General features: G+C 39.3%; 1 pseudogene; it reads left to right on the plus strand.

The window, feature by feature from the left end:
• The first annotated feature begins 28,510 nt into the window (after positions 1-28,510).
• LOC102873700 lies at positions 28,511-41,421 on the plus strand (annotated as a pseudogene).
• The last annotated feature ends 11,938 nt before the right edge of the window (positions 41,422-53,359 follow it).

A 53,359-nucleotide genomic window follows, 5' to 3' on the forward strand; every position in this document is an offset into this window, starting at 1 on the left:
GCCTCAATCCATATTGTAGGCTGCAGTCCCTGACCCTCAGCTGCAAGCGCTTCAGGTCCTCCTCAGTTTCAGCAAGCAGGGTTGTGTCTTCTTCCTTGAAATAGTATCTTCATCATAGAGAATTTTTTTCAATTTTTATTTTATACTGGTTTACTTTAAAAGTTCGTGTACTTTGTTTTTCACACCAGATCTCTCCCATTTCCTATACTCCCCCCTTCCTCCACCCACCTAATTGTGTGACCCTGTGATTGATGTTCCCTCTCTCCCCATCCATCCTCAGCCCTCTGCTCCCACCCTCACTCCCTGTGCATCCTCATACTCATCCTAAAATAATGCTAATATCCTAAAATAACTATTTGTCCTTATGGAACTGAGTTAATTCACTTAGCAATAATGTTCTCCAGTCCCTCCCAAGTTAGATAGTAATTTACAAAATCATTGCACCTGTGTGCTGTGCAGCATTTCATCATGTGAATGTACCATAATTTCTCAATCCATTCATTTGTGGTTGGATATTTGGGCTATTTCCATGTTCTTGCAATGGTGAATAATGCTGCTACAAACATTGATGTACGAGCCTCCATTTGTGACTTAGTTCTTATTTTCTCAGGGTATATTCCAAGCAGTAAAATAGCTGGGCCATATGGAATTACTATTTTTAGCTTTTTGAGGAAGTGCCAAACTGTCTTTCAGAGTGGTTGTACCATTTTACAATGCCACCAACAATGTATAAGAGTTCCTATCTCTCCACATCTTCTCCAACATTTATTACTTGTTGTCCTGTTACACTTTGTCACTGTTACTAGATTGAGATGATATCTCATTGTGGTGTTGATTTGCATTCTTTTATTGCCAGTGATTTTGGTCATTTCTTCATGTGTCTGTTGGCCATCTGAATGCCGTCTTCTGTGAAAATTCTTTCCATGTCTTTTGCCCATTATGTAATTGTGTTATCAGTCTTTTTCTTGTGGAGGCCCTGTAGGATTCTGTAAACTTTTAATATGAGAACTTTGCTTGAAATGGTATTGCCAAAATTTTTCCCAGTAGGAGGTTTTCTTTTCACCCTGTTGGAAAATATTTTTTATGTTGTGCACAGGGGTTTAATCTTTAGAAGAAGGTCCTATTCATCAATTGTACCCTCGTCAGATTGTGCATTTCTGGTTGTATCTGGAAGTCTCTTTATACCATAGACTGGGCTATCAAGCTTGATCCCAGCTAGTTTCTTATAAAATGTATGGTTTCGGGCTTTACTCCCTGGTCTCTGATCCACCTTGAAGTGATTTTGTGTATGGTGTGAGATGTAGATCCTGTTTCAACTTTCTGTAGGTAGCAGTTCAGTTTTGCCAGCACTATTTGTTGAAGAGATTGTCATTTCCCCATTTAATAAGTTTTATTTCCTTGTCGAATATCGGCTAACCATAGATATCTGGGTCTATTTCTAGTGTTTCAATTCTGTTCCTTTGATCTATGTGCCTGTCATTGTACCAGTACCATGTGGTTTTGGTTACTACTACTGTGTAGTAGATATTGAAGTCAGGGAATGCTATGCCTCCCATTTCATTTTTGTTTTTTCAGAAATGGTTTGCTTATTTGGGGTCTCTTGCCTCTCCAAATAAACTCAACAATTTCCCTTTCAGTAAAAAATTAACTTGGTATCTTGAAAGGGATTGCATTGAACATGTATTTTTTTATAAGATTGTAATTTTGTTAATATTGAGTCTTCCTATCCATGAACAAGAAACATTTTTCCATTTATTTAGGTCTGTGTGTATGTGTGTGTGTGTCTTGCAGAAATGTTCTGTAGTTTTCTTTGTATAGGTCTTTTGTATCTCTAGTTAAGTTCACTCCCAAGTATCTCAGTTTGTGGCTGGCTATTGTAAATGGTATTGCTTTCTTGATTTCCTTCTCTGAGTTCTCTTTGTTACTATTGATCTTATATCCTGCCACTCTACTAAACTGGCCTACTAGCTCTAACAGGGTTTTTTGTTGAGTCTTTGGGGTTTTCTGTGTACACTATCATATCGTCTGCATATAGTGATAGCTTAACCATCTCTTTGACAATCTAGATGCCTTTTATTTCCTTCTCTTGTTGTATTGCCCATATAGCAAAAACTCCCAATATAATATTGAATAGAAGTGGTGACACTGAGCATCCTTGTCTGGTCCCTGTTGGCAAGGAAAATGTTTTTAGTCTTTGTCCATTGAGAATGAGACTGGCTTTTGGTTTTACATACATACTTTTCATGATGTTGCAGAAATTCCTTTCTATTATCAGGAAAGAATGTTGGATTTTGTCATCAATTGCTAAAATAATAGGGTTCTTTTTATTTGCTTTGTTAATATGGTGAATTACGTTGATTTTTTTTTCTCTTATTTCAAACCGTCTTTGCATACCTGTTAAGAATCCCATTTGGTCATGGTGAATTATTTTTTTATGTGCTTTTGGATTCTATTAGCTAGGATTTTGTTAAGGATTTTTGCTTTTACATTCACGAGAGATATTGATCTGTATTTTTCTTTCTTGGTAATATCTTTGCCTGGTTTTGGTATTAGGATTATGCTTGCTTCATAGAATGACTCTGGGAGAATTCCTTCTTTTTCAATTTTTTGAAATGGTTTATGTAGAATTGGTGCTAATTCCTCTCCAAATGTTTGGTAAAATTCAGCTGTGAAGTCATCTGGTCCAGGACTTTTCTTATGGGGAAGTCTTTTTATAACCTGTTCAATTTCTTCTTTTGTGATGGGTCTTTTCAAGTTTCCTGTATCTGTCCTTGTCAGTCTGGGTAAGACATGAGTTTCAAGGAATTTTACCATTTCCTCTAGGTTTTCATATTTATCAGAGTATACCTTTTCATAGTATTCTGATATTATAAATTTCATTTCCTCTGGTTCTGTTGTGATATAACCTCTCTCATTTTTAAATTGTGTTATCTGTGTCTTCTCTTTTATTTCTTTTGTTATGTTTGCCAGTGGTTTGTCAATTTTATTGACCTTTTCAAAAACCAGCTCCTGGTCTTATTGATGGTTTTAATTGTTTTTCTGTTTTCTATATTATTGATTGATTTCAGCTCTTGTCCTTATAATTTCTTTTCTTCTATAGCCTGTAGGATTAGATTGTTATTCTTTTTCTATTTGATGAAAGTGTTGAGTTAGATCATCAACTTTTCTTCTTTCTTCCTTTTCTAAGTGTCTATCTATTGCTATGATCTGTCTCTGTGATTACCTTAGCTATACCCCAGAGGTTTTGGTATGTTGCATTTTCATTTTAGTTTGTTTCAAGGAATTTTTTTTATTTCTTTATTTCCTTTATAACTCAATCATGTTCTAGCAGAGATTTATTCTATTTCCACATTGGTGGTCTTGTAAGCTTTACCTTCATGTCCTTAATTTCTAGTTTTATGGCATTGTGGTCTGAGAAGATACTTTGTATTATTTCAAGGGGTTTTTTTGTGTTGTTTTTTTTTTTTATTTGTTGGGCTTGCTTTGTGTCTTAATATGTGATTGATTCTGGAGAATATAGCATGTATACTTGAGAAGAAAATGAATTTAGTTTTATTTGGGTGTAATACCCTGAAGACATCCACAAGGTCAACTTGGCTTATTGTGTAGTTAAGATCTTTGGCATCTTTGTTGAGTTTCTTTTCAGTTGACCTAATATTTTGTGATAGAGGTGTGCTGTAATCTCCTACCACTATTGTGGTGTTGTCTATTTTTTTTTCTTCAATTCTGTTAACTGTTGTTTTATGTCTTTTGCAGGTCTATCATTTGATGTATAAATGTTGACCACGTTTATGTCTTATTGATCTATTGTGATTAAAGAATCAGTATGTAATGTCATTTCTTATCTTTTATGGTGGTTTTCATTCTGAATTCTATTTTATCAAATTTGTATTGCCACTCCTGCTTTTTTGAGATTGCCATTTGCTATTTTAGGTTTGCCATTGATTTTTGAGATTGTCTTTCTCTTCTATTTTTAGATGTGTCTCTTAAAGGCAATATATTGATGGGCTTTTTTTTCCTTCTTTTTTTCCCTTTTTTTTTTATCCATTCTGCCACTCTGTCTCTTAATTGGTGCATTTAGCCCATTCACATTAAGTGGATTATTGTCAGCCCAAGTTTTACTACTGCAATTTTGTTGTGCTTCTTTTTCTGTTATGTCTGGTTACTATGATCTATACACTTTCCTTTGGCATCTCCATGTGAATGACTTAATTTAAAATTTCTTGTAGCTTTGGTCTTGTTTCCACAAATCCCTTAAGTTCTTTCTTTTCTTCCAAGTATCATAGGATCCTTGACTAGTAACCATTTTCTTTCCATTTTCTGTATATGCCATCCCATTGTCTTCTAGCTCACATAGTTTGTTGAGAAATGTGAACTTAATCTAATCATTTCCCCTTTGTAGGAAACTGTGGTTTTCTTATGCTGCTTTTAGAATTCTATCTTTATCTTTTAATTTGGAGAATTTGACTATGATATGTCTTGATGTTTTTCTTTTGGAGTATAGTCTATTTGGTGTTCACTGTGCTTCTTGAATATGGATTTCCATGCTCTTCAAAATATCAGGGAACTTTCCTTCTGGTACTTTTTCCACAATTTGGTCAGTGACTTACCTGTCACTGTCAAGTTCTGGAATTCAAATCATATGTATGTTGTTACTTTTGATGTCATCCCACATGATTCTAATATTTTCTTCATTTTCATTACATCTCATTTTTCTTTTAGTATGTTTTCCGTGAGGTTCTTGTCTTCCAGCTCACTGATTCTCTGTTCCATCTCTTCAGTTGTCCTTTTGTCCCACCAGTGTTTTGGATACTTCTGCCATTTTGGTCTTAATATTCTGGATTCAATTTTTTGTCCTTTTCTGTTATTTCCAGTATGTGTTGGTTGTCCCCTTTCTGTCTTGTGATGACTTTTTAAGTTCTTATACTTCTTTATCTATACTCTCAATTCTTCCATCATTTGCATTTCCTCTCATAGCTTTTCAAATTGTTCCTCATCAAGATATTTCTTTTGCATTATTATATTTGCTTTCTTAGCTGTTTTTTCATCATTTGCACCTTCTTCTGTCACTGTTCAAATAACTTGACATAAACAACATGTTTTTTCTGGTTCTCTCTATCTGGGGTATTCATTGGATCTGCTTTTTTAGGAGAAGGGTTATTTTCTTTATACATGACAACCGAAGCAGACTGCTGCTTTCTTGATGTTATGTGAGTTATTTCTAAGTAGATGTTAGGCAATTTAACTATATAGTATCCCAGTTTATGGCAATGTTTTTTGAAGGACCTGTATATTTGTGTCCCTTCTTGTATTTAGACAGCATTGTTTTCCCAAAAGTAAATGGCATCCAGAAATGGCATCTCCACCTGGCTCTACCTGTCCTGGTCCCATCTACTTGAGCTTAAGGGGTCCTCTATGATGTAGCTAGACAGCAATTTCCCCCAATTTACCTGAATGGCAAACCAGGAAGCCTGTTATTTCCTTCTAGAAATGGCATCTCATCCTAGTTCTAGCTGTCTCTTCCACTTGAGCTTAAAGGGTCCTATGTGATATGGCAAGATAGCAATGTTTCCACAAAGTTCTGAGGGTGTGGGTGTTGCCTGTATTCCTGTTATACCATAAATCTTCCTGCCACATCACCAAGAATTTTATTTTTATTTTTATTTAACCTAACCCAAGTGTGACCACTTCTGCATTTAACTTCCCACAGCATTCTATACAAATATGCATGGTGATGGTTGTGCATGTCCTTACCTCTTTCTCCTCCCATACTTCCCAAGTCAGGATGGTAAGTTGTAAGATGGTTGCCACTCATGGTGAAATGATATGTAACACGCCATCTACTTGATCATTGGTGTGTCTGAGTCCATTGTGATAAATCCATCTTACAGATAATTCATCTCCATTTTACTAAACATGATTTCCTTCTCCAGCAACCAATTTCTCCAAAAGACACATTCGAAGACTTTGATGTAAGTCAAAGTCTTGGATAATATTTTGTGAACTACAGATTTTTATGGACTAGTCTTCAGAAATATTTGGCATGTCTTTGTCTGAAAACACTGATTAATGTCCACTGGCCCACAATATCAGTGTCATAGCTTTCAGGATCATAGCAATAAACAAGCCAACATGGATTAACAAATTAACAAGTAGGATGGCTACAGGTATGATATTGTCTTATTTCTTCTCTTTTCCTTTATGAAATCTGCTTATTACCATGTCTTGCATGGAAAAGATCTTCATTCCATTTTTGTCTGATTAGATTTGAATTACAATATATGATTGATAAATCAAGCATCAGCAAGTATATTGCTTTATTGCACTTTCAGGTCAATGGTCTCTGTAACCTGTCTAATTCGCCAAAGGGAAGCTCTCAACCAAATGAGAATTCTACGATTTTATCAAATTTTAAGGTCAGAGTCAAGAATAGTCTGGAGAAGAGGGAGGATCTCTTTTCAAGTAGATTAAACTCTCTTTTTGTGAGTGTATATGTGGTCTTGATAATTAATATCTATTAGGAGCTCTGATGGCCTAGTGGCAAGAAGCTGCATTGCAATCCCAAAATCTCAAGGTAAGAGGCCATCAGCTGTTCCACAGGGGAAGGATGGGCAATTTCCTCCTGTGTAATCAACTGCCTCTGAAAACCTGACAAAGTGTCAACTATGGGTCGGTTCTGATTCTATGGTACACGACAACTATAGTAAATAGTAAAAATGTTTATTTTTAGGAATAAATTCTGACTCCAGTATCATACATATTCAATTAGTCCTCTACCTTCTACCAAGAATGAGATAGCCCACTTTCCAACAAAACCCATAGAAGCTAGGAGACCGTTGAATAGTTACAGTATTTTGACATAAAATAAAAGCATCTAGAATAGTATACATAATAAGAACATAATTATTATTTATATTGTTGTTGTTATGTGCCATCAAGTCACTTGTGACTATGTACAACATGAAGCTTGGGTGGGCCTGCATCCTTTTAAAATTCACATGGCTTTAGAGGTGCTTTCTTTCTGTATTGGTTTGGAAAGGCTCTGGTCCTATTTGGCTGGCTGGAAGCCTCTTGCTGGGAACCAATGAGAACCTGAAGCATTCTTCTAAGTGGTACAGCACTGGTCTGTCCTCTTGCTGTACAGAAGTCATGGTTGCTGTGATACTGAACCCTATGACACTGATGTGTCAAATATAATAATGGTTACCCATGGTGGACAGAGTTTGGTGGAGCTCCCTGATTAAAACAAGCTTGGAAGCAGGAGTGGCATCCAGTTCTGAAATAGCTTGTCTCGAGAAACCCTATGAACTTGGAAAAACAATCAAAGTTATAAAGTGTTCAAGTCTTTTGTTCATAGGGTCACTATGAGTCATCTACAACTCATTAGCACTTAACAACAGTGTACTACAACTCTGAACCCTACTCTATCTTGAGCCAACCACATTGTCTCTGACACACCTAACCCTACTATCCCAGTCACTGAGTCAATTCACCTCATTCATTGTCTTCCTCTCTTTCTCTCTCCCTCCACCCTTCTATGCATGATGTCCTTCTTCAGGGACTGGTGTTCCTGGTGATGTGCCCAAAGAATGTCAAATGAAGCTTCAAATCCTTGCCTCCAAGGAGCAGTCTGGTTTCACCCTCTCTGGGGCAAACTTACTTGTTCTCCTAGCAGTCCATGATATATCCAATACACTTCTCCAGCACCACAACTCAAAGGCATCAATTCTTCTTCTATCATCCCTAGCCATTGTCCAGCTTTCTGATGCATAGCAAGTAATTGCCAAGACCATGACCTGGATCAGGCACACTTTAATCTCTAAACTGACATCATTGCTGTTCAGTATTCTGGAGAGGTCCCTGACAGCTGATTTTCCCAATGCAATTCATCATTTGATTTCCTAACTGCTGTTACCAAGAGTGTTGATTATAGAGCCAAGCAAGCTGACTCTGTTAACATTCTCAATCTCCACACCATCTATTCTGATGCTGCCAATGGCCCAGTGATGAGAATCTTTCTTTTCTTGATGTTGAGTTTCAATCCACATGAATGTTAAGTTCTCATATTATCAAACTCGCATAGCCCCATACATATTCTTAGTTGTTCTCTGGTATTTTCATACTGATTTAAAGAAACAATTTTCTAAACAAAAAGATATTAGGTTGAAAGTACCACTATTGGTCAAAGTAGCATATATGAAATTTATGGAACTCCTAAATTAACTCAGTTCTTCCAAATCTAATTTTGTTCAAGACATTGTACCATTACTAACCAAGGAATTAAATATTTAATTACATGGAAATACTTTAATCCTTCAGTTAGTAAAGATATAAAAAGAAATTATAAAAACCTGAGGATTACATACATGTTTTTCCAAAAGAAATGATGTAGAGTTCTACATGCTTCAATAAAATTAAAATATTCACATAATATTTTAGCAAAGTAGCAACCTTTTGGACTCATACCTCAAGCAATTGTGTCACCAAATCAAATTACATTATCTCATTATGTATTATTATGGATTAACTTTGTGAGATTTTAAATTTGAGTAGAATTAAATAGAAAAAACCAGATTGAAGAAGGTGGTCTGTTGTTAGTGATGGCCAAGTCATGTCCAACTCATGGGGACCCTATATCCTAGAGTAGAACTGTGCTCCATGGACTTTTTGGCTCTGATCTCAATGGAATCGGGTCTATGGGGCTTTTCTTCAGTTGTGCTTCAGGGTGGATTTGAAATAATCTACTTTCAGGTTAGCAGTCAAGCACAGGATCTCTCTCACAAACTGAATAAAATAAATCTATAAGTAGTAAAAAGTTGTTAATGCTTTTAATACTGTTTGTAGTTCTACTTAACTTCAAATCTTTATAGATAATACTGTAAAATCTTATATCACATGAGAACTGAATATTTTTTTTAAAATTGTTCTTCATGGAAGTTTGGCATTTCCTCAGAAAGCTGAACATAGAAATTCCATATGACCCAGCTATTCCACTGCTTGGAATATACCCTGAGAAAATGAGAACTGGGGCACAAATGGAGACTTGTACATTAATATTCATAGCAATGTTATTCACCATAGTAGGAACATGGAAGCAACCCAAATATCCAACCACAACCGAATGGATTAAGAAACTATGGTACCTTCACACAATGTAATACTGCACACCATACAGGAACAATGATTTTGTAAATTGCTTCCTAATTTGGGAGGAACTGGAAAGCATTATGCTAAGTGACCTGGCTCAGTCCCATAAGGACAAATTCTGTATGAGACCATTACTGTATAACATGTATGAGGATCAGACGGGGGGGTGGGGGTGGGGGAGATGTGGCAGCAGAGAGATGAGGATGGATGGGGATGGGAGATTAATCAGAGAGTTGCACATTTTGTGGGTGGAGGAAGGGATGGGTGAAGGAAATGGAAAGATATGGCGGGGAAAACAGTGTTAAGTAAACCAGTGTAAAAAGTTTTATTTACATTTTTAAAAAGTAGATCTGCATGAGAAATGTAGAGAAAAGTAATATATAGGTCTGTCAGGCAACTTATTGGTAAAAGTATTCTGTTTCTCTTGATTCTGTGCAGTCATGTTACTTGTATACAATTGCATTTCTACTAAAATATTCTATACTTTAAATTTGCAGCTTTTTTTTTTTGCATGTTGCTAATATGGCAAGACTTCTCAATTTTTATCCCCTCAAAAGAATGTTTATTTTAGTAGTAACTATAATCCTAATTTCTTACATGATGATGAGGCTCAAATAGATTGAATCTAAGCTTGCATATTAATGCAGACTAGTAGTCTAGGATAGGCATTTTATCTAAAGTTCAATAAACATCAAATTGCTTATGTAAGTATGCTGCTGTTGTTAACTGCCGTTCAGTGAGTTCCCACTCATGGTGACCCCACATACAACAGAAATAAACACACCCTGAGCCTGTGCTACCCTCAGGCTTCTGTGAGCCCTTTATTGCAGCCCTGTGTAAATCCTTCCCATTCAGGACCGTCCTTTTCTTCACTGACCCTCTACTCTTCCAAACATGATGTCTTTTCCCCAGTGATAGATCACTCTTGATAACATATCTAAAGTACATGGAAGAAAATCTCACCAGCCTACCATCTAAAGGAGCATTCTGACACACTTCTTCCAAGCCAGCCTTGCTCATTTTTGCCAGCCAAAATTCCCTTCACAATTTTTTCTTTGCATGCACTGCAAGTCAAAAGCACTAGTTCTTAATTTTTCCTCATTCACTGTGAATGCTCACCCGCACGTGAGGTGATTTAAAATACTGCGGTTTGATTCAGGTGTGCTTTAGCTCTCAAAGTAACATCCTTTCTCTTTAGCACTTTAAAGAGGTTGTTTATTATGATGATGCCTGTTATATTTAATTGTGATTCTAAATGAAAGTTTACAGAAAAGTTGGATTTTCATTCATTGAAATTGTAAAAAGAAATATATAGTGAATGGGAATGATTGTATTAAACACAAGGGGACTGAAGAATAGTGTGAAAGCAAACTAATATAAAATAAAACTTTATTTCTTAAAAAAAAGGTAGTTTACAGCTGATTTGCCTAATGCAATACATCATTTAATTTCTTTGTTCTTTTCTCCTATAGCTTTAATGGGCATTGATTATGGATCCAAGTAAAAATAAATGTCTTATTTCTTTTAACTTATTGTGATTCCGTGCTATGTGAGTCAAGGAGCCCTGGTGGCATAATGAGTTAAGTATTGGTTGCTAATTGAAAGCAACTGGTTGCTTCTTATGAGAATGACAAGGCAATCTGCTCCTACAAAGATTTACAGCATCAGAACGCCTGTGGTACAGTTCTGTCTTATGTTACAGAGTCACTAGGAGTTGTAATCGACTCAATAGTAATGGGTTTCTGTGCTTTTAAAAATGTACTTTAAAAAACCTTATGAAAAGAACCTTCTTCTCTACTCACGTGGAATAACAGAATGCACCCTGTGCTGTCTGTGCCCTATCCTAAATATGGCAAAGGGCTACTTTCCTTTACAGCCTCTGATTTGTTCTTTCTACATCCTGTAATTTCCATCCGCATAGGAGAGCCAAGTGCCATGTGGGGCTAATTAAACACTATAATTATCCATAGTTATGGCCCAGAAGCAGAAAGAAAATCTAACACATGTCTGATTGTAATATCAGGTAAATACTCAAGATGTGTGACTGGTGAGATGCAAAATATTCTATTCATTTAATATTCTTGATGAATAGTGAATTAGTTTAATCACATTAGCTATTCTATTTATTTAATAGGTGAGAGTGATTAGAATTGAATAGCTGCAGAAAAAAAACCCTCTCAAGTTACAAAAATTAGACTTCTATAGTTTTATGTTTATTTTCAACTGAGAGTAATTGTCTCTAGCGTTCTCCAAGACTAGACTACATCCCTCCTCTCTCTTCTCCCTTTAAAAACCAAGTACTTTTTAAAAGTGTAAATGGAGTGGATTAGACAAAGCGCAAGTGGAATCCAAATGTTTATATATGCAGGATAGACATAAAAATACTGCATTTCTGAAGAGATCACTTACTGTTTCTTTTTCATTGCAGTATAATTTGTACACATAAACACACCAATCTTAAATATTTTGCTGAAAGAGTTTTACCTACATACACCCATATAATCACCACACAATTCAAGAAAAAGAACACTTCTCAGAAAGATTTACTTGTGTCCTGTCCAAATCAATATTCACCCTTCCCCTACAAACTAAACTAATTGTCATCAAGTAATTCCAACTCGTGACAACTGACACCCAATTTCCCAGCCATAAATCTTAACAGGAATTACCCACCTGACTTCTACTAGAATGTAGACTCAGTTCACATGTTACCAACTTCATATAAATATAATTATACAGGCTCACACTAGTGTTCAAATAACAATATAAAATATTTTCTGATATAGAAAAAAAAAGTCCATCACATGCCACCAAAATAAATAAACTCCTCTTGATGTTAATCCAAACTCCCACAACCCAGTCCATTACCATGGAATCTTACAGAATATTCAGTTTGTACGCTGAGAAAATACGAAGAGTAAATGGACTCTATGGCGAAGAACACAGTACCAAACTTGGAAGAAGATTTGACAATAACCTGTGTTATGTGAATGACACAACCTTACTTGCTGAAAATAAAGAAGAATTGGAACACTTAGTTTCAGTTTAAACACGAAGTTTAAGAACATATTGTTCTGCCCTATATAGCATTGTTATGCACTGCAGTCAAACACATACATAACTTAAATGATCTCAGCATTACAGAAAACTATTTGTAAAAGCATCCCCCCCTTATCAAACTTCATTAGTTCTTCACTACAAAGTATTCCTTGTTGAATATTTCCTTTCGGTCCTTCAGATCCACATGTTGCCTCTCTCTACCCTCTTCTGTTCGGTTTCCTGGGAGGTTGGCTGTGGTAGACTATGTCAATGGCTCCTTCACTATCTAGTGCCCACCTGGGCTGTTCCAGAAGGAGCCATTAGCTGTAAATTAGAAGGCAAGCAGTGAGCCTCTTCAGGCAGTGGAGGTTTAAATTCCCACCTTTAACTTTCACCTAACTCCTTTAAATCCACTGATTCTCCTTAAGTCTTCCCACACCTTGGTCACAGTCCCCTTCATTAAACTCACCTCAGTTGCCTCATTTGAATATATTGTCTTTGCCTATGACTATCATAATAATTGGAACCTCTGGATGATGCAAGCAGTTAACAGTGAGTTGTTAACTAAAGTTTGTGGGTTTGCATACACCCACAATCACTTTAGAAAAAAGGTTCGGTGAGCTGTGGTGCAAATCAGCTATTGAAACATTTTAGAGTTACAATGAGATAAAGTCAACAGCAACTTGTCTAGTGTTGCTACAACATAAATACCACAAAGAGCTGGCTAACAAACAAATTTATTCTCTTACAGTTTAAGAGGCTGGAAGTCCAAACTCAGAATATTAGCTCTAGGGGAAGGTTTTTCCTCTCTGTCACACCTGGGGCAAAGTCTTTGTTTCCATTTAACATATGTGGGCCTGAGAGTCCTTAGATATATCCATGTGTCTTTCATAAATCTTCCCTTGATCTAGAAGGTTCTGAGCAGAGGGATCCCTGGTCCAAAGGACACATTCACTCGTAGTTCTTCTTTCTTTTTACTAATAGGTCCTCCTCTCCATGCTCATTTCTCTCTCTATTTTAACTCTTGAAACATAAAAGACAATGCAGACTGAACATCCCAGAACTTACCTTTGCATCAGATCACGGCTATGACCTGAGTAAGAGGGGTGGCTTAGGTAAGGATTTTGCATCCTGTCCCAATTCTGCATCAGTAACATAACAAACATAACTTGGCCTATTAGGAACCTCTTCAAAATGCTGAAGAACAGTGATGTCAGTTTGAAGACTAAAGTGCTCCTGATTCAGGCCATGGTCTCAATTATCTGCTACACATCAGATAACTGGACAATGAATAAGGATGATGGAATAAAAACTAATGCCTTTGAGTTGTGCTGCTAGAGAAGAGAACTGAATATTCCATGGACTGCCAAAAGAACAAACAGACACATCTTGGGCAAAATGTAGCCAGAGAGCTCCTTGGAGACAATGATAGTAATGCTTCATCTTTCATACTTTGGACATGCAGCTAAGTAAGGTTATTTTGTGGAAATGGACATTATGCTTGGAAATATGGAGGAGGAGCAGCGAAGGAGAGTAAAACTCTTAACAAGATGGAATGGCATAATGACTTCAGGAATGAGCTCTAATGAGTCAGAGATGATGAGAGCGGCAGGATTCAGGGCAGCAACTCATAGGGTCACTATGAGTCATGTTGAACTCAACTGCACCTGACAACAACAAACCCATTTAAACCTGAAGGCACTTGATTTGAATCCACCATCTGCTCCACAGGAGGAAAACAGGCAATCTCCTCCTGTGCATGTATCTGAAAACTTGCTAGTTGGTTCTGATCCACTGGTACATAACAACAGTAATCCTGTCTCGTTAATTACAAACAGAGATTAGGATTTATGACATATTACAAAATATGGGTTAAATACTAAGAATTATAGCCTAATTAAATTGATTCGTATTTTTGAGAAACACAATGTGATCCATAATATCATACTAATCACTGCCACATTAAGTTTTAAATATACAGAAAACAATTTCTAACCATTGTTTGATTCTTGGAGCAGGACATCATGCTCAAAAGGGTAGAGGAGCAGCTCAAGAGAGGAAGACCCCTGATAGGATGGATTGATACAGTAACTAGGGCAAATGGGGGCGGGGGGTGGGGCTGGTAGGTGTGTCGGAGTCAGAGAGACTGTCTCAGGACAGGGCAGATGGCACATAACAACAAAAATAGTGTGAAAAGGTTAAAAACTGCTTCATGGATGACAAAAAGACTGTTTCTAGAGGATTTCTTAGTTTGCCACCTCCTTGTAATCAAATGCTTCATCTAAAACCCTAATTCATCCCGATCTTGAATCTCAGTAACAAGTGACCAAAATCACTCATATATTGTGGTATATAAGATACATAGGATAAATACCATGATATACCAAATTCACAATAATGTACCGTTTTGAAACTTTCAAATTCTTTTCATCATTTGCATTTTTCTAATTCTATTCTTATGAATGTCTGTTGTTGCAATTTCAGACCTTGTATATACAAGTGTTTTTGGAAGTGTTTTCATTTGCTCAGCATATGCAGCATGTAGAAATAAAAAATCTTTAGCTTTGCTGAAGATTCACATGGAACAAGAAGTAATTGGAGAAAGGAGTCTCATTGCTTAAAAGCAAAAGTATTAAGTTTAGATAAATGAAAATTAAGGAGAATTTAGTATTTATGAAAAGCCTATTATGTTAACTTGGGTATGAAATGCTAGAAGTCTGTATAGAATGAAAATATTGATTTATTTCCATATAAAGAAGAATGAGGGAAATAAAGCAAAGCAAATATAATAAAGCAAATGACAAATGAACCATGCAGACCACAGCCTTCCTTATCTGAGACCAGGAGAACTAAGTGGTACCTGGCTACCACTGCTGAAAGCTCTGCTAGAGACCACAAAAGGTGCTGATCAGACTGGGGGGAAAATGTATAACAAAATTCAAAATCTTAATAAAGACCAAATTTACAAGTCTTACTGGACTGGTGGGATGCCACCAAGACTGTATCCCTCAGGCAGCCTTCAAACCTGGAATTGAATTCATCCACATGCACTACCTTTGAGCCAAACAACAGATAGGCCTATAGAGTGACCAAAATACCTAAGAAAAAGGTATTCCTCACAATGACTAACCATACGAAACTAAAAGGAAAGAATTCTACCCCTCACAAAAAAAAAGGCAGGAAATAAGGACAAATCAATACAGGGAGCCTAAGAAAGCAATGGGAAGAGTTACACTGTTACACTGAGAGAATTACAACTAACTTTATAAAACAAAAATGTTAGAAATTATTGAATGGAAAATTAATTTGCTCTAAAAACTTTTACCCAAACTACACACACCAAGAAAGAGCCTGCTGTATTCCAGGACTCTTAAACACCTAATAGACATCCATTCTCACAGTAGCCCAAATGAGGGTACCCACACAGTATACTTTAAAGATAAAGGATGGACTTGAAGTCTATTCTCTAAGTTAAAGCCTCAAATTTCTAGCTTAACCATCAAGAAGATTTTTTAACATGAGTAGGTGAAACTACCCTTGTTATATTTCAAAGAGAATAAGAGAATAGAATGCAATGGGTTTATTTTAGAAATTTCCAGATTTCAAAATCCAGTCTAACTGCACTATGGAGTCCTGCTGAGATTCAAATATCCTTACATAGTATTCATATTATTTAAGGAAAGAACCAGAGGTGTTGGCCCTAAAGAAACAAAGGTCTCAGAGGAAGACACAGGACAGCTTTGCAGGAAAGAGACTAGTCTGTGGCTCCCAAGAATAGATTCAGAACCAGAGGGTGGAAATAAACAGTAAAATGGGCTCCTGGACTGTTAATTTCACATCATTCATGCAATCACTTATTCAGAGAAAAAAATATTGAAAATTTACTATATTATAAGATATATATATATGTAGATAGATATATATATATATCTAATATATACACAATAACAATGCAAACAGAGTTTAATCCCTTGTTCTCATTTTCATGGCAATAGATAAAAAGTAAATAGGCAATATGATCCCAAGTATTGTTAAGTACTAAGTAAAATAAATAAAATAGGCCAAGGGGATATAAAGAGATGAAGACAAGTGCTCACTTTTATGTAACTAGTCATAGAACAAACAGGTATGTCTCAATGAAAGGGCAGCCAGAATGCTCCCTGGAGGCAAAGATGACAAAACTTCACCTCACATATTTTGGGCATGTTGCTAGTCATACTCAAATTCAGTGCCTAACAACAATAACAATAAGAAGTCACAGCATCAGCTCTCTGCAAAGGTCTCTTTAAGCATAGATTTAAAAGAAGAGAATGAGCAATGTGGATATGTGGGGATATTCACATGGACATCCAAGAAAAGGTGTGTCAGGTTAAAGGAATAGCATATGCCATGGCTCAGAGGTTGAAACATATTTCTGTGCATTTGAGAGACAAGGAAACTGTGAATGCATCAAGGTAATACCTATGCATGGATGGAAAGAGAAAATCTGTAGGGAGAAAGATTGTGTGGGGCCTTGATGTCATTCAAAGTATTTGCCTTTTAGTTAGCATAAGGTGGGAGCATAGTGAAAGATTTTGAAGAGTAGAAATAAATTGTGATGAGAGCTCACTCAGGCTCTCGTAAGACCTGCTCTTAGGGGACCTTACCTTTGCTCTGCTACAAAACACCAAGGCCTGTGTGGCATGGCTGGTCCAGGACTATCTTCCAGCCACCAATTCCCCAGCATCGTTAGCAGCCACCCCAGACACATTCATGCCCTGGCCGTCAGTAGAACCACTGCAGTTTTAGACCACAATCTTACCCAGAGCTCTAGACTGCTTGCCCTCACCACCTGGAGACCCCTGCCACCTAGAGACTGAACAGCTACTGCCCTGCTGTCTGAGCCAGGAGCCTTATATCATAGGTACTTTTGGGTGAAACATTGCTGTCTAGCTACATCAAGTGGGATTTCTTAAGACCAAGCAGAAGAGGCCAGGTGAGTGTGCAGTTTCAAGAGGGCAACAGTCATTCCACTCCTGGTTAACTGTTCTTCCCAAGAGGGGAACATCATAGAGAGGTCCTTCACAAAATTTTGCCATACCATGGGTCATTATATAGTTAACAACAACCTACTATCTACTAAGAGAAGACTCACATAATGTCAAGGAAGCAGCAGTCAGCTTAAGTCATCATAAAAAACCAAAATAAACCTTTTCCTAAAAATGCAGACCCAATGAATTCCCCAGATAGAAAGAACCAGAATAAATATGTTGATGTGGAGTTATTTGAGCAGCTACAGAAGAAAATGCAAATGATGGAAGAAACAATGGAAGTCATTAAGAGAGCTAATATTCCAGAGTCAGCAATCCAGAAAAAACATGTTGATGAGGAGCAACTTGAACAACTACAGGAAGAAAATGAAAAAAGAAAAAGAAAAAAGAATTGTTAGAATAGATAAAGAGGTATAAGAACTTTATAAAAAGCATCACAAGACAGAGGGAGCACAGCCAACACAGAACTGAAAATAACAGAAAAGAATGAAAATGCAATCTAGAATATTAAGACAGAAATGGCAGAAGTGTCCAGCACAGTGGTGGGACAGAAAAGTAGAACTGAAGAGATGGAACAGAGAGCCAGTGAGTTGGAAGACAAGATCCTCACTGGAAACATACTAGGAGAAAAATTAGAAATCAGACATAAAGAAAATTGAGAAAGCGTTAGAGTTAGAACTATGGGATCACATCAAAAGGAACAATGCTTGTATGTTTGATTGGAATTTCAGAACATGTGAGTGACAGGGAAGTGACAGAGAAAAATGTGAAAGAAATACTAGAAGAAAACCTTCCTGATATTTTGAAGAATGAGAAAATCCACATTCAAGAAGCACAACAAACACTAAGTAGCCTAGACTCAAAAAGAAAAACATTAAGATATATCATAGACAAATTCTCCAACTATGGATAGAATACTAAAAGCAGTATGAGAAAAACAAAGCGTTAAGTATAAAGGGGAAACAATTAGATTAAGTTATTATTTCTCAACAGAAACCATGTGAGCTAGAAGACAATGGGATGGCATATACAGAAAGTTGAAAGCCTACAGTACTATACCCAGCAATGCTCTCCATCAAATGTGAAGGAGAAATTAGATCCTTTGCAAAAAAATAAGGAACTTAAGGAATTTGTTAAAACAAGACCAAAACTACAAGAAATTTTGAGTGAAGTCCTTCACATGGAGATGCCAAAGTAAAGTGCATGGACCATAATAACCAGAAACAACAGAAAATGCAACACGGCAAAATGGCAAAAGTAAAATCTGGCCTAACAATAATCACACTTAATGTGAATGGACTAAATGTGCCAATGAAGAGACAAAGAGTAGCAGAATGGCCAAAAAACAAAGCCCATCAATATTTTGCCTACAAGAGACACATCTAAAAAATGGAGAGAAAGACAGACTAAAAAATAAAGGCTGGGAAAAAAAATATACCAAGCAAATGGCAACCACAAAAAGCAGGAGTGGCAATACTAATCTATGAAAAAAATAGAAAAGTGGATTGCATATTTATATATAATGGAGTACCAAAAGAACCAAAGGAAATCTGTCTTGTAGGAAGTGGAGGTTAAATGTAGGATATGATAATAAATGAAACCTGTCAAAAATAATTCCTAGGTTATAAGGATATGTAACTTGTAAGATGAAACTGCCATTTAAAATAGGAGAAACTTCAGAGTGGTAGGTTTCAGTAGTTTATTTGTAGATGTGGCACTTTGAGATGTTCAGCCAAGCAGAAATAGAGTTAGCTGTGTAAGTATGGAGTGCAGAAGAAAAGGCCTAAATGAATAGATACATAATGGAGTTGTCAGTGTATGCTGTTTGGTTGTCAGGTGCTGCTGAGTCAGGGCTAACACACAGCACAATAAAATGAAGCATTACCAAGCCTTGTATCATCCTCATAATTGTGTTTCAGACCACTATTGCAAACATATTATCAATCTATCTCACTGGGATGCTCTTTTTCATTGATCCGCTTTTCCAAGAACAATGCCCTTCTCTAGAGACTGGTCTCTCCTAATAACCTGTCCAAAGTCTATGAAACTAACTCTTGCCTTCCTTGCCTCTAGTGTTTGGCTGTACTTCTTCCACAACAGATTTTCTTGTTCTTTTAGCAATTCACGGTACTTTCAAAATTCTTCACCAACACCACAACTCAAAGTCACCAATGTTTTCTTCAGTCTTCACTGCCCAGCTTTCACATCTATGAGGTAACTGAAAATACTGTGGGCTGAGTCTGGTGCACTTTACTTCTCAAAATTACATTTTTACTTTTTAACACTTTACAGAGGTTTCTTGCAGCACATTTATCCAAGGAACTGCATTTTTCTGATTTCTTGAATGCTGCTTTCATCGGCACTGATTGTAGATTCAAGTAAAAATAAATCCTTGACAACGTTAATATTTTTTAATTATGTCTATGCAGAGCAGAATATCCGAGAGGCTGGTCTCTATGAGGAGAATTGTGGCATCAGGATTGGTGGAAGATCTATTAACAATCTGCGTTATGCAGATGACACAACCCTGCTTGCTGAAACTGAGGAGGACCTCATGCACTTGCTGCGAAGGGTCAAGGACTGCAGCCTTCAGTATGGACTAAGGCTCAATGTCAAGAAGACAAAGATTCTCGCCACTGGACCAATTAGCAGTGTCAGGATGGATGACGAAGAGATTGAGATTGTTCACAGCTTCAGTTTGCTCGGCTCCACAGTTAACACTCTTGGTACCAGCAGTCAGGAAATCAAAAAGCGTATCACGATGGGAAAGTCTGCTGTTAGGGACCTCTCAAAGGTACTCAGGAGCAACAGTGTCTCTCTGGAGACTAAGGTGCGCCTGATACAGGCCATGATATTTGCAATCGCTTGTTATCCATCAGAGAGTTGGACAATGACTAGGGAGGACAGAAGGAGAGTGGATGCTTTTGAGCTGTGGTGCTGGAGAAGGGTACTGAATGTATCCTGGACTGCCAGGAAAACAAACAGATTGATCTTGGAGAGGATTAAACCAAGCTACTCCTTGGAGGCAAGGATTCTGGGGCTTCGTCTGACATACTTTGGACATGTTGCCAGGAGGGACGGGTCCTTGGAGAGGGACATCATGCTTGGGAGGGTGGAGGGACAGCGCAGGAGGGGAAGACCCTCTATGAGATGGATTGATTCGGTGACTGGGGTAATCGAGATGGGTGTATCAGAGGCGGTGCGGTTGGCGCAGGATAGAGCAGGGTTTAGGGCTGTTCTGCATAGGGTTGCTATGAGTCGGAAACGACTCGACAGCACATAACAACAACAACAACAACAATGTTAAGGATTATTGGTCCTGTTTTGAAGATTGTTGTTTTCTTCATATTGAAGTAATCTATACAGTCTTTGATTTTAATTACTAAATGCCTCACATTCTCTTCACTTTCAACAAGGAAGATTTCACCCACAAATTGTAAGGTTTTAATGACTCTTCCTCTAATCTTTGATGTCACATTCTTCTCCAAGTAGACCAGCTTCTTAGTTTATATGTCCAGAATACAGATTGATAAAGACTGGTAGAAGCTCCTAGATAAGGTGATGGTTGTTGTAGAGTACCATGGAATCAGAACTGACCCATCATTGACCCTCCAGCAGGTTTTCAGAGGCAGTAAATCACATGATAGCAGATTGCCCATCCTTCTCCCATGGAGCAACTGGTGGATTTGAACGGTGTGACTCTGGGATTGCAACACAGTTTCCTACCACTAACTAGGCCACCAGAGCTCCCAGCATACAGATTGAATAAGAATGGTGAAAGGACACAACTCTTACACACATTTTTCTGATTTTAAACCATACAGTATCCACAAATTCTGTTCAAAGAATTACCTGCCTCTGGCTCTATGCTTAGGTTCTATGAGCACTATTAAGTATTCTGGTTCTTCTCAATGGAATCCACAGTAAAATACATTTGCATAGTCTGTGAAACACAAATAAACATATTTTTTAATATTCTCTTCTTTAAGGCAAGATATATTTGGCATTAACCATGATAATTAGCATTTTTGATCTTCTCCCAAACCTAGCTTGAATTTTTGGCAGTTCCTTATTGATGCACTGCTTCAACTGCTTTTGAATGATCTTCAGCAAAATTTCACTTGCAGGTTATATTAATAGTTATTTTATATTTCCTCAATCTTTTGAATTATTTTTGTTTGGAATGAACACAGGTGTGAATCTCCTCCAGCAGGTTGGTCAGACAACGATCTTCCATATTTCTTGTCAAATGAGAGTGAAGGAGTCTGGTATCCTATTCATTTGTAAAAACCACATCAAGCAGTATTCTGTCAATTCTTAGAGTCTCTTCTCTTTTTTTCAAATGTCTTCAATGTAAATAGGAAATCTTCCTTCTGTACCAACAATTCTAAATCATATACTATACCCTAAAATGGTGGAATTTCAACAAATCCTTTTTAGTGTATCTACTATGTATTCTTTCCACCGTTTGGATACTGTTATTTAATGTTTTACCAACAGAGCCTATTAATATTGAAACTCAAGGCTTGAATTTGTTCTTCAGTTCTTTTTGTTTGGGAAATACCAAGTATGTTTATTTTTTTTTTTTTACTTTTGACTGTCAAACTCTAGATTTTTGCATATTTCATTGTTATATTTTTTCATTGTAATATTTTGCTTTGTCTTTTCAAATGTCCCTCACTCTTCAGCTCTTTTCAGTATTTATTCCATTTGTTTTAGCTGCCATACCTTTAAGAGCAAGTTTTAGAATCTCTTCGAACAGACATTTTGATCTTTTGTCTTCTCTTTTCATTACTTTTTGCCTTCTTTCTTTCTTCGTAATGTCTTTGATGTCATTGCATAATTTATTTGGCCCTTGATCATTACTGTTCAATATATTACAATTATTCTTTAATCTCTAAATTTAAGTGGCATACACTTAAGTTTGCACTTTGAATCTTGTGGAGTTGTTTTTCATTTATTTGGATTTAATTTGAATTTGCATACGAACAATTGATGATCATTTTATAGTCAAGCCCTGGCTCCAGTCTAATTGATGATATTGAGCTTCTCCCTTACCTCTTTCCATAGGTGTGGTTGATTTGACCACCTGGTGAGATTCATGTATAGTTAGCATTTGCATTGTTGGGAAAAAAAGGGTATTTGCAATGAATAAGTCTTTGTTCTTGGAAAATTTTATCAAGCATAATTCAAATCCATTTTTAACTCCAAGACCATATTTTTAAACTACTACTGATCCTTTGTTTTTGTGTCCAACTCTCACATTCTAATAAGTACTATCAATGTATCTTGTCAGTGTGTTTGATAACTTTCAGACTGAAAAGTTGGTAAAAAATCTTCAGTGTCTTCATCTTTTACTTTAATGTTTAGTGTGTAAATTTACATGATTGCATTATCTGGTCTTTCTTGCCTGTGTATTGATATTACTCTATCAACAATAGTATTGCACTTCATGAAATATTTAGAAATGTCCATTTTTGTAATAAATGTGGTGTCATTTTATTTCAGTTTGTCATTCTTGGACAGTAGACTACATGGTAACGAGATTCAAAATGACTAATGTCCATTTTTGCTCCTTACTATAATGCTGATATTTATGAATTCCATTTCATTTTTTACAACTTCCAATTTTCTTTTATTCATACTTCATACAGTTAGTGTTCCAATTACTAATGGTTGTATTCAGCTGTTTCTTATCATTATGATTGATAGCATATCAGTAAGTGAAAACCTTGAAAGCTTTACCCCTTGTACATCATTACAGTCAACTCTACTGTGAGGAGCCAACTCTTTCCCAGTCTTATTTTGAATGTGTTCTAACCTAAAGTGCTCATCTTCTGGCACTAGATCAGACAATCTTCAACTCTTATTCTTAAGATTTTCACTGGGCAATTTGTTTTAGAAGTTGGTCACCAGGTATTCTTTCCCAATCTGCTATAGTTTCAAGTTCCACTGAAACTTGTTCGCCATTGGTGATTCTGCTCATACCTAAAATACAGGTAGTGTGGCTTCCATAATCACAGAACAGTGTAAGCTACCACAGTAAGACTAATTTTTACATGAATAGTGGTATCCATGTATACGGAGTATTTTAAGAAATGAGACTAAATGGAAGTGTATACAGATGTAGAATTGGAGCCCTAGAGAACTCAAAAATGTGGACATTAGAGGTATGAGAAGGCATAAAAAAGAAACTGGAGAGCAATTACCAAAGGTGTGGAGGAAAAATCAAGAAAAAGTTGTGCCCTAAGGAATTGAGAGGAATAAGGTACTTCAAGAAGGTCTGATCATTTGTAACTAGTATTGCTGATAGGAGTATGATGAGGATGGAATCAACCATAATTTCTGGCCATGTGAGGTCTTTTATGGCATTGATTAGAGTCTCAGTGGAGTTTGGGCAAAATGGCCTAACCAGAGTTGAAAACAAAAAGAACTTGGAAGACTCCACCTGCATATTTACCACCTCCCAGAAACAGCAAGTGAGAGGGAAGAGCCCCTACAGGTGGCTGCTTATTATCTGATCTGCCTGAGCCAGCAGAGAGGGGAGCACCCTGTGGGTCACCAGGACCAGCCAGCAGTGAGGAAAGTGCACGTGGGCCACTGAACTTTGGCAGTTATGACCAACAATTGAAACATAAAGAATAAAGGGACCTTGCAGCATTCCTGGGACTTTTCCAACTACCCTGGGACTTTGCTCATGGGGAATCAACATCTCCCATCCATCCCATCTCTACAGGAGAGGACACAGGTGCATCTTAGCACCAAGACATGAAAAAGAATGTGTCCTGGGAGGCATTTCTCAGACTTACTCAGCTCCCTAGAGGCTTTGTCAGCTTAGGGAAAACACTCTCCTTCCCTGTTCAACTGCTTGAGAGGACACAGGTAGAAGCAGCCAGCTTTGTTTGCTCCTAAGAATACTGTCCTCTCCCATCAAACTACAGGACAGGACAGAGAAACAGGTCCAACATAGTTGGTCAAAGAACCAGATCTCAGCTCCCCACCCCTCCAAGGACAACCAAATGAGAAGTATGCTGCCAGAAATATGGAAAAGAACTGTCCACAGACAACCAGCAGGGAAGATTGCTACTGGACAACTGAATCAGGGGCAACATTTAGAATCTGCAACACTACCAGTAGCATCATAAAGGTAAGGAATTGACAAAACATACACATATACAACAGAGGCTGCCTCACATATACCAAGAAGAACTTCAAATTATGTCAAAGAAACAGTAGGTAGAGTGAGATATTATGGAAAAAAGCAAAACAAGCCTTCTCCTAATAAAATAGACCAGACCACCAACCCACTGAATATCCTAGAGACAGGAAGGCAGAAGAAATATACCAAGGTGGAGTTCCAAGAACTTGTAGGAGAAGCTACAAATGGTGGAAGAAAGAGTTGAAATCATAAGTATATAGAGGTACAAGAACTTTAAAAATCATCACAAGGCAGACAGTGTACAATCAACACAGTTAAAGAAACAACAGATAAGCATGGAAAATTCAATCCAGAATATCAAGACAGATATTACAGAACTTTACAACACATCGGAGGCACAAAGAAGCACCTGTCTATTAGACAGGTGAAACACCGAGTCAGTAAGATAGAAGAACCAGAACAAGAACTTACAAGATGAAGAATCAGAAAGAAGACAATATAATCATGCGGGATAACACCAAACAAAACAACACAACAACACACCCATGACTGAAATTCCAGAATAGGAATGGGAGGGGAGGAGGGAGGGGAGGAAGGAGGAGAAGCACAGAAAAAATAGTAAAAGAGATACTAGAAGAAAATTTCCAAGGTATCATTAAAAAAAAAAATTATGTTCAAAAGTTTACCAAATGCCAAACAGATTAAACTCCAAAAGAAAAACATCAAGACAGATCATTGTCAAATTCTTCGAAAAGAAAGGTAGAATCCTAAAAGTAGTGCAAGAAAGAATTACCTACAAAGGAAAACCAATACGTGAGAAAGAGGACACTGAGATGGCATATACAGAAGGCTGAAAGAAAACAATTGCTAACCCAGGCTCCTGTACTCAGAAAAGCTGCCAGTTAAAGGAGAAATTAGCTCATCTGAAAAAAAAAAATCAGAGACATAAGAAATTCATGAAAACAAAACCAACTCTTCAAGAAATGCAAAAGGAAGTATTTCATAAAGAAACAGCAGGGAAAAAATAGACCAAAGTATCTAGCAACAACAACAAAAAGGAATGCAGTAAAATGGCAGCCAAAAAATATAGCAATATCAATAATCACAATTAATGGGAATGATCTAAACACACCAATTAAGAGACAAAAAGTAGCAGAATGGATTAAAAACACACACACACACACAACAAAGTCTATCAATATTTTGCTTGCAAGAAACAAATGTAAGAAATGAGGAGAAAGCTAGACTAAAATCAAGCTAGGCTAAAATAAAGCAAGTAAATGGCATCCATAAGAAATCAGGAGAGACAAAACTAATCTGATAAAACAGGATGAAAGCCACCATAAGAGATAAGGAAAAACACTATATAATGAATAAAGGCATAACAGATCAAGAGAGCATATCTTTTAACATCTACACATCTGCACAACACAGAAAACAATAGTTTACATACTTGAATTAAGAAATAAACAATAGCACAACAGTAGTAGGAGACTTCAATGCACCACTTCCACCAAATGATACATCAAATCAAAATAAATTCAACTAAACTATATAATCAGTCAATTTGACCTCATAGACATACTCAGCGTACTTAACCTAACAAATACTATCACCACTCCTACTCAATATTGTATTTGGAAGCTCTAACTAGGTAAATAGGACAAGAGAAGGAAATAAAAGGCATACAAATTGGCAAAGAGGTGGTGAAACTATAAATGTATGTCACTATGAAGATATAATAGCGTACACAGAAAATCCCCATTGATCTATGTGTCTGTCATTGTACCAGTACCATGCTGTCTTGACTACTACGGCAGTGTAGTAGGATTTGAAATCAGGGAGTGAGATACCTCCTACCGTTCTTCTATTCTTAAGGAGTGCTTTGCTTATTCGGGGCTTTTTCCCATTCCATACGAAATTGGAGATTGCCTTTTCCATCTCGTTGAAGAATGGGGTTGGTATTTGTATTAATTATTTATGGATAAATACTTGGATATACATGGGGAAATATTCCCTGTTCATGGACAGAAGAGTGAACCTTGTGAAAATGACAATCCAACCAAAAGCAATCTACAGGTTCAATGCAATACCAATACCAATACCAATACCAATACCAAATTCATTCTTCAAGGAGATAGAAAAGGTAATTTTCAGTATCATCTGGAAAGAAAAGAGATCCAGAATAAGCAGACTCTTCTGAAAAATAAGTAATAAAGTAGAAGGCATCTCAGTCCCTTATCTCAAAACATACTTCACAGATGTAGTAATCAAAACAGCATGGTACTGTTTCAAAAATAGACATATAGATCAATGGACTAGAATTGAGAACACAGAAATCAGTCCACCAACCTATATGGTCAACTAATATTTGATAAGAAAACAAAACTCATTTAATGAGAGAAACTATAGCCTCTTTAACAAATAGTTTTTGCAAAACTGGACATCAACCTATAGAAAACTGAAAGAGGATCCAAATCTCATGCCATATACAAAAACCAACTCAATAAAGAATTAAAAGGGAGTTTTAGTGGCCTAGTGATAGGAGATGCACTGTAATCCCAAAGGTATGCAGTTCAAGTCCACCAGCTGCTCCACAAAAGTATAGGTAATCTCCTGTATGATTTCCAGTCTCTGAAAACTCACTAAGAGTCAGGTATGAGTCAATTCAAGTCCACAGCACACAGTAACAACAATCTTATAAACAGGAGCGCTGGTCCTACAGTGGGTTAAGAGGTTGACTTCTTTCTAATTGAAAGTTCAGTTCTTTGAACCCACCTGCTGCTGTATAAGAGAAAGACAAAGCAGTCTGCTTCTGTAAAGATTTATGGTCTTGGAAACCCTATGACAGTTGTATCCTGTCTCATGAGGTCACTATGAATCAGAATTAGCTATAAGGGAGTGAATTGTGGCTTAGTTGGAAGATGTTGTACTGCCAAGCCCAGGAATGTGGTCTGAGTCCACCAACTGTTCCTGAGGGAGAAAAAGGGGCATGCTCCTCCAGTGAGAAGAACTGCCTCTGAAAACTAGCTGGACAACCACACCACCAGCACCACCACTTCCCTTCAGCTTCAAGCTGAAACGAACTCATAGCCAGCCCTCCTCTGGGTTTCAGAGGCTTCTAATTCACAAAGGAGATTGATCATCTTTTTACCATGGAGCTGCTGGTGGATTAGAACCCTGCGAGAGATGAACTGCCAGAGATGGGAACTGTCTTTAAGTTAGCAGCACAACTCCCTTCAAAATAGCCATCCTTGCCTCAAGGTGCTCAGATGAATGAACAATTCTAATTCAGGACGTGGGTTTTATGCAACTTTTACACTTAGCTCCCAGATTTTAGCCCAAATCAGGGCTGTTATTCATTTTAAATCACTGTGTCATTGTAAATTGGTCTCTTTCCTGATCAGATTTTAGAACTAGACCAGCAAGAGATCACAGGCAGAGCTGTCTACACGCCATTGTGCTGTTAAGGGTGGCTTATAAAGGTTCTAATTCATTGTAATTAATTTTTATTGTGCAAAAGCAGAAGGCTGGCCGACTGAAAGGGGGTAATTTCACAAGTCAAAATAACAAATAAGTAAACACAAATAGCATCCAACTTCCCTGAAGCTGATCACCATCTTTGGGTGTCTCCACTCCAAAGGAAGCAGACCCCAGCACTCTCTTCTCCTCATAGCAGCCCCCTAGATCCTTGCCCCTCCCCAAGTTTTCCAGGAGGCTGACATTACTTCAAGCAGGCCCCAGCCCCAACAGGTCCCTTTTGCTACCCACATGAGACAATTTCAGGGGAGTTGTCCAGTAGATGGGAAAGCTAGCTGTTTTTATGAGCTGGATATAGGGTTTTGGAACAGAATCGCACTCCTTCAACTCCCAAGAGGCTTGCCTCTTGATGGCTGGGCAGAAAAAGCTCATTGGCTGTGCTTGTTGCTAACAATGAAACCTCTGCGAGGAGGTTCTTTGTTCCACTCCACACCCAGAGCTCAGGTGAGCTGAACAGTGCAGGCGCGCGTGTGCTGGGTATTAAGTCCCATTTCAAAGCCGAGCTGTGGCAGAATGACATGGGAGCCGGCTGGGTGCTGGATGTGGGAAGCTGGGTTCTGCTTTGAGCATCTGTACTGGGGAGAAGAGACCGGAGATGTGGCTGGAGTCCTGGGCTGTGGGGGCAGCTGCTGTTCAAAGAATCCGGGGAGAAAAGAGGAGAATTCGGACTTTCTCGGGCAGGAGAGTCTTGAGTAATGAGCAGTATAGGTTTCTCATGGAAGACTCATTTATCTGGGTGCCAGTGGGTGAGCCTGGTTTCCCAAGCTTGAAAATTTAGATTTATTGGGTGCCAGAAATGGAACTGGACACCATTTAATAGGCCCATGCACCATGAAGGTGAGGGTGGGAGGATAAGTGCCAGGAGGGCAGAAGAGCCCGGGGAAGGGCCAGGGTGCAAAGGGAGACAGCAAAACCTGCTTAGCGCCATAAAATTCCAGCCACAGCAGGTGGGAAATCAAAGAGTCTGGAGAAACTGGTGGTTTATGAACAGAGCTGAGGTCAGATAAACCTGTGGGAAGACAAAGGTGGAGAAGAGTAAACAATAAGTCTTGCTGAACTTAAGGGAGGAGGTTGCTGAAGAGAGAGAGAGACACTCTGGAAGTCTGCACAAAAGCAAGCCTGCTCTTAGAAGTGGATCAATAAAAAAGCCATTTGCCAGTTACAGTGTGTGTGTGTGTGTGTGTGTGTGTGTGTGTGTGTGTGTGTGCCAGTTACAGTGTGTGTGTGTGTGTGTGTGTGTGTGTGTGTACACATACGTAATTCAGCCTCTTGCTCTGTAACAGAGTCAAGCTTTGGGGTTTATGGAATGTGATTTACATACAGAGGTCCTGGAATATGTAACTGCTCAGCTGCCTTCTAATGTGAAGAGAGACTGAGGGAGGCACGTTTGCAGGAAGGCAAGAGTGGAGAGAAAGGAAACCCAAGCCCTTGGCTCGCTGCCTCATTCCCCTGAGCGAACGTGGGAATTTGTACTCCTGTGACTGGTGTCTCAACTTTCTTCATTATTTTCATGTGTTCTCCCTCTTGGGCCATTGCATAACAACCTTCAAGTCCAATGCATAACAACCTTCCATGGGGTTTCTGAGGCTGTGCATCTTTACAGACAGAGACCGTTCTCGGGCTACAGGACTCAAACACCCAAACCCATTGCTACCAATTTGATTCCAACTCGGGTGGCCTAGTGCGTAAGGAGTCCCACTGCCAACCCAAAGTTGCTGTTTGTTGTTGTGTACCTTTGAGTCAGAACCGACCCATAGCTAACCCTCTGGAGGGTTTTCAGAGGCATTTAATTGCACAGGAGATTGTTCACCCTTCTCACCTACCCAAAGGTGGGTAGTTCAAATCTACCAGCTCTCTGTAGGAGAAAGGTGGGCAGATTGCTCCTGCGTGATTTATAGCCTCTGAAAACCCACCCAGTGATTTGCTATGAGTAAGTTGGTTCTGTCTGCATGTCAATGACTTTGACTTTTTTTCCCCCCAAAGCTACCCTATAAGACAAAGTAGAATTGCCCCTGAGGGATGGTAAGGCTGTAATGTTTATAGACTGTGACTGCCATTCTGCAGAGCAGCTGGTGGTTCAAACTACAAATTAGCAGCACAGCATTTCACCACTGCACCACCAGGGGCTCCTTGGGCTAGAGGAGGCTGTGTAAAATTGGCTTCATAGGCTTTGAAACATTAAGCAAGAATCTAAGTAATGCTACACAGCTGATCTGAATCTCTATTCACAAACGCTGCTGTGTATACAAAGGTCTTATGTTTCTACTTCACACAAGACACCTGACTAGATCTACCACAGAAAGAATGCAGCAGAGACACTTCTCACATTCATTCAACAAGTATCTGGAAGCAAAAATATCATTAAGAGTTCAGCACTTACCTCAGGTGCTCCCATCCTGTGAGGAGAAATGGACAAGTGCGTTTGTGTCCATTATACTCTGGATAGAGGGTAGCTTCATGCTAACTCAGACAGAAGGGGCAGGGAAGCCTTTCTAGAAATGATTGTCACAACCATGTGGCCAGCAAGCACCTAGAAACCCCCATTTTTCAATCAACAACCTAGACGTTTCGGTCAACTTGCCAGCACACGTCTGGGGGAAATCCAGATTTCTGTTATTGAATCCAAATGGACCACAGCACCTGTAGAAAATAGTGCATGTGAATGGCTTGCAAATGAAACAGGCATTGTGCAATAAAGGGTCTTTGGGAGTGCAAATGGTTTGCACTTGATTAGTAAGAGAAAAATTGCCAGTTCAAAGTCACCTAGCAGTGCCATGGAAGAAAGGTCTGGCAAGATTGCAACCAAGAAAATCCTGTGTAGCTAAGTTTTTCTCTGTAACATTAGCCTCAACTTGTAACTTCTTTTTTTCTCAGTTATTTCCTTGTAAATTAGCATCAACTTGGTGTCACTGGGTTTCATTTTTCATGTAATAATTCTTTCTGTGAACTATTCTTCTATAAGAACACAGATCATCAAAGTGCTTTGCTATTTATTACACATTATGTTTATGACTTTCCCTCAAGCATGTGATGAAATATCTATCTTTTCCATAGCCAAGATGGTAGCCCCTGTGGCCTAAAAACAATTAGATGAGGGCTTATAGAAATCAAATTGTGAACAAGTTCAGTTGTTTAATAAAAGGTGAAACCCACAGCTGCCAAACTACCTGCAGCTCACACTCATGCATATCAGGCCAGCATCACAACAGCATTGTTTAGGGTATGCAAGGCTGGTGTCTTTAAGCCCCATTTTGTTGAGATATGGGCTTAAAGACTATGTTGATGCATGTGTTGGGATATGTAGTTATGTTTATACTAACATGCAGTTATACTAAGAAGAAAGAAGAAAAACTGTGAAGGTGTCCTTTTCACCTGTTCCAGGCTCTCTAACCAGGTGGTGATTCTCTCTCTCTCTCTCTCTCTCTCTCTCTCTCTCTCTCTTTCTCTCTCTCTTCTCTCTTCTCTCTCACTCTCTCTCACTCTGTGTGTGTGTGTGTGTGTGTGTGTATAACTGTATTCCACACAAGGTGCTGAATGACTGATTTCTTCTGAAGTTGATTACCTGGCTTTACTTATAAGGTGTCTGTAAGTGCACTCAGACCTCCAAACCCTTCAGTTGGGACCCCGGTGCATTAACTGTTCGTGAAGGACACTTCCCCTCCCTTAAAACCACACAAAGCCCCAGAGACTCAGGATTCTCAGACTCCTCATCTCTGCACTCACCTCACTCCCCCAAAGTTTGCTCAGTTATCACAAATACACATAAATGCCCTTGTCTTCCTGAGGGAAGCTATTAGCTGAAACTATTAAAACAGCCTAAAACAGAAAGATAAAGTCCTAAGGACAGTAACCACCAGGAATTTATTAGCAATGAGTCAAGGGTAGATTGGGAAGTAGAGAAGCAGGAGACACATCTGCTTTCCTGGTTGGGGTGGGAGCGAGGGGAAGGGAAAAAGAGAAAAAACAAACAAACAAACAACAGACAAATGAGTCTAAATATCTGGATTCTAAAAAGTAAAACAACAACATTCAAACTCATTGCCATCAAGACAGTCTACGTTCATAGCTGACTCTCCACTGAATTTCTAAGGCTATAAATTGTGCAGGGGGTGGTTGTCCATTGTTTCCCACTAACCTTCTGGTCCATTGAAACCACCAGAGACACACAGCCTTTGGGTCAGCAGCACAGCTCTAACTTGTCCACCAAAACTCCTTTCCAAACCCAAATATCATTGCCATTAAGTTGATTATGACTGGAGACACACACTGCCTCCTCTTCCCTAACCATTCCAAATGGGTCTATTTCCTCGCCTATAGAATTGACACATCCATTTGTTGATTTATCTTTTACTGAACAACTTACAGATGAACTGCTGTGGAAAGCATCTAGACACATGGCCTTGTAGCTTACAGAAAATAACATTCCCTATGTGCCCTGCTCACCTCCCAGAACCACAGGAAGAACAAAGAGATCAGGGGTATGTTTGATGGAGCTTTGGAAACTGCTCCTGCTACCTGAGGTTCCCATTCTTACAGTGACCTCTGTCAAAAGGATGCTGTGGGCTCCCCTGGCCCTGCAAGGGTTATTTCTGCAGATTCCCTGTCTCCCTTCACTGTACCTCCCAGCAGATGTATTAAGTGTAATCTTGGAACTCTTCCAGGTTCCCTCTTTAAGACTCAGAATGTTCAATATTTCCTGCACACAGCAGGGGCCCCTGCTAGCCTGGCGTTGTGCCAGGGACTCTGAAGGGTGCACTCCCCAAGCATTCTCAATATCGGGGGCCCAGTTACAACTTGTCCAACTTCCACAGGGCCATGCTTGAGAAGCTGGGACAAAGAAAGCCCCACCGAGCAGAGACCCCTGCAGCAGCCAAGTATTCACCCCCCACCACCTATGAGCCAAGATTCTCTGCTCTCTTACTCCCTCTGGAGCACCAGGAAAGGACAGCAGACTGCCCCCTGGCTCACTTTTTGTAGAGGAGTCTGGCTTGGTTGACAGTGGAGAGTTTTCCATGGGAAAGGGAGGCAGCAGCTGAGAGCCGACCCTTTATGCTTGCTGAGCTGAGGGAAAGCAAATCCCACCATACGAGCAGGGGATCTCCTCTGATTCTGCTTAATGAGAAATGCCTCTCAGTAACTTTTCAGAATGAGTGCCTCTCTTTTGCACTGTTATTGTCATTGTTATGTGCCATCGAGTTTCCTGTGTCTCAGAGACCATATATGTACAACAGCTCTGAAGCCTGCTTTATTTTGAGCCAATCTCACTGACTCTGACACATCTATCTTCATTACCCCAGTTATTGTATTGATCCATCTCATTCAGGGTCTTCCTCTCCTGCATTGTCTCTCCATCCTTCCAAGCATGATGTTCCTCTCCAAAGACTGATCGGTCCTTCTTGGCCATGTGCCCAAAGAATGTGGGACAGAGCTTCAAAATTCTAGCCTTCAAGTAGAAACTTGGCTCTACCCTCTCTAAGACAGACTATGTTTGTTTTCTTGGCAGTTCATGTTGTGTCCAAGACTTTTCTCTAACACCACAACTCAAAGGCAGTCATTCTTTTTCTGTCATCTTTAATCATTTTTCCGCTCTTTGATACACAGCGAGTAATTTCAAACACTACGGCCTGGATGAAGCACACCTTAGTCTTTAGACTGACATCATTGCTTCTCAGTATTTGGGAGAAGTCCTTGATAGCAGATTTCTTTAAATTGAGATTTTAATGAAAGGTTATAGAAAACTTGAATTTCCATTCATCCACTGTTGCACATTTTTCTCCCTGCCCACCCAGTTCATTTTTCTTTTTGAGAAAAAAAAATTCTTTCATTGTTATACAATTCCCCACCCCCAGCCCAGTCCACCTTACTATGCAGCTTTTATTCTGGACTGTTATCATACAAATATATAATCATGTATTACTTTTAAGCAGTTCTTTCCCTCATCTGTTTCCATGCAGTATATGTTATTTATCCCCTCTTAGTTTCCCCTCAACCCCAATGTCCTATTTTATAGCAGTGGCATTACATAGTATTTGTCCTTTGTGACTGAGATATTTCATTTAGCATAATGTCCTCCAGGGTTACTAAATTTGCATAATATTACATGTGTACCTTGTTTTTCAGTGCTGTGTAGTATTCCATTGCATAAATATACCACAGCTTCTCTATCCATTCATTTGTTGGTGGACGCTTGGGTTGTTTCCTACTCTTTGCTGTTGTGAACAAAGCAGCAATGAACATGGTGTGCATATATCTGCTTGGGTGGCAGTTCTGTTTTCTTTAGAGTATATTCCCAGTAGTGGAATTGCTGGGTCAAATGGTATTTCTATTTCCAAATTTTTGAGAAGGCACCATATTACCTTCCATAAAGGTTGCAATATTTTACACTCCCATTAACAGTGGAAAAGGGTTCCAATTTCTTTACAACCTCACCAGCATTTGTTGTTTGCTTTACCCAGTGCAATTTATCTTTTTATTTTCGAGAGTGTTGATTGTGGAGCTGAGCAAGGTGTAATTAACACATCAATATCTTCTTCATTTATCATGGTGCTGTCAATTGGCCCAGTGGTGAGAATCTTTGTCTTCTTGGTATTGAGCTTCAGTCCATATTGCAGACTACAGTCCTTGACCTTCTGCAGCAAATGCTTCAGGTCCTCCTCAGTTTCAGCAGGGTTGTGTCATCTGCATAACTATTTATGCTAATAAATGGGATCCTGATCCTTCTTTAACCATTCATGGGGAAGGCTGCAGTAGGGAGGATATGGGTAGCAGTTCCACTTTAACTAATCTTTTCCTTTCCCTTTTATGAATGTGTACAATCCCTTATGCAGGTTCACTATAATATTTTTCTTTAAATTTTTTTTATATTTTCTTTTACAACTTTGACTCATTTTTGCAGGAACTAAATTTGTTGGTGTTTTTTTTTTTAAATGCAATCACTTCCTAGTAATTCCCCCCACCTTTATTTAAACTGTCTTTTCATTTCCTTTTGCACCCTGTCATGAATTTTTTTTTCTCCTCCTACCTTCTCACACTCAGTAGATAACATGATTTCTAACAACCTCCCTCCATCATAAGCTTTTCCTCTTCACCAATTGTTTCAATTCTGCTGAATAAACATACATGGAAATAGAAAGGAAAAGAACCAAGATTCATTAAGCTCCTAGTAGGTACCAGGTAGGATGCAAAAAATTACCAATCTACAGATAGATAAGCTCCCTGAACCTGTAGAATTTACCAAAACCCTGGCAACTCAGGCTGGCCTTTACCAGCTGGCACCTTGCTAGTGCACTTTCCTTGGAAAAAGGCATCATTCTGAGAAAGGCAGAAGGTCAGTAAAAGAGAAGACCTTCATCAGGATAGACTGTAACAATGGACTTAAGCATGGTGGAGATTGTGAGGACGGGGCAGGACAGGACAATGTTTTGACCTATGGTTCATAGGATCACTATGAATCATAGCCTTCTCTATGGTACCTAACAACAAAAACAACAAAGTGCATACCTACTAAGGCAGTGAAGGCATAGCATAAAAATACACGATGAGGCTCTTAAAGAGTCAAAAGTCCATTCAATGAGGTCCTCCTCTGACAGAAAGTCACTTACACATGACCGCATTCCCTTGCAGGGGAAACTTAGTCTCACATGCTAGTTTAAGTTCTTTTCCTGAGTGTGAGGCCACCCTTAACTAGCTGTAACGCCTTCTGCCTTTTCCTTCCTCATCTATAAACCAGGACAATTGAACCAAACATCATTGAGTTCTCCGTTCTGAAAAGCCTTGAGTCTGTGACTCCTTCAGTGGACTTTTCTTTATGACTCGTCATGATAAAAATGTATTAAAGTAAACAGTGTGTAGATGTAAATGTCAGCTATATTTTTAGGAGGCCAGATCTTTGGATTCTTGTCATAAGAGACTGGATTTGGGGCTATAGCATTTTTGTTAGTTTCAGAGACCATATTTAGGTAGATAGATGGATATTATCTATCTGATTCCCAAAACACAGTGTTCCTTTTAGTACATGCATTACAGATCTTTGGAAAGACAGATGGTTATTCAGCCCTTGTCCACTCTTACTGGAATCCTATCCCGACAGAATTTGAGCTAGTGAAAAAGATCTTGTATCAAACCCTAAAGGTCAGGAGATCTGAGCTTTATGGGAAACGTGAAAGGATGGGGGAAATTCCATTGTGATCTAGCAAAGGAATTACAGGAAGTCCTGTTATCTATCAGAGGAGAGGAATAAGTTGTCCTGGTGGTGGCTCGGAAAGAGTCTTTTTAGCTACAGAGACAGAATAGTCTGTTTAATGGACATGCTAGCTGCTTCATTTTCAAAAATGGAAAGAAGTCTGGAAATTCACCAAAAGGATACTAACCATAAATATTATCCCTTCAATATCCCAAAACTCTTTCCAAGGACACTTCATAGCTAATGTGAATTATCAGATTTGTCATATCATTTTTGCTATTTGGTCCAAAAACAAGGGTTTCTACTTACCAAACCTTTTGCTTTTGAAAGAGAGAAAAAAGAATACATCCCAACATGATTTTCCCCCCTTCCTCTCAATTCCTTTGTTCAACTTCCACCCTGTTTCTAGTCCATACTCTCACCCTCCTAGGCTATGACGGTGTCTGAAACAGGACTTGAATTTCCTCCCTGTTCACCTGTGCTCACATCATTTTTATCCTCTGTCTGGAAGCCTCTATTTGTTATCACTGGCCAATAAATTCCAAACTGATTTCCAAGACCTAATTCAGTGATAGGCTTTTTCACAGAGCCAGAATAATCTTCCCAAAGAGATATGAGTACTCCCATTTCCAAATTCCCACAGCATTGTGGCTTCATCTCCCTTACGGCATTTGTCGGTGTCCTGGGTGAGGTAAAGCATTTGGCTGTTAGTTGGAGCTTCAGAAATACTCAGCAAACAAACTTGAAGATCTCCTTCTGAAAGGTCACAGGCTTGAAAACCAGGTGGAACTCTTCTGCTCTGGATACATGTGGTCCACTACTGGGTTCTTTGGATCACATGGATTTATCTAGTAATATTACTTTCCTTTTATTTCTGGTTAAGAATTTGCAGTGAACTGCATTTCTAATTCTCAGGCTTCGCTTCTTGAGAAGTTTGAATCTACCACTGTCCCCACAGGAGAAGGTGGCCTGTCTCCTCCCCTTGTGATTTACCACCTCAGAAACCCAATGGAGGGTCACTAGGAGTTAGAATTTAATCCATGCCAATAAGGGGTTTGTTATTTGTATTATTACATTATTTTAGAGGAAGTTAGACATACAATTAACCAAATCTTATTTGACTTAATTCTTTTAATAGAAACAACTTACCACTCATCAAAAATTTAAAATATTTAAATCATAGATTAAAGTCTAAACACTTAATTTCTCAGTGTCTTTGAGCATCTCGTGGCCAAAATGGTTTCTAAGAACTAGCCAGGCTGTCTTCCACACAAAGCCTAGCATGTGATGGGGAGTGATGAATATTTGTTGAATCAAAGTGAGCATAATCAAAGGACGCCTTGACGCAGTAACACATTACCAGATTGCAAGAGTTGGATATGTTCACTAGACTGAAATTTGTCATTTTCAAGTTAAAAAATAATCACATTTTACACCGGAAAAGGCAACAAGGGCATGTACAATCTCATTTTGAAGCTCAGATGGTTTGCTTGAATAAAAAGCATATTATTCCATAAATTTCCTAGAACTGGTTGACAATGCCCACTTTATCAGAATCTTTACAGCTGAAAGCACAGATTCATGCATGCATTCATTCCACAAATGTTTATTGAGCGCCAACAATGGTCTCAAAACTGTTGACATCTCTGGAGCTGTAGCAGTGAAACAGCAGGTTCTAAAACCCATAGAATTATATTCCAGTGAAGGGAAATGAATAAGAAAGAAAACAAATTACATATATGGTTGTAGTGATACAAAGAAAATAAGATAACAAAACTAATGAGGAGATTAGTGTTTTAGATAGGATGGTCAGAGAAGACTTCATGGTGAAGTCAAGGTTTTAACTTAGAGAAAAATGAGTTGTTATGTGCTGTCCAGTCACTTGCGACTTATAGTGACCCTATGTACAAGAGCCCTAAACCCTGCTCTACCCTGTACCTACCTCACTGTCTCTGACACACCTACTCCCATTACCCCAATCACCAAATTGATCCATCTCATAGATGGTCTTCCTCTCTTGCACTGTTCCCCTACCCTCCTAAGCATGACGTCCCTCTCCAAGGACTGGTCCCTCCTTGCAACATGTCCAAAGTATGTTAACCCCAGGCAAATATATGAAAGGAAAAGCATTCCAGGCAAAATGAGACATATATGCAATGACACTGGAATACACAAATGTTTGATGTGTCACAACAGCTGAATAACAAGGAGAAAAATGTAGCAGGATAGAATGAGCAGGGACAAGGCTGGTTGAGTAGTAAGGGAAATAGCTGTGGGACAGATGTAAGGCAATGCAGTAAACGGTAAGACCTTTGGATTTCACTCTGAGTAAGACAGATGCCACTGAAGCATGTGGAGCTGACCAGAATCTGACCTATACTGTAAATACATCACGCCCGCTGCTAAGTTAAAAATAGATTGGAGCATGGCCGGCATGGTGGGCCAGGAGAGTAGCCCTGAAAGCCACAGAGAGGCTCTTGCAATAATTCAGAATGCTGGTGGTTTGACGAGTGATGAAGATAGTGAAAAATGTTTGGGCGCTGGATATTTTTTAAGGTGGATCTACAGCTTTGCTGCAGGATTGGAGATGAGGTGTGAAAGAAAGTTCATAGCCTGAGCAACAACTGAAGAACAGAGTTGTCATTGTTTTGAATTGTGGCCAATTGCAGCACTAGGTCTTGTGGTAGCTGAGAGCAGGAGGTCTGCTTTGTGTATTATATGTGAGATACCTGCTAGACAATGAAACAGAGATATTGAGTAGGCAAATAGAACTAGGAGGGTGGAGTGCAGGGAAGAGGTTCAAGCTGGATACAAACATTTATGAGTTGCTAGAAAATGAGTATTTATGAGTATACTTTGAGTATTTATGAGTTTAACAATTTCTACATAGGAGAGAAGAGAGGAGAATTGAGAAGACTTAAGAATGGACCACTGCAGAGTTTAGCAGGTCTGAGTAAGCAATAATGTTGGAGGGACTGTGGAGAGGTGGGAATTCTCATACACAGTTGGTGGGGTTGTAAAATGGTGCAACCACTCTGGAAAACAGTTTGGCATTTCCTTAAAAAAAATCAAACAAAGAAACTCCACTGACCCAGCTATTCCACTACCTAATTTCCTAAGGAAATTAGGACTGAGACACAAATGGAGATTTGTACACTGATGTTCATAGCACCATTATTCACCATCACAAGAACATAGAAACAGCCCAAATGTTCAACCACAATTGAATGGATTAAGAAATTAGGATACATCACACAATGGAATACTATGCAACACATAGGAGCAGTGGTTTAAATTATTTTTTTAAAAAAACTTCCTATCTTGAGAGGGACTTGAGAACATTATGCTGAGTGAACTCAGTCAGTCTCATAAGGACAAGCACTGCAAGAGGTCATTATTGTAATAAATAGAAGGACAACTAGTAAGACATGTATGGGATACAAGGGAGAAAGGGGTGGGAGCAGAGGGGTGAGGATGGGTAAGGACGAAACCACAGGTTTGCACAACTTGATGAGTGTAGGGCAGGAGTGAAGGAAATGGGAAGGATCCAGGTAAAAAAACAGGGTAATGATGCACATGGTCCAATGATGATTAATTTTATAAAACCTAATGTCCTGGAAAGGGTTAAACAGGGTGGCTCCTTGGAGGCAAGGATTCTGAGGCTCCGTCTAACATACTTTGGACATGTTGTGAGGAGAGACCAGTCCTTAGAGAGAGACATCATGCTTGGGAGGGTGGAGGGACAGCACAGGAGAGGAAGGCCCTCTATGAGGTGGATTGATTCAGTGACTGGGATAATTGGGATGGGTGTGTCAGAGACAGTGCGATTGGCACAGGACAGAGCAGAGTATAGGGCTGTTGTACATAGGGTCGCTATGAGTCGCAGGCGACTTGACGGCACATAACAACAACAAAACAATGCATGGGGTATTAGTAGGAGGGAAGGTTCTAGAAAAGGAGCAGCATCAGCTGCGCCGGGGGACTAGGTGGAGGTTTTCCTCGCGGTGCTGTTTCTTGAGCAGCAGCAGCCCTTCTCACCACAGCGCCAGGACCAGTCTGGTTCATTCTCAAGCGCGGGGATCTTTCTCATCTCGCTCTGCTGCGAGGAAATTGGGCTGAAGCCACTGAGTGCGCGAAGGAGAAAACTTTAGAAACTGTTCCTTTGGAGAGAAAAAAAAAATAGAGAAAAGGAGTAGGCTTTGGAACAACAGAAGAAAGCTTGAGGAACTACTATGAATAATGGGGGAGACTTACAGACTGTGTGGTAATGAGGGATCCTGCAAGGGAACGATCAAGCGGATTTGGTTTTGTAGCCTTTTCTACTATGGCTGCACAACCCCATTCTATTGGTGGGTGAGTGGTTGAGCTAAAGAGAGGCATCTGGAAAACCAGGGGCTCATTAACTGTGAAGAAGCTGTTTGTTGGTGGAATTAAAGAAGACACTGAGGATCTCACTTTAGCAATTATTTGAAGAATATGGAAAAATTGATACTATTTACATAATTACTGATAGGCAGTCTGGAAAGATAAGAGACTTTGGCTTTGTTACTTTTGAAGACCATGATCCTGTGGAAAAAATTGCATTGCAGAAATACCACACTATGAATGATCATAATGCAGATGTAAGAAAGGCTTTGTCTAGACAAAAAATGCAGGAGGTTCAAAGTTCCAGGAGTGGAAGAGGCAGCAGCTTTGGTTTTGGGGACTCACATGGTGGAGAAGGAAATTTGGGACCAGGACCACGAAGTAACTTTAGAGGAGGGTCTTATAGATATGGAAATGGTCGTGGATTTGAGGATGGCTATATGGAAGCAGGACTGACATCTGCTTCCTAAACAACATGCCTTCAGAAACTCTATGAACTTTGGTAAATGTCGATAGTTATAGAAAGGCTTCAGGCCTTTTGTTCATAGGGTCACTATGATTTGTGCTCAACTTGAAGGTAATCAACAACAACAACAAATGTGTATGGAGGAGAATCTGGAGGTGGCCATTTTGGAGGTAGTCCTAGTTATGAAGAGGAAGAGGAGGACGTGGTGGTGGAGGACCTGCATATGGCAACCTGGGTGGGGGATATGGAGGTGATTATGACAACTATGGAAGAGGAAATTATGGAAGTATAAATGATGATCATTTTGGAAATTATAGCCAGTAGCCTTCTAACTATGCGCCAACAAAGAGTGGGAATTTTGGTGGTAGCAGGAACAAGGGTGGACCATGTGGTGGAGGAAACAATGGTCCAGGAGGCAGTGGAGGAAGTAGTGGTTATGGAGAGAAGAGCTGGTACTGAGCTTCTTCCTTTTGCCATGGGCTTCACTGTATAAATAGGAGAGGATGAGAGCCCAGAGGTAACAGAACAGCTTCAGGTTATCGAAATAACAATGTTAATGTAACTCCTCTCAGTCATGCATAAATATACAGTGATATGGCAGAAGACACCAAGAGCAGATGCAGAGAGTCATTTTGTGAATGGATTGGATTGTTTAATACGTGACTTTACTATGGAGGAAGGATTGTTTTTTAAAAACAAATGCCTTTGAGATTGTTTCTTAGCCTTTAATCGATGTTTCTTTCTAGTGGTCTTTGTAAGAGTATAGAAGCACTCCTTTGATAATGTTAAATTTATAAGTTTCAGGTGACATGTGAAACCTTTTTTAAGATTTTTCTCTAAGTTTTAAAAAACTATTATACAGGTATAAGGTTTTCTTTTAAAAATTTTTAAGTACGTATGGAGAGTTAAGAAGCTTTTGTACATGATTCAATAAAATAATTCTAAATAATAATCATTCTAATGGAAAAAACATAATGCATGGAAATGATTGTATGAAACACAATGTGAATGAAGAATAGTGTGAAACACAATGTGAATGAAGAATAGTGTGAAACACAATGTATGTGAATTTTGTAAGCAAACTACTATACCATTAAAAAAAAATCTTTAAAAAGTGAGGAAAATTAGGAGCAGAGTCTAAGAAGCTATGGGAAAAGATTAAGTGCAAAGATTAAGAGTTAAGATTAAAGATTAGGACTCAGATTAACAAATAAAGTTTTATTTAAAAAAAAAAAAGCAACAACAGAATAGAATAGACCACTGGAGTACGGGAAGAAAATGAGGCTGGATCAACAAGAGAGAAGGAATGGCATTGTGAGGCAGGAGGAGAACCAGGAGAGTACAAGCGCCAAGTGAGCTCAGTTAGCTAAATGTGGTTTGCAGCCCAGTTGAGAAGAGGATGCAAATTTATCACTGAATTTAGCAACAGGCAGGTCATCAGAGCCTTAACAGAGGCCATTTTCTGTCCAGTGATGCAGGTTTAATTCTGACTGTGGTGAGTTCAAGAGAGAGGGAAAAGCCAGCAATACCAAGTACTCTTGCAAGGCCTTTTACAGAGAAGAGAAGAGAAAGGAATGTGAGCTTCAGAAACCACACACTCTTCTGCTTTAGCTGAAGACTCAGTACTGGGGAGCGTGCAGTGCCTTCTACAGCTTGCAGCCTTTCTTTACAGCACAGCAGATACTTCAGAGGTTAACCGGATATATGTCAGAGGGGAGACAAGGAAGAAGAGGAGAGAAGTAAGTCTACAGCTTCCCAAAACTGCTACCACTAAAATCTTCCATTAAATGCTACCAATAAAATCACAAAGAATGCATCCTTTCTGGAAGGCTCCACCTTAGATTCCTAGTGCTGTTACAACAGAAATAGCAAAAGGGGTTATGCTTCTTGCTTCTGAGCCTCATCTTCTCTTTTAAACTTCAAAGGGGAGTTCTGGTGACATCATGATAAGGAGTTGTACTGCCAAACCAAAGTCACGTGGTTCAAATCCACAAACTGTTCCATAAGAGAAAGATGAGCCATCTCCTCCTGTGTAATGTACAACCTCTGAAAACCCGCTGGAAGGTCAGCTACGATTCAGTTCTGACTAGATGGAACACAACAAGGAAAGGAGTTGACTTAACACACACTCAACACTGACAGGAGCTCATTGACATACTAAAGGAAACCCTACTTCCAAATGGCATTACATCTTTAAGCATTTTTTTTTTTATTTTCATGGAAGTTTACAGAGACTTTGAGTTTCCATTCATTCATTGTTTGCACACTTTCACCCCTGCCTACCTCTCCACCAAGTTCGCTTTTCTCTTTGGAAAAAAAATTCATTGCTATACAATCCACCCCTCCCCAACCCACACCCCCCAAGCCCATTCCACTATGCAGCTTTCATTCTGGACTCTTGTCTTAACAATAATACCTAATCATACATTCATCCTAAACATTTCACTCTCTCATCTGTTTTAATGCAATATTCATTATTTATCCCCTCTTAGATTCCCCCCAAAACGATGTCAGTCCTGCTTTACAAGAGGCACTATGCAGTATTTGTCTTTTGTGACTGAGATATTTCACTCAGCTTAATGTCCTCTAGGGTCACCCATTTTGCATAATATTTCATGAGTTCCTTGTTTTTCAATGAAGCATAGTATTCCATTGTGTGAATATACCACAGCTTCTCTATACATTTGTTTTGTTGATGGACACTTAGGTTGTTTCCAACTCTTTGCTATTGTGAACAAAGCCGTGATAAACATCGGTATGCATATATCTGCTTGGGTGGCAGTTATGGTTCCTTTAGGGTATATTCCCAGCAGTGCAATTTCTGGGTGAAATGGTGTTTCTATTTGCAACTTTTTGAGAAAGTGCCATATTGCCTTCCATAGTGGTTGCACCATTTCACACTCCTACCAACAGTGAATACGGGTTCCAGTTTCTCCACAACCTCACATTTGTTGCTTGCTCTTCTGTTATATGTTGCTATTGTTACTGAGGTGAGATGATATCTCATAGTTGTTTTGATTTGCATCTCTCTTAGAGCTAGGGATTTTGAACATTTCTTGATGTTTGTTGACCATCTGAATATCTTCTTCGGTGAAGTGTCTGTTCATATCCTGTGTCCATTTTTCAGTTTGGTTGTTTACCTTTATCTTGTTGTGGTGCTTGAGTATTTTATAAATTCTAGATATAAGTCCCTTATCAGACATGTCATTATCAAATATTTTTATCCCAATCTGTGGCTTCCTTTTTGTCCTGTTGGAGAAGTTTTTGGATGTGCATAGGGATTTGATTCTTAGAAGGTCCTATTCATCTACTTTATCCTCTCCTGGATGTGTTTTCCAGGATGCTTTGGATTAAGGCTTCTAGAGTTTTTCCAAGCTTTTCTCTAATGAAGTTAATAGGCCTTGGTTTTAGTCCTAGGTCCTTGATCTATTATGAGTTGGTTTTTGTGTATGGATTGAGGTGTGGAAAAAATCCCTCAAACTCACTGCTGTGGAGTTGGTTCCAATTCCTGGCAATCTTCATTGGTTTCTGAGGCTGTAAATATTAACAGGAGGAGACATACCACCTTTCTCCCAAAGAACCACTGGTGGATTCAAACCATCAGAAGCACAGCCATTCTGTTAGCACCATTACACCCTATAGACAATGTTGACTAGAGCTGGCTATCTATCATATTGGAAATGAGGAAAGATACAGCTCAATCTATAACATAATCAGCCCCCCAAATCAGTAGTTCTTGTCAGCCACCTAACATCTTCCCCTTCTCTTCCTGCCCTTTCAGTAGGCACAGTTGAATTTTCTGGCCACCAACACAATGACAACCCCCTGTAAGTCTGTCAGAAAACCTGCAAGAAACCTGTAATATAAAAAGGTCAAGGCCCAAAATTGATTGGAAAATGATATTGTGAGCAAATCTCTGGCTTCAAGAAGATGGAGACGGGGAGGTAAGGCATGAAAAGCAGCAGACAGGTGTAAATGAGTCCCCAGTTACCTGATCTGGAGAGCTTTGGCACCCCGCAGTCATCCAGGATCCGTTCAATTACCTCTTAAAATCTACATCAAGTGATGCTTCCTACATACGTTCTTTGCTGACAAGTGTTTCCCTATTCAGCCTGGGGGGAAAAAGCTCCAACACAGTTCACCTACTTTGCAATTTGGCCCCTTTAACTGAGACTTGAAGCTTGACAAGAGGTAGATCTCAACCCAAAGCAAACTTATGTTGTTGCATGTCATTCCACCCATGCACTTCCTATTAAAACCTTACTAGAACTGGGCACTCTGCTAGTTGATGTGGACTTAAAACACTGAATTTGCTTTCACGGACTCAGAGTCTAAGTCAGTGGTTCTTATCTGGGGACATTTGGCAATGCCTGGGGACCTTTCAATGGTCAGGACTGCAGAAGATGCTTCAGTCTTACAGTTGGAGGTCAGAAATGTAGATTAACAACTTGCAGTACACAGGCCGGTTTCTTACCCCAGAAAATTATCTAACCCAAAATACCAGCAGTCCTGAGGTTGTGAAACACTGGTGTAAGGGATATGATAGTACACATACAAATAACTCTGACATACAAGAGGTGGAATAAGTGGCAATTCTTTTATAGGGAGATTCCGATGACTTATAGATTTTGCATTCTGGTCAGTGTTAGTTCTGGATTATGCTGAATTATGCTCTCAGGAAATCCAACCTTCAGTGAGTTCTTGCCCATGTAGTCATATACATGTACAGATTGTGATTCCATTAAAGTTGATTTTTATTTTATTTTATTTTATTTTGTTTTATTTTATTTTATTTTGCTTTGTTTTATTTTATTTTATTTCATTTCATTTATTTTCAGTCATATCCTTGCACAAACACACCAGCTAGTATGCTGCCCAGCCCTGTAACTGTTATGTACTGTAGAGTCAGAACCAATTCCTAGCTGACCCTTCCGTAGGTTTTCAGAGACCATAAATCACATAAAAGGAGATTGCCCATCTTTCTCCATGGAGCAGCTTGATTTGAATGGCATGCCTTGGAGTTGACCATGAAACTCCATAGCACTAAGGCACCAGCCCTCACCCAGCCTGAGAGGTGGCACGTTTCTTGTGTGGACCATGACATTTGATTCTGCCATCATTGTGACTGAAGAGCTACTTCTAGTTGCCATCAAATTGATTACTACTCATGACAACACCACATCTATCAGAGTAGAACTGTGCTCCACAGGGTATGCAATGGCTGCATTTTTTGCAAGTAGATCACAAGACGTTTCTTCATAGGCACCTTTGTGGGATTCAAACCTCCAACCTTTCTGTTAGTGTCCTAGTGCTTAGCCATGTGCCATACTCATAAATTCTAAAAGAAAAAGCAAAGCCAACCCAACCCATTGTTGTCAAAGTAATTTTAACTCATGATGATCCCATGGGTTATGAAGTAGAACTGCTCTGGATTTTCTTGGCTATCACTGGTGGCCAAGTGGCAAGAAGCTGTGCTACAATCCCAAAGGCACACAGTTCAAATCCACAAGCTGCTCTGCAGGAAAATGATGAGTAGTTTCATCTCATGTGATTAACTGCCTCTGAAAACCTTCTGGAGAGTTAGCAACGGCACACAATAACAACAATCTTTACAGAATCCGATCACCAGGCCTTTCTTTTGCTTTACTGTTGAGTGGTTTAAACTGCCAACCTTTCAGTTAGTCATTGATGGAAAAATGTTTGCACTACCCAAGGACTGGTTAAGGTATAAACAGTCTTCCTCTGTGTAGAAAGGCAAATCCCTCTGAGTGAGAGAAAGCCAGAGACCTCACTCTAGACAACCAGAAGAGCCAAATCGCTGCCAGAGTAAGGTGTGCCTGATCCAAGCCACGGTATTTCCAATTGCTTCATATGCGTCTGAAAGCTAACCAATGAATAAGACAGACAAAGGAAAAATTGATGTCTTTGAACTGTAGTGTTGGCCAAGACTGCCAAAAGAACAAACAAATGTCTTGAAGGAAGTATAACCAGGATGTTTCTTAGAGGCAAGGATGGTGAAATATCATCTTACATACTCTGGGCATGTTGTCAGGAGGGGCCAGTCTCTGGAGAAAAGTATCTTGTTGTGAAAAGTAGAAGGTCAGCAAAAGAGAAGATGACCCTCAAGGATATGGACAGACCCAGAGGTTGTAACAACAGCCTTGCACATGGTAGAAACTGTGAGAATGGAGTTGGGTGGGCAAAGTTCCAATCTGTTGTTCACAAGGTCACTAGGAGTCATAGTCACCTTGATGGCATCTAACAACAGGCACTGGAGATAGTAGCCCTAGACGGATCTCCATCCCTCCTCAACTACCCTCCTGAGCAAACAGGACCAGTGTCATTGCCATTTTGGGTACAGAAGCCAAGGCCTCGTGACATGACTGAGATCTGCTTCTAACTGCTCACTCATCATTTTGGACTCTGAATGCCGGTCCCTTCCCACAGTGAAAGCCTGCCCCTCACTGCACAGTAACAACAGGCACTAACATCCAAATGGAACTTCACAATTTGCAAAGTGATTTACATGTACATTCCTTTTCTCCTTCTTTGTTGTTTTTGGTAAGTTCCTGGAAAGGTCCCGGAGACACATTTTACATTTATGCTGAAGGGGAGAAGGCGTCGTCACCTGTATTCTTGTCAATCACACAGCCCACCCATCTGTGTTCACCCACAGTCGAGAATCAGGAACAGCTGCAAAGCCACTTTATCTCGAGATGGAGCCAGAGTTAAATGTCCCTCAGGCAGCACTAATCATCATATATATATACCTCCAAAAAGAAGTTACTGTATAAAACAGAATCTAGATAAAAGAAACAATGCATATGAACGATTGTGTACAAACTGAAAATAAAAGAGGAGAGAAAAAAAATTCATTTTAATACAGTATGGCTTGAGATGATCAAATTAAAACTGAGCCACACGCTTTAAAAAAAAATAGAAATGGTCAGATTTTGTTTATGCACCCAGAGCCAACAGAATGGTGCCCTAGACATACCAACCAGCAAAGCCATTGAAGGGCTTGGAAGTGTAAATTACCAACCAAAGGGAGCATAAAATCTGTGGATGTGAAAATAAGGCCTCTGTCTGTCCTCATCCTGCTCCCATTGGCTAGGGTCGGCTCACATGATGAGTTTTTTCCTCTCTTGGAGTATCTCTCAAACACAGATTTAGCTGAGCTTCTATGTACGAGCCTTTTGGCTGACAGGGCCTGGGTGATCTGTCTTTCTTCTGTGACTATGTGTCCTGTCAGAGGGTTTTCTGGATCTTAGACTCACTGAGGTCTTCCCACACTTGACTTGTCACATCAAGGTTGTTTAGATCACTTGGATCTCTGATGTAGTCTTCCAGGCAAATGATTGGAATGGCTTGATTCAACAATTCATCCCACTGACTGGTCCAGGGTGCAAGCAAAGTGCTTTTGAAAGCTGCCTTAGCTATTTTACATTTTGTGCAGTGCTGTGACCATTCACTTGACTGGGACTCTGGGGTTTGAACAAAGTTAAAGAGAGCCACTCCTAGCCCGTTAGGCTACCCAGGGAGGATATGGCTCACAAAGGTAAGAGGGGCTGACAAAAAGAGAGGGTGTCTGCAAACGGCTTGGAGTTCCATGCAGAAAGAGCTTCAAGAAGAACAATCGAGCTTAATGAAATTGTTTTCTTCCTTTCCAACCGCAGTATATTAATTGGGTACAAATCGGTCCACTTAATGCCAATTAACACGAAGCAATTTACCATTTGATGGCAATTGAAAAACCCATGCGTGCTGCTCCAAACCCGCTTGATGGTTCCAAACAGACTTCCCAGCCTACAGTGGAAATGGATTTAATTTGATCTCTTCAGTCTGTTCACCATTATGTGTGAAACAGTGATATTGGTTCTGGAAAACAGCAGCCGCCTGAGTAGCGGGGTGTTCAAAATGAAGGCGTTCAAGTCTATGGGGACAAGCTAAAGGAATAAGTCACGATGGAGCTGAAATGATGGTTGCAGACCTGGGGCTACTTGATTGTTCTTAGGCGTTCTGTTTCCTTGCTTTGTTCTTTTTTTTCCCCATTTTTCTTTAACTGCTTAAAACAGAGAAATCAGAGAGAGCAATCTAGTTCAGTTCTGTCATTTCTCCAATGAGTAGCAATGAGTAAGTTGAAGATTGTCCGTATATTTACAGACTACAATCTACTTTTTTCCTTATTACATGCCTTCTTTTTTTTTTTCTCTTTCATTCATCTTACCCCCAAGAAGCCCATCTCAGGTTTCTGCTGTGAGTCAGGAGGTCATGCGATCTTGTAATCAAGGAATTAAACTCAAGTTTTGCACCTGTGTTTCTTAGTTTTGGGGGGCCTTGTTTTCTATGAAGCAGATCAAAGATTCATGCCTCCAGTTTGCTTTTAAAACCTGTGAAAGTTGGGCAGTGAAAAAGGAAAACCAAAGACTTATTGATGTTTTATACTGTGGTATTGGTAAAGAGCATGAAAATCCCGTTGACTTCCAAAAGAACAAACCAACCTGTCCCAGAGGAAGGGCAGGCAGGGTTCCTTGGAGGTAAGGAAACTTCATCTCACATACTTTGGGCATGTTATCAGAAGACTCCAAACCTCAGAAAAAGGCATCATGCCAGGAAAGTTGGAAGGTCAATAAAACAGGCTATCAGTAGTATTAATTGAACCAGTGACTGTGACAATGGGCTTGGGCATCCTCTATCATGAAAATAGCACAGTCGTTATGAATCAGAACTATCTCCACTGTACTAACAACAATACACAAAAGCACTTTAAAAAGTGCAAAGGCTTATAAGCATCAGGATCTTGCCTAAGACCCTATTAGACAGGTATAGGACCAAAGGGGCCTAAAAAAAAAAGTCAGACAAAGATAATAAACTTTGAGCAATTGGCAACAGAACAATAATATCCCCCAACTCCCCACTCATACCTGAAACCAAAGATGGTTTAGCGATTAGAGGCTGAAAATATTTCGTATATTTGGCAAGGTTGTGGTTAAGCTTTTGACTTTCAAAACAATTAACACTTATTCTGTTTTCTAAAAATCTAAGTTGTTAGCGTATTATTTTAAAACTTGTTAAATTCTAAAGTTGGGCTTTGCAAAAAGCTATCTAATGGCATGTCCAAACAAAGATGCAAACGTGGCCTTGTAGGTTTTGCCCAGCCATTGTCCATTACACTGAAATAGATAGACTCTTGCTTTATATTCTGTGGGTAATGCACCAAGCCCCATTAGTGATGTGTTTATAGAAATACACACTGTTGGCACATTCACAAGTACAGTCAGAAACAGAGAAAATATAACCAGGTCGGTTTGAAAAATCCTCAGGCTAGGAAGCAAAATGTTGCTACTTGACAGCTATGTGACTTCCAGTAAGTAACATTTTACTAATCTGGCATTTAGGTTAAAATAATACCCTGAGTTTCAGAGAGGTAAATGGGGACGAAAGATGGCACAACAATGTTGATTCTAAAATGAAAAGGTACTGCGTCATGAAGGTGTCCATTGAAGTGCTTCCTACTCTGAGGAACTCCGGTGGTGGTGTTTTAAGATCTCCACATTTGGGGCTCAAGAACTCATTCCTCTAGCTGTTGAGAGTGTTGCCAACTGACATCTCACAACTGAAAATCTCTTAGAGTGTCCTCACTCTAAATCTCAACTCCATCCCACAGGCAGCAAGCACATATGGGAATCAATAAGAAGGTACAGAGTCCAGACCTGTGCAGAGCTACCTGTTCATAGCTGGGACGGGACCTTTGCTGAGCTTACATAGCAGACCAGCTTCTCCATCAGCCTAACCTTGCTTTCTTCATTCTTCTCTGCAGGTTGACACTCAAAGTTCTCCACAATGAGCTTATCTTCATCTGAAAGTTTGTTCCTCAGGAAATCTGACCTGTAGCAGGAGCCTTTCCTATCTATGCTGGAACATTTAGATCATCACTCCCCTGTCACCCAGACCATTGCTCTTGTCACCAGCTGAAAACATGTATCATTTATTTGCATGTTCATTGCCTCTCCATTGCCATAATATATGCTCTATTGCAGGATTGTTTTTTTCTGTGTCTTGCTCACTTCTGTATCTGTCACACACAACACAATAAAAAGCAAACCAATAGTTTGAGATGAGTTGCAGTTGAGTTGATTCCAACTCATAGTGACTTCAAGTGCACTGAGCAGAACTGTCCTTGGGTTTCAAGGCTGTGAACTTTTAGAAGCAGATGACCAGGACTTTCATCTGAGAATGTTTTAAAATGCCAACCATTCCATTAATAATCAAGTTCTTAACTATTAGGGGACCTGGGGACTCCCAGCAGACAGTAAGTATGTTGTTGTTGTTGTTATGTGCTGTTGAGTAGCTTGTGACTCATAGTGACCCTGTGTACAGCATCCCTACACTCTGCTCTGTCCTGTGCCAACCTCACTTGTCTCTGACACACATACTCCATTACCCCAGGGACAGAATCAATCTATCTTATTGAGGGTCTTCCTCTCCTGTGCTGTCCCTTCACCTTCCCAAGCATGAAATCCCTCTCCAAGTACTGATCCTGCCTTGCAACATGTCCAAAGTATGTCAGATGAAACTTCAGAATCCTTGCCTCCAAGAAGCAGCCTGGCTTCACCCCCTCCAGGACAAATTTGTTTGTTCTTCTAGCAGTTCATGGTATATTCAGTGCGCTTCTCCAGCACCACAGCTCAAAGGCATCAACTCTCCTATCATCCCTAGTCATTGTCCAGCTCTGATGCATAGCAAGTAATAGGCTCACTAAACCATTAAGTATGAGAATACCTGTTGTTCAGAACTTACAGTTTAGTAAGTACAAAAATATTGTACAAATGGTACTTTATATATTTTTAAGAACTCAATTCATGCTTCATAAAAGATGAGTTGAAGGTAGTTGATAAATGTGCTGCAGCACTCACCCAGTGAATCACTTATCAGCAAATTAATGAATCCTGCCTTGCTTGACATTTCTATTTGCAAACTAATGCCATGCTTATTTAACTCTCTCCATTATGGGCCCTCAATATATTCAATGTTTTGTAAACATTTCAAAAAATAATACAATCACAGAGTGTTTGTTGGCACCAGAAAATACCAATTTGGATAAACTAATAGCTCATAACTAAGGAAAAAGTCATCAATAAAAGGAACAGCTCATTAGTTCAATAACAGAGAATGTTGTCATCAGCAAGAGGGATTCTCGTGTTGATCCAGGTCATAAACAAAGAGTTCTAGTCTAGACACAGCATCTAGCTTAACCAAATGCCCTAAGACAAGTCACTTCACCTCTCTGGCCTGAAGGCTCTAATCTGTGAAATAAGAAGGATATTTTTGATCATCCTTTTTTAACTCTGAAATGTTATATGCTGTTGTTTATTAACCACTGTTTCTCTGTTAGTTTACTAGCATACCCTAGGGGCTAGCATCTAGCTGTGATGCTGGAAGCTATACCGATATTTTAAATGTCAGCAGAGCAACCTATGATGTCAGATGTATGCTGACTTAAAACAGAGAATACCAGAAATAAAGATGTGTACCTGTGTTTTATTGACTATGCAAAGACACGTGACTGTGTGATCTTAATAAATTATGGATAACTTTGAGAAGAATGGGCAGTGCAAAGCACTTAATTGTGCTCATGCAAAACATATATATATATATATATATAAACCTAGAAGATGTTATGGGAACAGAACAAGGGAACACTGCATGATTTCAAATAAGGAAAGGTGCATTTCAGAATTTTATCCTTTCTCCAAATCTATGACATTTGTATGCTGAGCTAACAATTTCAGAAGCTGTACTATAGGAAGAAGAATGCACTATATCAAGTTTGGAGGAAGACTCATAATTAACCTATCTTATGCAGATAACTCAACTTTGTTGGTAGAAAATGAAGAGGATTTGAAGAACTTACTGCAGAAGATAAAAGACTATACCTTTCAATATGGATTACATCTCGAAGTTGGTAGAAAATGAAGAAGGCCATGAGCAGCAAAGTCTCTCGTGACACCCTCTACAAGGTGGTGCGGGAAGTCCTGCACGGGAACCAGCGCAAACGCAGAAAGTTTTTGGAGACTGTGGAGCTGCAGATCAGTTTGAAGAACTATGACCCTCAAAAGGACAAGTGTTTCTCGGGGACCGTCAGGCTAAAGTCCACCCCACGCCCCAAGTTCTCAGTGTGTGTTCTTGGGGATCAGCAGCACTGTGATGAAGGCAAGGCTGTGATTATCCCCCACATGGACATCGAAGCACTGAAAAAACTCAACAAGAATAAGAAACTGGTCAAAAAGCTGGCCAAGAAGTATGATGCCTTTTTGGCCGCAGAATCCCTGATCAAGCAGATCCCAAGAATCCTAGGTCCAGGGCTGAATAAGGCTGGCAAGTTCCCTTCTCTGCTGACCCACAATGAGAACATGGTGGCAAAAGTAGAC

The sequence above is a fragment of the Elephantulus edwardii genome, unplaced genomic scaffold, assembly GCF_000299155.1.
Source record: "Elephantulus edwardii isolate Elephantulus edwardi_28Jun2011 unplaced genomic scaffold, EleEdw1.0 scaffold00171, whole genome shotgun sequence".
Lineage (NCBI taxonomy): Eukaryota > Metazoa > Chordata > Mammalia > Macroscelidea > Macroscelididae > Elephantulus > Elephantulus edwardii.